This window comes from Carcharhinus amblyrhynchos, chromosome 1, assembly GCF_965287045.1.
Source record: "Carcharhinus amblyrhynchos chromosome 1, sCarAmb.v2.hapA, whole genome shotgun sequence".
Lineage (NCBI taxonomy): Eukaryota > Metazoa > Chordata > Chondrichthyes > Carcharhiniformes > Carcharhinidae > Carcharhinus > Carcharhinus amblyrhynchos.
The window spans coordinates 93,854,339-93,926,427 of NC_137324.1; positions in this window are offsets into that span (position 1 = coordinate 93,854,339).

Below are 72,089 nucleotides of genomic sequence, written 5' to 3' on the forward strand. Positions count from 1 at the left end.
GCTGGGCCTGATTGATATGCCCTATGGTCCAATTCCCTCCACTCTCTCTTCTCTGTCATAATGAGGAGGAATTTGGCTGCTGTTCTCCAGAACATTAGGTAACCAAGGCCCAAACAAATCTGCCCAGACTCATGTGGGGAAAGGGGTTCTGAAGAGGCTCATATTGGTGATGGTTGAAGTGCAGGGTAGGCAGACCCTATTCATATTTATAGAAGATTCTGGAAGATGCCTGTTCCTCCTGGTATCTCAAAGGAAATTAAGAAATTAATACTTTGGGCCCATCTTTAGCTTTCCAATCCTCTTCAGGCTGGCCTTTACTTGACAGGAAAGCCACAGTTTTCCAACTTAGGCTGAAAATGAAATTACTGCTGTGGCCTATTTACTGATTAGAAAATGAGAATTAGAAAGTTGGGTAGGTAACATAACTGTCCATATAGATGTATCACTTGGTCTGGTGACTTTCTGGGGAGACTCAGGCATTCTTTGACAACATGTTAGCTTTTACCTTGTTGAGAAGAACTATATGCAACAAAGGGCTTAACACTTTACATTGTTAGCTCATTTGTGTAATTAATAAGGCTTAGCCATGTAAAATCTTCACTTGTACATATTTCTCAGATGATTCGTGAATTTTAGAGTATGATGGTAAGAAATCTTAAAATTTCTCTTTAAATGCCAATACTGTGATGTAGCTTTGATGAAAGAACATATGGACTGAACTGAAGTTAAGGCAAGGACACATTTATACATTTGGACTCCAGCGTGTCTAGCTTAGCAGCAAACAGAAGCAAAAGCTGATTGGCCAGGCAGATGGCCTGAGGACTAAATGTTCCAGGACCTCCAGTTAAAAGTTGCAAGTCATAGTTTAGTAGGCAGAAGGGAAGCCAAGGTTGCAAAAATAATTGGCATAAAGAATGGTCTGGGGCCTAGAATGTTCCAAAGACCTCCAGTGAAGTGATGCAAATTAAAATTAGGAGAGGAGGGGGCATTGAGGGAACGATTCTCCCAGCCCACTGTGCTGCTAGAGATTTACACTGGGGTTCTCTGTAATGCACAGTGAATGAGAGACTCATTTTGAAAATCCCATTGAGAAAAGCAATGGGATTTACTCAAGCTTTTATGCAAATTAGGCACATAGAATTTTTTGGGGAGAATTCTATCCTAGATTCTTGAGGGGGAAAAATAGGAACGTTCTTCCACTGGGCAAGAATTAAACAAATACTTGGTTGAAATAGTTAGTTGTGTTGATCCAGATTCACATACCTGTGCTAAATGTTGCAAAAGGCTGTGAAAATAAGATATGTCACTGACTTCATTGTACTTGCCAAGGGTTAACATTTTTCCTAGGTCTCTTGTTGGGAAACTGCTTGATGGGAGTTGGGCGCTTGCTTGCATGTTAGCATTCATGTAGAACATTGCCATTCAACTGGTATTGAGGGGTTGCTGTAAGAACCCAATATTATGCTAAGTGATTAATTTGATTGCTACAAGGCTGAGAATGACCATAAGAATCCAAAATTAGAGATCAATGTAACATAGCATATAACAGGATTTCCAGCAGAATTCTGGGTTGGAGAAGGATCCACTAGACTTGCAAAGGGATTTGCACATACATTACAGTTAAGTTGGCGAACTGAAAATCTTGAAGGACAAAGTTGTAAGTCAAAAGGTCAGTTTCAAAAAAAGAGAAGACCTCAGATGTCTCATGATCCATGTTGAAGACTGATCAACAAAATGTTGAATCATGGCTCTGCTCATGAAATCTGAAATTTTTATCTTTATTGTCCAGTAAAACTTAATAGTTTGCATTCTAAATTAGTGAATGTCCTTTTTGCCAATATGGTTATTCCTCAACAGAAACACTATTAATCTGGTGTTTAGCCTAGAATCCAATCTCTGCATTCATTTAAGACAGAGGTGGACTTGCACGTTTGGGGGTCTTGCGCTCTGCCTCTGCGTTGGGGCACCCCCACATGACATCATGCCTGGTAACATAGTGCCCCAGACCCTGTGATTTCAAACCCCACCCATCAGTGATGTCATGTCAAATGACATCAAGCCCGACTCCAAATGACATCATTGTCCCCCTGACCATGCCCCACTTCAGCTCACAGAATGCAAGCCACAGAAGTACAGAAAAGTACATCAATCACTACTCTAGTATTTTATAGCTTACAAAAATAACCCTGTAATCAATGAATTCAAACCTGTAATTATGCCACAGAAACCCCCCAAAAAATACCAGTACACAAATCACTGCATGATGCCTCAGTGCTTTGTAACTGATGAAAACAAGCCTGTAATTGATGAATTCAAATCCATAAATCGAGCCACAAAAATACAAAAAGAATATACACGTGACAAATCACTGCCTAACCGCTTTAGTGTTTTCTGATTTACGAAAACAAGCCTTAAACTGATAATTGAAATCCAATCAGTATAGTAAGAAGTCTCATAGCAACAGGTTGAAGTCCAACAGGTTTATTTGGAATCATGAGCTTTCGAAGCACTGCTCCTTCATCAGGTAAGTGGAATCCATTCACCTGATGAAGGAGCAGCACTCTGAAAGTTCGTGATCCTAAATAAACCTGATGGACTTTAATTTGGCGTTTTGAGACTTCTTACTGTGCCCACCTCAATCCAACACCGGCATCTCCACATCATGTCAGCATGACAGTAGAAATGGTCAATATTGTGACATATATGGCTTGAGGTAAGCAAAGATGGAACTGGCCAATGAGCAATCAATTTTTCCAGCTGATTTACATCTTTGAACGCATGCACATCTAGCCTCATTATGACTTTTGGAAGTTTCATAATCAGCAAGATCTCTTCCAACTTACACCAATTAGAGATCCATCAACAAATGCTTGTTCAATTTACTAGGGTCAGGGAATAAGTTGCAAGCAAAGCAGTAGATTGCCTTAGATGTTTCTGAAAACAATCAACCAATTTCTCTTTTCTGTCATGCCATTTCGCTTTACCCTCAGAAAATGGGAGTCATGAAGACTTGTATACTGCTTTTGGCATCCAACATCAGACTATTTTTCAAATTTTCCATGTTGCCTATGTTCTCTGATCTATTTATTATGAAGTATCCAATCACATGCAGTGGAACAGATTTTGGCCATGAGGCAATATCTTCAGGATAGGTTTCTTCCCTCACTTCAGCTGCAGGGGAATGAGCTTGAGCAGTATCTTGTAGCTTCATTCCCATTTCAGAGTCCACTTCTTTTTCTTGAATTTCTTATTCAACCTTTTCAGATGATGTGATATCTCCAGAAATCGACAAGTCAAAGTCATCAAATAATTCACCCGTACCTCTGGTGGGTGAGGACAAATGTGCAGTTTGTGCACTGCTCAATACTTTGAATTTTCTAAAGTAAAATGAGAAACTGTCTTCTTGTCTAGCTTTGTCCTGTTGCCTCACCTTCAATTTTCAGCATTTCTGACTGCCAGATTGATAGTGTCACTTAATGTTGACTGGTCTTTCTTGATTTTAACAAATGAATCTTCTGAAAGAGCTGGCTTTTTTTTGCTCTCCTCATCCCTGGATTTCAGTTGACTCTGCTGGCCTAATCAAGGCAACTTGCTGCTTCCCTCGATGACCACTGACACCTCCCCGGCCTTCACACTTCATCTCTGCTCAACAATGATCTCAAGAAATGTGCTGGCTCGTTTCCTCACTGACATCTTCGCCTGTTGTCTGGCCTTACATTACCTCACCTTCATCCTCAGTTCATTGTCTACTGCTGCTTGGTCTGATCGACCAGTCTTGCTGCTGGTCTGATCGAGTCACCCTACTGCTTCCCTCTGCTGGTGCCTCCTCTTTGGTCCTGACTCCCAAGGCAAGTTCACTTTTGGCTCAGGCTGCTCTGGCCTCCTTAGACTCCCAGGAGGTCTCCACCAAACAGACTCGATGTTGCTCTGCATTGGTTGCTAGTGGCTCCTTTGTATTTCTTGGCCCTCTCAGCAAATTCATCATTCTCAGTCTCTGATTGGTACCCCAAGGCCATTGACCAGCATGCTCCCCTTACATTGGTCTGGGCCTTATGCCTAGATATGATGTGTTCCATTGTAAATCTGCCTCTAGTTTTGGGTTAAAGCCTGCCCTCAGGATTATTGTGTGTTAATTGATCCAAGTTGGGATGACCTTTAAGAAAACACAAAGGTCTAAAAAGTCAGGTGGGGAGGAAGAATTGTCCAGGATTTACTTTCCTGCTCAATATATGTGTAGTGTTGTTTGATAAGAAGATCAATCTCAGCTGAAAACAGGTTTGAAGCTTTCTGTGATGGTTCTGTGGTAAAATGTTTGTTGAAACTTATTGTCACGCCTGACACATGAACATGCTGGTGCCCATTTTACCCGAACAATCAGCCAACAGTTTCATGAGGGAAGACAGCATTATTGGTACAAAGTATTGTGCAAATATAACAGGCAAATATAACTTGCAATGCTAAAAATGCATTTTTAATGAGGCACTTTAACTTTGCAATCTATTTACAGGCCTGTGCGTGTGTGCTTATCTTTGTTGTTGTAGTCCCCTGAGCTCAGAATGGAAAAATTGGCCAACCCTTTGTTCAATCATCCCTGTGCATGGTTTAGGGGAAGAGAGGGAATTGTGAATATTACTCATACTTATAATAAATTCAAATGAAGCAAAAATTATAAAGCTTCTTCAAGGGGATTTCTCATTTCAAGAGAGGTTAGATAGGAAGGCCTGCAGCTTGCAATGCAATATGAAATCACTTTAACTACTTACAGAAACGTAAATGTTTTAAATCTGTTCTCCACTCAGTTGAGCATCTTTCATCTCATCCATCCTTGCCTGCAGGTGGGATCTATCACCATCATGTAGGTCACATTGCTATTCCCATTGGATAGCCCTCAGAATAATTATGTACTGTAAAAATAAATTATTTTAAACATACATATTCATGAATAAATTGGTTTGAATGTGAAGCAGCAAAGTAATTGAGAGAATGGTGAACTAATTCTGAACATGTGCAACACAAGTATAATTTGTATAAAAAAGTACCTCACATCCCGAATATGTTTTATGACATTCACAAATCATGGTAGATGATTGTCACAGTGTATAGTAAGAAGTCTAACAATACCAGGTTAAAGCATAAGCCACAAGCTTTTGGAGCACTGCCCCTTCATCAGGTGAGTGAAGAGCTGGGTTCACAACCAGGACATATATAGATAATAGTTGGAATGTGAGTTTTAACAGATAATCAAGTCTTTATAAGTACAGACACTAAGTGGAGAGAGGGTTAAGCACAGGTTAAACAGGTGGGAGTTGTCTCAAGCCAGGACAGTTAGTAAGATTTTGCAAGTTTAGGCAAATCGTGGGGGTTATAGATAGTGTGACATGAACCCTAGATCCTAGTTGAGGCCGTCCTCATGTGTGTGGAACTTGGCTATCAGTTTCTGCGGCGATTCTGTGTTGTCGTGTGTCTTGAAGGCCACCTTGGAGAATGTTTACCCGAAGATAGGAGGCTGAATGCCCTTGTTTCCTGCAGTGGTCCCCAACAGGAAGGGAACACCCCTGCCTGGTCGTCGAGTAGTGTCCATTCATCTATTGTTGTAGCATCTACATGGTCTCGCTAATGTATCATGCCTCGAGGCATCCTTTCCTTTAGTGTAGCAGGTAGAAAATGTTGGCCGAGTTGCATGAGTACGTGCCGTGTACCTGGTGGATGGTGTTCTCATGTGAGATGATGGCATCCGTATCACCTTGCAGAGGTTGCTGTGGCAAGTTGTGTGCATGTCGTGGTTGCTGTTCTCCTGAAGCTGGGTAGTTTGCTGCAAACAATGGTCTGCTTGAGATTGCATGGTTGTTTGAAGGCAAGTAGTGGGGGTGTGGGGACGACCTTGGCAAGATGTTCATCTTCATCGATGACATGTTGAAGGCTCTGAAGAAAAGGCCATCACTTCTCCACCCCGGGGAAGTACTGGATGACAAAGGGTACTCTGTCAGCCATGTCCCTTATTTGTCTTCTGAAGAGGTCAGTGTGGTTTTTCGCTGTGACTCATCAGAACTCTCGATCGATGCGTTGAGCACCATATCATTTTCTTACAAAGGTGTTTTTCAATGTCTGTAAGTGCCTGTTGCATTCCTCCTCATCTAACCAGTTCCTGTGCATGTGGAGGGCTTGTCCATAAGGGGTGGTTTTTTTAATGTGTCTAGGGCAGAAGCTGAAGAGTCGGAGCATCATGAGGTTATCTGTGGGCTTGTGGTACAGTGAAGTACTGAGGTGACCATCCTTGATGGAGATGACATTTTCTTTCTTTGGACTCATGGCAAAGAATCACTGAAACAACTACCTGATGACACCAACGAAAGTAAAGTTTATTTATTAGTCACAAGTAAGGCTTACGTTAACAGTGCAATGAAGTTATTGTGATATTCCCCTAGTCGCCACATTCTGGCACCTGTCCGGGTCAGTGCACCTAACCAGCGTGTCTTTCAAACTGTGGGAGGAAACTGGAGCACCTGGAGGAAACCCATGCAGACACAGGGAGAATATGCAAACTCTGCACAGATAGTTACCCAAGCTGGAAATCGAACCCGGGTCCCTGGCACTGTGAAGCACCAGTGCTAACCACGGTGCCACCATCAAACTCATTATGGACTCCTCTCCAGAGTCAATTGCATTCTTGGACAATCGCATCTCTATCAAAGACGATCACCTCAGCACTTCATTGTAACACAAGCCCACAGTTAACCTCACCATGCTCCACTTCTCCAGCTTCTACCCTAAACATGTTAAAGAAGCTATCTCCTATCGACAAGCCCTCCATATACAAAGGATCTGCTCAGATGAGGTGGAATACTACAGACAGCTATAGTTGCAGAAAGACTCTTAAGGACAGGACATAGCATTCGACTCATTAATCGACAGTTCCAAGGTGCCAAAAACTGCACTGACTTCCTCAGAAGACAAACAGGGACACAGAGTGCCCTTGCTCCAGTACTTCGCCGGAGTGGAGAAGCTATGACATCATCTTCAGAGCCTTCAACCTGTCATCAATGAAGACGAACAAAATTAATCTCATAGAAGTGTCCCTTTTGAAAGGGCACAAACAGGAAACATTCAAAGTAAACAAAAAGAAAAAGGAAAACTTATCAAATTAAATCATCCTGTTATTTCTTGTATCATCTCCATACTCCTGTCTCTGCAGCAAACCTCAGGCATACGGATTTGATATCATGGGGGGCAGGGGACATTATAACTTGCAAGCTCAGGAAGGTGTTAGTTGGCATGGTGATTTAAAACATAGGCCATGATTTTCTGGAAGAAAAGCAAAGTGTTGTCGCCAGTGGGAAAACTGGAGTGTTTCCAACTGGTTCTGCCAGTGACTCCCAGATGAGATTCATCCACATTTAGGATGTAAAAATATGCATAATGGGAGGCACACCAGCTAGCTTGCCTTCACTAAGGTAAGGGCACCATTTTTAAAGGGTGCCCTTTATCCCTTAAAGGATTTCCGTGTCCAGAGAGAGGCAAGCCACCACCCCACCACACCCCACACCCCCGCCACAGAAATGGTGATTTCCCACCCCTCCTCCAACTGACAAGAGGAGCACCATCATCTCCTCAGGAAAAAAGGAGCATCTTACCCACCCTGACAATAAAATAGCAGGTTACTCCGCACTCCATGCAGGCACGAGGGTGACCAACCCTCCCACCCCCCAGCAGTGCCAACAGTGCATTGTCTCCTGGCACTGTGGCACTGACACCTGGCGGTGACACTCTGGCCTGGCACGTTGAATACTGAGAGGGGTCAAGGAGGTAATTGCAATGTCCATGCGCCCATTGCCAACTGCCAGGTTGCAAAGGGAGTATTATCCCATGGGCTTCGGCTACACCAAGGAGTTGAATTTGGCACTCTCCCCGAGTTGGGGGCCTTGTGGTTGGATGCCTTGTCTAGCCCTGGGAAATCTGAAGATCACTCCAGGCATCTCACTGATCAAAATTCTCATTCCTGTTTGTCAACTGTGAAAACTTTGAGGTGGCATGGTCACTTTCATCTCTATGCCACCTGGATACCTGACAGGTTGCCAAATCCCAGCAGCACTCCATTTGGCAGAATGGATCCCCCCTTCTCTGTCTAAATAGCTGCAGGTTGAGGAGAGCCCTTTCAAGTCCTCTGACTGACAGAAATCAGTTACTTTCACAGGGCAGACTCCCTTGTACACAGCTACTCACTCAGCTCCATTTTTTTTTAACTAAACATTTATTGAAAGTCTTTGAGCTTGCATTGAAAGCTCAAAGCCTTTGAATTCCTTTCAAACCCATTGAAAACCTTTGTTTTCATTCAATTTCAGTCCAGTCCTTTTAACTTTATTTTGATTGACAGAAATGCAGTTTATAATCAGCTTTGTTTGTTTATCTTTCTCTTCATGGTTGAATGTATCTCAAGTATTGCCCCTCACTTTGTTCCAACTGTAATATTTATACAATAGAGGACCTGAAAGCACTTAGCTGCTATTGATGTTGCCTTCAGCTGCTTATGAAGAGTGGATTCTTTCAACTTTTCTGCTGAGGATTAGGTAAAGTACTTTGAATGTTTAGAGTGTTATCTCAAAGCCAATGGGCAATAAACTACGTTGGCCCATTTTTTGGCACATTGTTCCTCCTGTTGATGGATGCCCACTCCAAATGGATGGAGGTATTTGAGGTGACATCTACAATTGCACATGCCATAGCTGAAAAACGTTGCCAGTGTTATGAGTTCCATAAACTTCTGGGCAGCAGGGTAGCGCAGTGACTAGCAATGCTACCTCGCAGCGCCAGGGTCCCGGGTTTGATTCCCATCTTGTTTGCCTCACAAACCTCATTGAGTTCTTTGACAAGGTGACTAAAGAGGTGGATAAGGGTAAAGCAGTTGACATGGTGTATATGGATTTTAGCAAAGCATTTGATAATGTTCCCCATGGTAAGATACTGCAGAAAATACGGATGCATGGGATTGAGGGTGATTTAGCGGTTTGGATCAGGAATTGGCTAGCTAATAGAAGACAGAGGATGGTGGTTGATGGGAAATATTCAACCTGGAGTCCACTTACTAGTGGTGTACTGCTGGCATCTGTTCTGGGGCCGTTGCTCTTTGTCATTTTTATAAATGACCTTGATGAGGGTGTAGAAGGATGGGTTAGTAAATTTGCGGATGACACTAAAGTCGGAGGAGTTGTAGACAGTGAGGATGGATGTTACAGTTTGCAGAGGGACATAGATAAGCTGCAGAGCTGGCTGAGAGGTGGCAAATGGAGTTTAATGTGGAAAAGTGTGAGGTGATTCACTTCGGAAGGAGTAACAGGATTACAGAGTATTGGGCTAATGGAAGGACTCTTGGTAGTGTGGATGAGCAGAGAGATCTCGGTGTACATGTGCATAGATCCCTGAAAGTTGGTGCCCAGGTTGATAAAGTTGTTAAGAAGGCATACGGTGTGCTAGCTTTTATTGGTAGAGGGGTTGAATTTCGGAGCCGTGAGATCATGTTGCAACTGCACAAAACTCTGGTGCAGCCACACGTGGAGTATTGCATATAGTTCTGGTCGCCGCTTTATAAGAAGGATGTGGAAGCATTGGAAAGGGTGCAGAAGAGGTTTACCAGGTTGTTGCCTGGTATGGTGGGAATGTCTTATGAGGAAAGGCTGAGGGACTTGAGGTTGTTTTTGTTAGAAAGAAGAAGGTTAAGAGGTGATCTAATTGAGGCATACAAGATGATCAGAGGGTTAGATAGGGTGGACTGTGAGAGCCTTTTTCCTCAGATGGTGATGGCTAACACGAGGGGACATAGCTTTAAACTGAGGGGGGATAAATATAGGTCAGATGTCAGAGGTAGGTCTTTATTCAGAGGGTAGTAAGAGCGTGGAATGCCCTGCCTGCAGCAGTTGTGGACTTGCCAACTTTAAGGGCATTCAAATGGTCATTGGATAGGCATATGAATAATATTGGAATAGTTTAGGTTCGAGGGTCATTAGATTGGTTCCACTGGTCGGCACAACATCAAGGGCTGAAGCGCCTGTACTGCGCTGTAATGTTCTATGTTCTATCTTGGGTCAGGTTTGTGGAGTCTTCACGGTCTCCCCATGCCTATGTGGGTTTCCTCCCACAGTCGAAAAGATGTGTTAGTTAAATGCATTCGCCATGCTAAATTCGCCCTCAGTGTACCTGAGCAGGAGGCAGAGTATGGTGACTAAGGGATTTTCACATTAACTTCATTGTAGTGTTAATGTAAGCCTATCTGTGACAATAATAAATAAACTTTTAAAAAAGTGGTCATTTCTGATAATGGTAGGCTTTTATAAGCACCAAATTTCAAAATTCCATGCTTTCCAATGGGATAAAGTATATCAGAACTGCATCTTATCAGCCCTCTCCAAATGGACTGGGTGAGCAGGCAGTCCAAGCTTTTAAAGATGGTTTGAAAAAATGACCATTTGCACCTTTGGAAAAGAAAAAGCCCAATTCCTCTTAACATATAGGACCACTCCTCATTCAACCACAGGTATAGCTCCAGCCAACGCCTAAGGACAGACTAAGCCTAGTATTCCCAAATTTAGTGGGAAGGGTAGAGGCAAGACAGTGCAACCAAATAAAGAACCATGATTTGACTAAAGATGCAAGATCATTTGAAATAGATGACCCACTCTATGTGAGGAACTTCAAGAATGGTCCAAGTTGTGTGGGGGTAGGGCGGGGGGCTCCCTGAATTGTGGTGGTCAAGATGGGGCCATTGTCTTGTGAGGTGGAAGTGCAGGACAGGATTTTGAAGAAACATGCGGACTATTTGTGAGGGCAAGTGTCATCCCAAAGGCCAGTATCACAGCCTGATTCATTGATGCCAGTTAGAATTGTTGTTGGATATCCAAGAAATGAAATGTCCAATCAGCCTGTGAAAGGCGAGAGTGTTGTTCTGACTGAAACAATGGAGGCTGATGCGTCAGTACCGAAAGAGAGGCCATGTATGGAAGATATTGCAGAAAATACCCCAACAGAGATACCCAGTCAGTGGAGTTGCAGTACTCTACAAGGAAGTGCAAGCCACCCAAAGGACTGAGTGTTTGATGGACTAATTAAAAATGCTCATTGTTATAAATTATGGGGAATTGTATAAGTTAATTATTGTCCTGTGTCTAAAGGAACTTAGAGGAGGACGGATGTGGTGTATGACCACTTTAAGGGATGAGCTTCTGTAAGGGTCACATGACCCAGGCTGACCAATTGGGAAACAAGTTGGGAGTTCCCTCAGATACTGAAGGCAAGACCGTAGGCACCAAATGTTTTTGCTGTGCATAAAGGTACTACTGTTAATAAATGTTCTTTGTTCATTAATAACTGGTAAAGCCAAGTAACAACACTCCCCATGGAGAAATCCAATCAAAACCACTTTCCCATCTAATCCCCTGGCCCTGCATGTTTCTGTCCTTAAGTGCCTGTCCAATTTCCTTTTCAAATCACTGATCGTTCCCACAGTCAACAATCATTTCATATCACTGACATCCATTGCTCATCTTTTACTCTGGTCATCAGTGCTGATGTTCAATTGACAGGCAAGAGGTGACAATGAAGATGACTTAATAATGAAGACTTGAAATACAGTTTATGGTGCGTTAACATTGACAATAAAAGTAAATGATAAAAGCACTTTCGATCACCAGAGTGATTTCCCTTGTGAAACGAGGAAGCTTTTCCCTTCTTATTTCTATGTGGCGCTGTCCCTTTGGCTTCTGCTAAGGTAGAGGTAGCATGTGGGTTCCCCTGCTTTGAATGGTCGGATGCTTACTCTGGATATTTTTGGAGCCCTTTACCACTCTGTCAAAGATTTCCCTGCCTGCACCTGTGGAGATATAGGTTCAGTCACCAGGATCGGAATCAGCAAGTGGGCATCTGATTGAGAGGACCTTGGTGAGTTGCTGTGAGAACTGGTAGTGCCTTGAACAGAGCTCTCATTTCCATGCCGCCTTTCTTTTATTTTATCTGTCATGACCCACTGCATTTCCTTGCTGGTCAAGAGCCTGAGAACACCTTGTTGCACCTCAGTGAGGCACTGAAAGTTAGGGCATGGCTTTCTTCTGTTCTATTTAAACTAACAGACTGAGGTGTTGGCCATTCATCTGGTCAAACATACACTCAGTTCTCTATCATAGTTGATATTCCATGAGATAACCAATGTTTCTATAGAGAGAAGTCAGCACAAGAGCATGAGAGATAATGGCACTCATGCTTGAGATGGGCTCTTGTAATTGCTCTCCAATGACGTGCAGTGCCTCTGAAAACAAAACAAATGCGTCTATGACCAGAATGATGCTTCAGGATTGTTACATTTTTTGGTGAAATCCATTATGCTAAATATAGCTGTTGTTGAATGAAAAGCAATAATGTTCTATTGGTATCAAAAAGGGAAACTTTCAGAATCTTTGTGATGTATGTTGATACCTTTTTAATGGGGTAGTCCTGTGGAATTTGAGAAATGTATTGTAACATTAAAGATTGGGATTTTAAACATATCAGTTTAGTATTAGGCAAAATAGGTCTACAATAACTTTATATTAGCAATTCTATTTAGAGAATGTTACTGTTGCACTGGATAATTGCACTAGATTATCACATGCATCGGAATTCTACTGGTCTGCCCACCAAGGAATCGGAGTGAGCGAGGGGCAGACAATGGAAATGTCTGTTGATCTTGGGTGGGATTTTCTGGTCTCAGGTCAAGCAAGGCCATAAAATCCCACCCTTGATGTCACATCTAAAGAAGACAGAGCAGTTTAGAAGCTTAATAGATCAGTTGGATTAGTTACGGACTCAGACAAGACTGGATGCTAGCTTTGATGAGTTGGAATTAAGTAGTGATGAAATGTCATGAAGAAAGGATGTTTGATGGGCAAATAAATCACAAAAGTTGGAGAAATGAATACTTAATTTTTCATCCCTGGGTGACCCAAAGAACAAATGACTAGTCATTTTTCGCGATGCTTCACATGCCAATCTTCCGGATGGGTATTCAAGTGCATGGGGTTTCATAGTAATTTTGGTGAATGAAAACGAGAAATGTCCTTTAGCTTGGGAAGTGAAAGAATTAAAAAGGATTGTTAAAAATACTTTAGCTTCAGAAAGCGGATTTTGTGGAAGAAATGAATGGGACTTTTCTTGTTGTCAAGTCTTCTCAGAGGATACAAGGGACATACTGAAGATAGTTTGCCATTGAATGTTACACAGAAAATTATTCCTGTGAGGTGATGTACAGTCGGCAAAGAGTGTGAGTGAAATAAAGATTACAGTTGACCTTATTGGAAAGAAAGGAAAGCTTCAAGATCAGATGGGTTGAGGCAAGTCATCAATTATCTGATTGTTTCACAGAAGAAATGCCTGCAGTAAAACATTACTGGGAATCTCAGAAGAGGGGTGCTGCATGAAATAGTGCTTTGTGGAGAATATGGAAAGTTATTTTTTCTTCTGTGATTTGTTTTAAAATACCGTTTTTACAGAAGAGAATCTGTTAATTATGTCAATTGAAGCATATATCAGTGGAGGATATCGATGAATTAATTATTTGAACATACATTCCAGGCAGACCTGGATGCAGATGTGTTGTTTGTTTCCAGCATGAGTGGAGTAACACCCTGATTTCATGTGGTGGGTGCCAGTCCAATGGTGACCCAGAGAATGTTTTAAAATGGTGCCAGCAGTTCCCTAAAGACTCCCTGGAGCCGTGGAGGAGAAGTTTCACTATTTTGCAGAAGTAATGGCCTCAGCACTTGGTGGACATGGCAGACAGGAGGGTAGTGCCGCTGGGCATTCTGCCCCACGATTCTCTCATGACTGCCTGCATGCTCTGGAGGAAGCGGTGAGTGCCCAACAGGAATATGAATGCCACCAAATGGCAAGAAGAGGCCACTTCATCACATGAAGAAGGCCTGAATGGATATGGTTGGCCAGGTGAGTGGGCATGATGTAGTGCGCTGAACTTGGATCTTGTACCAGAAATGGTTCAATGATATTCCGTGCATCACAAGGGTAAGTCCCAACCTGACATGAAACTGAGTACAAATGGTCTGGAAGGTGGGCATAATTCATGGTGTTCAAGGGTAAGAGATATATAGCACCAAAGAGCAGTATCCCACGCCAAGGGTAGGAGATTTCTCCATTCACCTTGTGGTAAGGAGTGGTGAGGAGTTCCAGTCTAGACAGACACTTGAAGTTGGCTGTTCTGGGAGGAGGCTGGAATGGTTTACCAGGTAAAGGCTGTTCACACTCAGGAGAAGAAAAGACATATCATGCTGCAATGCATATGAACGGGTGCTGGAATGTCCAACATTCTGATCCTGCCCAGGTTTGAGATGAACTCCTTGAAGTTGAAGATGAGTGAGGAGCAAGGTCCTCAGGTGTTGGAAAAGTAACTATGCCAGAGGACAGTTAGAGTTCAGTGGGCAAATGAGAGAATGGGGGCAAGTGAAGGAAGGGCTGGATATGGGACCTCCCATGAGAAGGGTAAATCCACAGTTTCCATAGAGTGGTCACTCACACACAGTGCCTTGAAAGACACCTATCCATTAAGTAAGCTCACACAGACACTTAGTGCAGTTCTTCTTAATGACATAATGTTTCCTTCTCAGAAGCACCAACCTCTTGACATGTTGCTGATCCTGAGAAGCTCCATTGACATCTGAGAAGGAACTGCCGAACAATGCACCTGCTTTGTATCCACTGTCTACACCAAGCACTAGTGGATATTGAGGCACTTTGGTGGACAATAACACGTTGGCACAGTTTAGAGTGCACTAAGGTGACAGCACCACTTATGGAATGTGGGTGTCGCTGGCTAGGCCAGCATTTATTGCCCATTCCATTTTGCCCTTGGGAAGACGATGGTGAGTTATCTTCTTGAGCCACTACAGTCCCTGTGGTGTAGGTACACACAGACTGCTTTTAGGGAGTGATGTTTCAAGATTTGATCCAGCGACAGTGAAGGAACAGCAATATAACTCCATGTCAGGATGATGTGTGGCTTGGAGGGGAATTTCCAGATGCTGGTGTTCCCATGTGTCTGTTGCCCTTGCCCTTTAGATCGTAGTGGTCAGTGGTTTGAATGGTGGTGGCTGAGGACCCTTGGTGAATTCTTGCAGTGCATCTTATGGATTATACACACTGCTGCTACTGTGCACTGATGGTGGAGGCAGTGAATGTTTAGGGATATGTGGATCAAGCAGGCTGTTTGTTCTGGATGGTTTCAAGCATCTTGAGTGCTTTCGGAACTGTATTCCTCCAGGCAAAGGGAGAATATTCCATCACACTCCTGACTTGTGTCTTGTAGATAGTGGATAGGTTTTGGGGAGTCAAGAGAAGGGTAACTCTCTGCAGAATTCCCAGCCTTTGACCTACACTTATAGCCATATTATTTACATGTCTAGTTCAAGATAGGAAACATAAAAGAGGCTTATAGCTTAACAATTCAATATATAAGAAGCAATGATGATTGTTTATAAATTCATTGCATTGAACTATACCAGAAGATTTCTGCCTCTGGTTACTCTTAACTGCCTGCAATGTTCTCACATTTAGATAGGGTTTGCCCATTACTGGGAAAACCATTTTAGTGCTGTGATGGAAGTAAGTAAATGAACCTGATATAATGGAAATTATTTTTGCATCAGTGAATACATTTCTATTTTTCAGAAACAACAAAATTCAGATCATCATCATTGTCAAAAGCTGAAAGTTCATTTGTCATTAAGTTTATTTTTGTTCCTGCAATGAACAGTTGAACTCAGGAGTTATCTGTAATTTGGTCAGTTATTTTGAAACACTGCATCATTATTTTGCTCAACTGATTTTTGATTTGCTTTATTATTGTCACATGTATTAACATACAGTGAAAAGTATTGTTTCTTGTGCACTATACAGCCAAAACATGCCATTCATAGAGAAGGAAAGGAGAGAGTGTAGAATGTAGCGTTACTGTCATAGCTAGAGTCTAGAGAAAGATCAACTAAATGCGAGGTAAGTCCATTCAAAAGTCTGACAGCAGCAGGGAAGAAGCTGTTCTTGAGTTGGTTGATATGTGACCTCAGACTTGTGTATCTTTTTCCCAGCCAACAAAGTGGTAGAGAGAATGTCTGGGGTGTGTGGGGTCCTTAATTATGTTGGCTGCTTTGCCTAAACAGCGTAAAGTGTAGACAGCGTCAATAGATGAGAGTCTGGTTTGCTTGATGGATTGGGCTACACTCATGACATTTTTCAGTTCCTTGCACTCTTGGACAGGGCAAGACCTACGCCAAGCTGTGATACAAAATGCTTTCTATGGTTCATCTATAAAAGTTGGTGAGAGTCAAAGCTGAAATGTCAAATTTCATTAGTCTTCTGAGAAAGTCGAGGCATTGGTGGGCTTTGTTAACTATAGTGTTGGTATGGGGGACCAGGACAGGTTGTTGGTGACCTGGACACCCAAAAACCTGAAGCTTTTGACCCTTTCTGCTTTGGCCTCATTGATGTGGACAGGGGCATGTTCTGCGTTATGCTTCCTGAAGTTGATGACAATCTCCTTCATTTGGTTGACATTGAGGGAGAGATTATTGTTATTGCACCAGTTCACCAGATTCTCTATCACATTCCTGTACTTGTCATTGTTTGACATCCGACCCAACTACAGTGGTGTTGTCAAAAAATCAAATTGGAGGGGAATTTGGTCACACAGTCATAGGTGTATAAAGAATAACTGATGCTATTGATACAGCTCAGGCCAATCATTCTTATTACAAATGTGGCCTTCTCTATGACAGAAGAAAGCAGGCAAAAGGGTGACAAAAGGTCATCGAGACTCATAACCTTGGCTCTATTCTCACTCCCCCCAGATGCTGTCAGACCTGCTAAGATTATCCAGTATTTTCTCTTTTCGTTTCAGATTCAAGCATTTGCAGTATTTTGCTTTTATCATTACAAGATTCTGGGATTGTTTTCAATATTCTCTTCCTGCCTTTAGCCACACCAATGCTTTAGAATCAAAACCAAATCAGATTCATTTTTAATATTGAAAACTTGTATGAAGTTTGGGTATAATTTCCTCCTGTAGGAGCCTTATTCAGTTGCTTGAAATCAAACATTTATCATAACATTAAGTGACCTTTTAGCTCAGGCAACTTTATCGTTTGAATTTAGATATCTTCTAAAAGACGCCCAGGAGTGAAGCACATTATTGCACTGAAGTACAGCAGTATTGTATTTGGGTTGTTCTCCATGATTCATGACTTTGAACTTTCTGCTGTCTTGGTTGGCCTGTCTAGTAGGCGTGCTATGTGGAGTGAAATACTTCCCAGAGGGAAAGAAATGAGTTTGCGAGTCAGCTGGCACTGCCTCATATACTGATTCAAAGCAGTATGCGCTGACATCTAGGAGAACATTACTTGCTCACTGAATGGTAATGGGGTGGGGGAGCACTTAATAGCTAATAACCTATAACTTTTGAAATAAGAAAAATAAAAAACCGAGAATAGTTACTCATGGATACTTTATCATTAAAAAAGCTTCAAAAAGATCACAGTAAAAAGTTATTTCATTCAAGTTTAATGCAATGTACAAATATTTTGACTGCATTTTTCAGAAAAATCTTTAGGTATCTAAAAAAAGAGAATGACTGCAAATGAGCAGAACATCCACAAGCTTCCAAAAGAGAAAAGCTGGATTGATGATCTGGCTAAAGACTATTCATCAGAATTGTTTCCTGATGAGGCGTTCATTACATTGAACTAAACCAGAATATGTATATCTCCATCAGTGGGACTATTTTATAAAACTATTTTTCCTCTGTTTTTCAAAATAGACAATTGCTGAGCTGATGAAAATGGCTCTAGCTGACCACATGCTATCATCTGGAAGATTCTGAGCTGTTTGAAGGACTGAAAAAAACAGCACTTCATCGTCCGATTGGGCCTTCTGGACTGAATATTGAGTTCAATAACTTCAGAGCATGAACTCTCCCCTCTACCTTCACCCAATTTCCATCTATTTTATTTCATTTTATTTCTTATTTTCATCTCATTCATCTGTTTTTATCATCCTTCTTTCTCACTTCCATCTTTCAACTTCTCCATTCTCGGTCTCCATCTTGCACCCCGCCACCCCCCACAATCCCCCACTCCATCTTGCCTGGGCAACTGCCACATTTCTCAAGTAGTCCATTAACAATCTACACCTCTGTTCTGCCATTCACACATTCCGATTTCATGATGGACACCCTTAGCATCTTTCTCAGCCTTCATCCTCATTTACGTTCCGTTTGTCCAGCACCCCTCCCCACCTTGTAGTATAAATCACTATTTATTTTCTTTGCTCTTAGCTCTGATGAAGAGTCATCCAAACTCGAAATATTGGCTCTATTCTCTCTCTACAGATGTTACATAAGAACATAAGAACATAAGAAATAGGAGCAGGAGTAGGCCATCTAGCCCTTCGAGCCTGCCCCGCCATTCAATAAGATCATGGCTGATCTGTTGTGGCTCAGTTCCACTTTCCCGCCCTCTCCCCATAACCCTTAATCCCCTCTCTTATCAAGAACCCATCAACCCGCTTCTTAAAAATATTTAGCGAGGCAGCCTCCACCACTTCAACGGGCAGAGAATTCCAGAGATTCACCACCCTTTGAGTGAAGAAGTTCCTCCTCAACTCCGTTCTAAACCGCCTCCCCTTTATCTTGAGGCTGTGCCCCCTAGTCCTACTGTCTTTTTTGAGCGGGAAGAGTCTCTCCACCTCTATCCTATCCATCCCATTCATCATCTTATACGTCTCAATGAGATCTCCCCTCATTCTTCTAAACTTCTCAGGCCAGCTGAGATTTTCCAACATTTTCTATGTTGTGTATGAACAAAGAAACTCCTAGAGGCAATTTTCCCATCCTGCCTGTCATGGGAATAGTAGCAGGGGGTGGGGGGGATGGACCATGAAATGGTCTGCTGACCTTGGGTGGGATTTTCCAGTTTTGGGGGCAGCACAGCTGTAAAATCCCATCTCTAGTCTCCAATTTGATGCTAATGGCCTCAGTGTTAACTATTCTAACACATGATGACTTTCAACCAGACTAACAACCTGAAACTAGTGTCACATGACTGAGCCTTGAGCTGTCTGAATTCCTTTAATATTTGACCTCCATAGGGAACAGGATTCCAGGCCGCAGCCTGCTGTTTACCATCCAACCATCAAATAGGTAGCAGCAGAAAAAGCTCTGACCCTCATCAAAACTGCAAGCTACTGGAACATTGGAACCTATGCCTTTAAGATGAACTCAACTCTACATGATTTCTCTCCAGGTGGAAGTCTCATTTCTGGAAAGGTGAATCACATTACCCTGCAACAGTCAACCTCCTGTCCAAAGAAACATTCCATTAGGCTTTCAATCTAGACTCTGGACACATGTAAGATTCTAAATTGTATTTTATTGTGGTCGGGTCCTGAATCCCCTTCCTTTCCTCATCCGGGCAGAAGTTGTGAAACCCATTTTGTGTGTGTCTCAAGTTTGCTGTGCGAGTTATTCATAGAGATTTGGGACGCTCCAAATGGAAGAGTTGGGGAAAATATGTCACCACTTAAAAAGGGGGAGATCAAAAACAAAATCCTTTTGTTTATGAACAAGTCGTGAGAGGAGAAAACGAGTTATATGCTCTTCTTATCTGTAACAGTTGAATCAGGCAGGCCTATGAAGTAAACTGAACAATGAAACCACAAATGTAAAAAGTTTAAGTTTATTTATTTGTGTCACAAGTAGACTTACATTAACACTGCAATGAAGTTACTGTGAAAATCCCCTAGTTGTTACACTCCAGGTATACTGAGAAAGAATTTAGCATGGCCAATGTACCTAACCAACATGTCTTTCGGACTGTGAAAGGAAGCCTGAGCACCCGGAGGAAATCCACGCAAACACGGGGAGAACATGCAGACTCTGCGCAGATAGTCACCCAAGCTGGGAATCAAACCATTTTATTCTATGGCTATTTTATGTTGTGGGAGTCAAACTACACCCACAACATAAAATAGCCTCTTTGTATTCTTGCAGTTGCATTATTTTGCCTCAGTCACCACCCCTTTATCAGATTGATGAAAATAGGAAACTTGCCATTCTCCTTGTCCTGGTTTGTTTTCACATACCTGGAAAGTGGTATGTCTGTCTCCTCATTTCAATTCTGATGACGAGTTCCTATGCAAACTGTCAAACCGTTTTCCACATGTTGTTTTGTTAATGAACTTGCTGTGCTTTTCAATTTGTTTCCCTATCTTTTCGACACTCTCTGTAGTTCTTTGCCTCTAAGTAGATGCAGTGCCTGAAGAGAAAGGTCAGAGGTATTCTTTGCTGTCAAAAAAATATGCTCTCATAGGAGAACATCAATTACATCTGATCAGCCTGCAAAGTACAAGGAGGATGTTGCAGTCATCACCTTTCAGCAATGCATTCATCGTGCTTTATATTGTGCAGAGTAATGCCAGAGGTTTATTTAACTTATATTGACAGTGGAGAGTATCTCAACAGGAAATAGATTTTTGCATGATTACCACTGAATCAGTCAATATCCTAAATATTCTTATTATAAAACAATGACACTTGCGAATGTTCTTGATACAATAAATGACCCGAAGAGTAAAGTTGTGCCAGAACTCTGTGCACTTACTCCGAATTGTACTAATACTGATTGAGGAAATGCATGTATTTTTCAAAATATATGGATATTTCATTAGATAATTTGATAATTTACACTTACTCCTAGATAAAGTGAAGCAAAAATAATGGCATATAATTATCGTGAAGGACAAAAATGAGTTCAGTATTTGTCACAGTGCTGATAATTCACTGATTGTAGAATTTTAATAGTAATGCTATATTCTTCTCTAAAGCTTTTTGCACGAAAAGTTCTGCAATGAAACATATTAATGACACTTGACAATGTACACAATGTCAACACAACCAGAACTTGCTGCTTCTGAGGGCAAAATAATATCAATCCTAATGTAAATTCAAATCATAAAAATGCAAAATGAATCAGGTTGAAGTTTTTTATCATGCAACTTTCTCCATGAGCAGTTGATAAAGGATATTGAAGAAATGGTGCTAGCTGAAGTGTTGCATTTGAAGCTGACACCACCACAGCCAATTCAGCATTACACTTTTAATGACAACACAATCTGCCTACTCCTAATACATACTCGTAATGTCCTCACTAATGCCTTCACCAATCCAGTACAGTCTATATAGGATGTAGGTGTACGTGGTGCCAACAGCAGTTTGCCCACAAAATGGTACCCATAGTTCTATGTGAGTGTTTGTTGATCTTTAACATGTAATTCCCATGGCTTTTGAAATATTGTGGAATGTGTGATTTAATTGTGTTGTCATTAAAAGTGTAATGCTGAATTGGCTGTGGTGGTGCCAGTTTCAAATGCAACACTTCAGCTAGCACCATTTCTTCAATATCCTTTATCAACTGCTCATGGAGAAAGTTGCATGATAAAAAACTTCAACATGATTCATTTTGCATTTTTATGATTTGAATTTACATTAGGATTAATATTATTTTGCGCTCAGTAGCAGCAAGTTCTGGTTGTGTTGATATTGTGTACATTGTGAAATGTCATTAATATGTTTCATTGCATAACTTTTCATGCAAAAAACTTTAGAGAAGAATATAGCATTACTATTAAAATTCTACAATCAGTGAATTCATAAGAAATACATGAAGGTTACTCAGAAGCAAGGTTTACTTATGCCACTGGCACTAAAACTATATAAACTCTCAAGGAAAGTGTAACTTCAAGAAACAAACTATTTACAGAGAAAATTCACCACCAATGCTTCTGATCTCTGTCTTGTTTAGGGCCTCAGCTCCTCAATGTACTGACTCACCAGGCTTGATCTGCTACTCCAGCTTCTGGCTGTAATCCTGCTCTTCCTTCAGCTCCACAAGGCGTCATAGATTCGATGGAGTAGGAAGTGAAACCGGTGAAATCAAGAAGGCATGGTTGAAGGTCATGGAAGAAATCAGCAGCAGGTATATTGTACCACATTCCTGGATTCAATGGTCAAGGTATTTTGATGTCTGAGGCAGAGTATGGAATGTGAGTGCACATAGGTGAGAGGCACATAGAACTAAATCATCGTGCATCAGGCAACCCATGTCCTATCTTCTCAGGACTGGCCCAGTATAACACTTCTCACATCAACTCAACTTGTAGATAAATCTATCCCACCCTGTTTATGCACTTCTTCTTAATTTTATCTATCCATCAGCATTGACACTCACCCTTGTGTTCATGCACATTACAAATTCATCAGACTGAAAACAAGTCCATAATTGGGCTGACATTACATTTAATACAATTTCCTATTTGATTCTTTCAACTCTAAACAATAAAGAGCTACTTTCAAATGCAGCAACAAAGAAAATTTCTACTTAAGTCACTACAGTCAAATGAGTTCAAATGTTTTATGCAGCAAAAACAGAAAATGCTGCAAGATTTCAACAGGTGTAACAGTATCTGTGGAGAGAGCATAGAGCCAATTTTTCAAGTCTGGATGATCCTTCGTCAGATCTCTGATGAAGGGTCATCCAGACTCAATACATTGGCTCTACTCTCTCTCCACCGATGCTGTCACACCTGCTGAGATTTTCCAGCATTTTCTGTTTTTCTTTCAGATTCCAGCATTCACAGTTTTTGCTTTTATCAAATGTTTAATGTCTCGATTTCCTTTCAAATCATGACTGGCTTTCCTTAAATAAGCACTCGTGCATTAGATAAGATCCTCATATCTTTTGGTTGTTCTCCTCCAGCATCTGGTCCTGCACATTACCTTAGCTGCTCTGGCTAGCATCCTGGATGTGAAGTGAGAGTATTGTACTGGTAGAACTCAGGTGCTGCATTTATGCCAAGTAACAGCCTCTTAAGGACGGCATGGCGGCACGTTGGTTAGCACTGCTGCCTCAGAGTGCAGGGATCCTGGCTCAATTCCCAGCTTGGGTCACTGTGCGTGGAGTATGCATGTTCTTCCCCATTTTGGCCATGTTAAATTCTCCCTCAATATACCTGAACAAGTGCTGGAGTGTGGTGACTGGGAGATTTTCACAGTGACTTCATTGCAATGTTAATGTAAGCTTACTTGTGACACAAATAAATAAACTTAAGCTTAACTCTTTGTATTGGCACTCTCCACACTGTGACAAAAGTGGTCACTTTCCTAGTCACTGGATGCAATTCAGAGTGGTGGTACCCTTATTTTAAGTCCAATTTGTAAAACACCTTGCTTGTTGACAACTCTTGTCACGCCTCATCTGCTGTTGGTATAGAAATGCACTTTCAAACCACTGACTCATTCACCTGTCTCATGTCAGTGTACAATTTTAGATCTCAATTTGACTGGGCATTTATGCTGCTGGATCTACCCAAAAGTGTTTGCCTTTCTGCTGGTTCAATGACATCTTGTTGATGCACTCCTGTATTTTGGCTTCAATTCTGTTTTTCGTTAAGACTGACTTAATTTTGTCATCAATGGTCAGCTTCACCTGATGATGACAAAGCTTTTTTGAACCTAGGAAAATAGGTTTGAATTCTTCCTTCAGTTCAGCATATGGCCTCACGGGTTCACCTTCAATCTAATATGTAAAACACTCCTCAGGCTTGAGCTTATGAGTATTTTCCCTTGTTCTTCAGTGACCACAAATTTTTGCATCTATTTTTCTGTTACATGCTTGCATTACAGCTTGAAGCACTGCACAGTTTGATGCAGTATTTTGGGTGTGTGTGGAAACATCTTCATACATTTCTGTGGTGTACATTTGATTCTCTTCTCCTTTAATTATTCCTACAATGTTCTAACAATCGCTTTGCCAACTCTGTCAGAATCCAAAGTGATGCTATTAGCGTGAGTGGGCGAACATGACCACTACGGACTCAGAGTCAGGTTCAACAGCGGTACAGCTTTATTTAATGTCGACGGAGGTGCAATCAGGACATACAAACAGCACTGTCCCAGAAGCACTCTGCAAGCCCGCTGCAATGGGCTACAGTTATACTCGAACTTTGACACGTACGATTCAAATGTTAATGTTTTGTTTACAGTGTTTGACTCTGACCATTCTGTTTTGATGTTTTCAAGTACAGTTTCGATGTTTTAAGTATGGTAATTGTTTCTGTCTGATGGGTTTATCAATGGTTTAGAATCTCCGGGGTTTCTTGAACAATGGGTGTTTGGCTGATCTCAGGAAGTCTTTTGAGGCCAAGAAGGCTTCCTTAGTTATGTTAATCCTTAGGTGTTTCTATAGAGGCTTCCTGATATCACTTGATTAGGTCAGTGGTGCTGATTTGATTAGATGAGGGTGTACTTTTAATTTAGTTTCTGTTGGTGCCATCCTGTCCGGTTCCCTTTGTGTGTTAGACCTTGTTTGCATTTTAAAAGCATGCCTTTTGCCTGCTTGTCTGGATCTGTTCCTTTGTGATCTTTAATGGAGGGGTTCTGAGTGCAGTTTAGTCTATTTCCATATTGTATGTCTAATTTCAGAAATTTGTTGTCCGCTAACAATGTCCACCTTCACCCCACCATGCCCCAATCAACATGAGAAATTTTCTATCAATAATTGAAAACATGATTTCCTTAACATATTCATTTTCATTCTTGCCACCATTCTCCACTAGGCATCTATTTCTGATTTGTTCATTCCTCTGTCCTCTGCCTTTCTCTACAGACTTCTCTCTCTTCTTAGTTTGGCTTCTGCACTTCCTCACAAGGTGATCCTTTTCCCCACATTTCTGAAAGTCTTGCTTTTAGTGGGTCAGCAAGAATCCTTCTTGGAATAGCCCCAGAGCTGAAGCATCCATTCCTAATTTTCCTTGGGCCCCTTCTACCTTGTTCTCTGGAGGATCTAAGCTTGTTCACTTGGCTTGAGTTTGATCCCATTTGCTCTGAAGCTGAACTGGCTACATCAAGTTGCATCAACAGGAATTACACCTTCACAGCTTCAATGTTTCGGCCTTTTTCAAGTAAATTGTGTTTCAAGTTGTATGATATACTAGGCTTGTACTCGTTAGAGTTTAGAAGAATGAGGGGAGATCTCATTGAGACGTATAAGATGATGAATGGGATGGATAGGATAGAGGTGGAAAGACTCTTCCCGCTCAAAAAAGACAGTAGGACTCGGGGGCACAGCCTCAAGATAAAGGGGGGGCGGTTCAGAACGGAGTTGAGGAGGAACTTCTTCACTCAAAGGGTGGTGAATCTCTGGAATTCTCTGCCCGTTGAAGTGGTGGAGGCTGCCTCGCTAAATATTTTTAAGAAGCGGGTTGATGGGTTTTTGATAAGAGAGGGGATTAAGGGTTATGGGGAGAGGGCGGGAAAGTGGAACTGAGCCACGACAGATCAGCCATGATCTTATTGAATGGCGGGGCAGGCTCGAAGGGCCAGATGGCCTACTCCTGCTCCTATTTCTTATGTTCTTATGTTCTTATGTTCTTATGACTGACTGGTGTGTATGACTTGATATTTGAGCTGATTATCAAAATTATCTCCAGAATCACATCCTTTAGATGTTTAGTGCAATCTAATGACAAACTGCACAATAGTTTTCCCATTGGTATTCTTTATCTTGTGAAAAACATGTTGTTGGAATGTTGCATTTTTCATCACCACATAATGATCAGTTAGCACATCTACAGTTTTGCTATAATCGTTTTGTTCTCCTCTGTCAGTAAGTGTCTTGACCATCTCTCTAACCAATTCCTGAGTTTTGCAGAGCAACAAACACCTCTTTTGAGCTGGCTGTGGTGATATTGCCTTATGGAGAACACGCCTCTCCTCACCACATAAACGCTAAACTCCTCCAGCAATGTGACCCATCACATGCTTACTACCTTTGGGACCAAATGGACTTATGCCTCTGACTTCAGCAAATTCTAATCTAATGAAAGGTATATCTAACTCCAAAGGTTCAGCAGCCTAATCTAATATTTTATCCTGTTATATTATTATTCATCATTAATGCCAGATTACTCAATGTTGACACATAACAAGATTGAGATTTAACTTGCTTCATGACCTTATTCAGATCCCTTCACTCCCTAAATGCAGCACTCCAAACAATTGCTTTCTGACCTGCAATCCTGGGTCAAGTGACCAAAAATGTATAAATAATCTGCTGTATTAATATAATTGCTTAGCATTATGGCACCATGGACCTACAGCCAAATTACAAAAAGCGCAATGATATCACCGTAACTGCGTAATTAGCTATCAATATTGACAACCTACATATAGCTTACTACACTGCAGAAGTTGCACCTTGGAGCGAGCTTTCTGATGTGCCATCAATTTCCATGCTTTAACCCCCAATTACTCCAGCAAGGTAAAATTCACCTCATTGTATCAGCTGTATCAATTATGTAGATTCTGTAAGAAAGAAGAAACTTTATCACATAATCTAAGTACCAGCACCAGAAATAGAGTACCACCATCATGCTTTCACACATGACAGACCAAGATTGTGAAAGAACTGTCAAGATATAAGACTGTGTTGTATTGAGATGATAGTGCCTGCATGTATTATAAAGTAAAATGCTCGGCGGGGCAAGAGTCAATATGGGAATGGAGAACAGCACTGACCACACAGTGAAGTATGCAGTCACATGGCCAAAGAACAGCCTAGGTCAGAACTCGATAAGCTGCAAACTTGTATGGAAGAATTCCATGCAAGACCATATTTGGAACTGTACATAATTAAAGCATACAAATAAGAATGTTTATGTTTAAACACTCAAGCCTCAAAACCTCATCAATGAGCCTTTACCACTGCAACATAAAAAATCCATACTAAGTACACAATATGACATGGTGTCATAACCTGAAACTTTGGTAGTGGATCAAGTTAGATCGCTGGAATTATTGTCTTTGAGACTGGACTTGACTCATAGCCAGTAGACATGGAGGAACGGATCATCGTGAAGATATGGATCACTTGAGGGTAAAGTGATAATTCAGTAGCCAATGTTGCCATCAAGAAATATTTCTGAACATGTAAGTACCAAAGTACCTGATTGACCTGTTATAGACAAAACCAATGTCTCTGTAGAAGCAAGTTGTTATTGCAATTTCTTTTAATGTTGATCATGTAGAAGCACCGCAGACTACAGAATGATCTCACTCTCCAAGAAACAGAACTTCTCAAAGATTTGAATGATATTTGGCCAACTCCTTTGTATAATGCTTAGTTAGGATTTATGACTGAGTAACTGAGGGCGGCAAGGTAGCACAGTGGTTAGCACTGCTGCTTCACAGCTCCAGGGACCTGGGTTCGATTCCTGGCTTGGGTCACTGTCTGTGTGGAGTTTGCACATTCTCCTCGTGTCTGTGTGGGATTCCTCCAGGTGGCCCGGTTTCCTCCCACAGTCCAAAGGTGTGTGGGTTAGGTTGATTGGCCATGTTAAATTGTCCCTTAGTGTCCTGAGATGTGTAGGTTAGACGGATTAGTGGGTAAATATGTAGGGGTATGGGGGTAGGGCCTGGCTGGGATTGTGGCTGGTGCAGACTTGATGGACCGAATGGCCTCTTTCTGTGCTCTATGGTTTCTAACTCAATTATTGAAAATTGTATAAAGGAGTTAAAGGGGGAGGGATGTGATAATTTGTGGTGATTGTCCCTTTTAAGGGCAACTCAGCACTAAGGATCACCTGACTTGGGGGACCAATTGGGATTGAGAGTCGGTAATTACCCCTGAGACAGGGTCCTCTATCAGGCAGAAGACATGTAGAGACCTGCCAGCAGTCACTTGACTGCTGGCTTCTGTACAGTTTTCTTATTGTTAAGTACCTTTTTGTGTTTCTAATGAAATTTGTGAAAACGCATAATTACACTGTACCACATTGGGGCCCCTACAATTTTCCTGGCCTTCGTGTCTCAACACTTTGTCCCAGATATGTCACTGCAATGCCTCTTCCAGCCACTGCAGTGCTATGCCTGGAGGACTTGGAGAGCTGCCAGCCAATCTGATTGTCAATAAGTCCTGCCTGGTGCTAATTAATGCTCCTTAAAGAGTGAAATGATATCAGGCCTGTCAGGGATGTCAGGAATGTGTTATGCGATGACCCTCCTAATGGTGAGGGCTGAGCCTCTGTCATCAGAAAAATTCGGGCCTTAAAATTTTTCTCTGTGATATTGCTATACTGCAATGCAGAACTGCAATATGCTGCAAATTATAGTGTTCAGAGATAATGCACAAAAACCGTGTTGTTAACAATCAACTGCATTATTCGTAATGGATCATATAATACATCAATAAAATTTCAACACAATTTTTTTGTAGCATGTTAATTTTATCATAAAGATCATAAAGGCAAACATATTGAGAGAAGGCAGTTAGTGACAATAAAACCTAATGCAATGTAACTATGAGAGAAGGGTTTGCAAATATTGAGAATTGGACATGGAATTATTTCCCAACAGTAGGTTCACCTGGTAATTTTAGTCTACACATAACAAGTTGGCATTAAAACAAACAAATTTTATTGCTGACCCTATTATTCGCAGAGTGAAATAAATCAAAGTTTAAATTATTTGTTAGCAGAAATAAAACCATGAAACCTTGAACAGGTATGAACAATGCGTATTGAATTGTTGGCACTTCATGCACTACCTCAGAACACTCAATTTTCACTCAATTGAAAATAACAGACAACATTTTGTACATTCTTGGTGTACAAAACTGCATTTAGTAAAATATTTCATGACATTATTGACAATGATTCACAAGTACAATAAAGAAATCAGGTTTGATAATTCTTTCTATAAAGCCAGTTAAAAGCAAAAACAAAAGATTAAAGCTGGAAGCCTCAATCAAATTCCCAGTGGAGGTAGGTTAATTGCATAAAACGGCTGATAGTTTGACATGTCTATTTGTCAACTTACTTGGAAAGACTATTGAATGATGCACATGGAAAGAAAATCATGCCAGCAATGCAGTGGAGGATACTGTCTGAGGTTAGTTTTTAGGTGCATTGCTGGAATCGTAATTGGGTTTAATACTGTCGTTAAAACTTGTCATACATGACCTGAGAGTGTATGCCATGTCAACACTTCAAGGTTAACAATGCTCCTTTACCTGGCACCATTATTCTTCATGATAACTAAATCAATAAGGAATTCGCTTCACCAAGGCTCACAGTTAAAACACTAGCTATATTATAAGGTTATTGGATAACTCATGTACCTTATGGAAATTCACCATGGCACACACCTCATTATGTTTAGTTCCTGAGAACATGATAATGAGAACAGCCAACTAAAGGAAGAAAAACTAATCCCAAAGAAAATGCTGAAGAATATTCTGTGAACTAAACAAGACTTCCTACTGTGCAGTGAGCCTGATGAATTCCTTAGAGAGTTCAACAACCTATAAGCAGGTGTTAGAATTCCAATGAAACTGCTGAGTATATACCTTTCACACCAAAGGTGAAGACAAACACTCAGTGAAATTAATATAAATTACTGGTATCTCAGGATGGGATTTTTTAAAAAAACATGATGTATTGTTTTTATTGATTTCTGAATTTTTTATTTTGCAGTTTCTGATCATTTTAAACTACTCCTTTTCCCTCATCCCCAGTTTTCACTGCTTTGTTTAACTTTTCAACATTACTACCACAATTTAAAGATGGACTGTCACACCCTTTTATTGTTAAATACCTGAACACCTGAGTATGTTAGGTGCGTTGTTGATTCACATGAATGAATTATAGACTTTGTCACAAGTCACCTTCAGACTTGACTCCTTTGGAGTTGGATTTTCTGGAATCATTGATTGGATTTCATTTGAAAATGCAAAACTGTATACAGATACTTCAAGGGTCAGATTATCTCCAGCTTGTGCATTTTATTTATAGGAATAACACCTTTCCAATATAATAATTACAGAATCATTGAAACCCTACACTGCATAAGGAGGCCATTCATCCCATTAAGCCTGAACTGACAATGATCCCACCCAGGCCTTATCCCTGTAACCCCACATATTTTCCCTGTTAATCGCCCTAATATCAAGGGGAATTTATCATGGCCAATCCACCTAATCCACACATCTTTGGATAAGCTTTCCTTCATAGAAAAATAAACAGCTTCCTTTAGGCTGCTGCCTTGAAGCTGAAGCTAAAGTTCTTTTAATGCCCTCCATTTCAACCATCTTCTTTCCAGTTCCTCGATACCTCCATCCTTCACCCAAGATTGCTTGTGGTTCCCTGTCCCCCCTCCTTCCCCCGTTTCTTCCTTAAATGCAGATGTAACCAGTCCCCATCCATTATCAATTTCCTCTGGCTTGACTTGTTCTTAATTTGAATGACTTTCTCTTTAACAAGTCTCACATCCTTCAGATAAAGGGTGTTACCAATGTGCATCATTTTTAATCTTAGAGATGGTACTTATGAATCTGGACAGACAGACAATGCTATAGGTACTGTTAGTAAACTCTACATTTTATTGACATCATGCTAAATATTCACAAGATTCTATATGAGGCTTTGCATCAAAGTATCTCTCCATGAGTATTGCTAGACACTAACAGAGAAAATGCTAGAAAATGTCAGCAGGTCTGGCAGCATCTCTAAGGAGAGAAGAGAGCTGACATTGAGAGTGCAGGTGGCCCTTTGTCAAAGCTAAAAGGCATGGAAAGTGGGAGATATTTATACTGCAGGGTGAGGGAATAAAAGATTCCCTTTTCTCACTGTTTATCCTCAATCTCTGCTGCTTTTTAACAGTAGCATTGTCAAACTGTAATAACTCCATGGAGGCAAAACTCCCATCCCCAAGTTACTTTATTTACACCATACATTTCTCTCTAGTTTTTTCTCTGCTGAATGCAGGCTGGGAGTCTGACACACCTGTTTTAAATAGGAAACATGAGGCTCCTTGATTTAACCATCAATTAGGACTCAGGCAGTTCATACTCTAGCAAGCCAACCTCTTTAGTCTGATTGAAGTCACCACACAAATGCTCCATATTTCCAGTGGATCTCTGCTGTAGTCCTCTTCTGGTTTCCAGAGTCTTGCTGATGCCTGTTGTAAGAAAGACATTAAGTCACCTCTGTGAAAGCAAATTACTATGGATGCTGGAATCTGAAATCAAAAGAGAAAATGCTGGAAAATCTCAACAGGTCTGGCAGCATCTGTAAGTTTTTTCTTTGAGGGAATGAAAGATGAGCCATAGCCATAAAAACAAGGGGAAAGGCCACGAGGTGCTAATGGCAGTCCATGGAGAGAATATAACGTTGTGCAGTAGTCATCAAACTTTTATGATGGAAGGAATACCATTGCTAAAGCAGCTGAAAATGGTTGGGCTGAGGACACTACCTTGAGAAACTCCTGCAATGATGTCTTGCAAATGAGGAACTGACCCTTAACAACTAGAACTATCTTCTTTTGTGTTAGGTATAAGTCAAACTAACAGAGAGTTTTCCTCCTGATTCCTATTGACTCCAGTTTTGTTGGAGCTCCTTGACACTACACTCAGTCAAATGGATCTTTGACGTCCAGGGCAGTCACTGTTGGCCCACCGTTGGAGTTCAGCTCTTTTGTCCATGTTTCATAGAATCCCTAGAGTACAGAAAAAAGCTAATCAACCCATTGAGTCTGCACTGACTCTCTCACTGGGCATCTTACCAGACCCTATCCCTGTAACTTCATGCATTTACTTCACTACTCCCCATTAACTTACACGCCTTTGGATAATAAGGGGCAATTTAGCATACACCTAACCTGCACATCTTTGGGCTGTGGGAGGAAACTGGATCACCAGGAGGAAACCCCAGTTGTCACAGGGAGAACCTACAAACTCTAGACAGTCACCCGAGGTCGTAATTGAATCTGGGTCCCTGGCGCTGTGAGGCAGCAGTGCTAAATACTGTGCCACCATTTGAACAAGACTGTAGTGTGGTCAGGAGTTGAGTGGTCCTGGCAAAACCGAAACTGATCATCACTGAGCAGGTTATTGGTAAGCAAGAGCCACTTGATGGCGTGATCCTTTCCATCATTTTACTGATGAAAACATTTGGCTTGGGTGTAGCAAGTTCAGGAGCACAAGTCTTCAGCACTATTTTGGAATATTGTCAGGACTCATAATCTTTGCAGTATCCAGCGCCATCAGCCACTTCTTGATATCATGTGGAATGAATCAAATTGGCTAAAGACTGGCATGTATGAAGTTGACCAACTCCAGAGGAGTCAACTGTTCCTTGGTACACCCTACAAAGCAATGTCCCATGCTAATCAGAGTCTACTTGCCAACCAATCATCATCTTCTTCTTATGTAGTATAAATTATTGCTCTTTTTGATATTTGGTATTCTCTCAAATCTATCCTGATGACTGCAAAATAAAAAAAACTTTGACAGCATGTCTCTTTTTTCAACAATACTCAAGTTCTGTCCTACCAAGTGATGAATTAAATATAGTTCTTCTGCCTAGACAATATAAAGTTCTCAATCCGGATGTATGTTAAATCTATTTGGGGATATAACTAAATGATCAGCTTGATAGAAAATGAAGAGAGACAAATTGACAGGTGCTTTACTGGACTTGAATATAACTAATTGAGAAAACACGACAAATAATTGGCGAGCGAAGTAAGAATTCTTTCTCACCAGCATAGAGCAAAATCATCAAGTGTGATTTCTTTCAAATTGCTGTAAAATGCATAACTTTTGCAAGAAGATAGCAGCTGGCTTTAATTCCTGAATTTAATAAATTATAAGAAACTGAACCCTGGGCAGGAGGCTGCATTATTCATATGTTTGTGCGTCATATTCCATATACAAAAAACTTACAAATACACATTTTCCTATTTGTAAATTTGTGATATTTTAATTAATTTTGTTAAAGATATTTCAGCAGCCACTTCAAAGCTTTGTGAACATTTCCAATCCTTAAATTTAATTGATTAAGCAAATAAACTATTGCTCCTGTTGTTCATCAAGATCTCAGGTGCCTCATTGATATCGCTGAGCCATTAACAATTCACAAATCAAGCAAATTACAATGGGAACCGAATTGGTGTTGGAGGATGAGAAAATAGTCTGACTCAAAGCATTCATTGTGAGATAGAGTCATAGAGGTTTGCAGCATGGAAACAGGCCTTTTGGCCCAACTTGTCCATGCCACCCTTTCTTTTAAACCCCTAAGCAAGTCCCATTTGGTCCATATTCTTCCATACACATCTTACCTATGTAACTTTCTAAACGCTTTTTAAAAGACAAAATTGTACCCACCTCTACTACTGCCTCTGGCAGTTTGTTCCAGACACTCACCACCCTCTGAGTGAAAAAATTGCCCTTATGGATTCTTTTGTATCTCTCCCCTCTCATCTTAAACCTATGCCCTCTAGTTTTAAACTCCCCTACCTTTGGGAAAGATATTGACTCTCTAGCTGATCTATACCCCTCATTATTTTATAGATCTCTAAAAGATCAGCCCTCAGCCTTCTATGTTCCAGAGAATAAAGTCCCAGTCTGTCTCCTTATAACTCAATCCATCAAGTCCTGGTAGCATCCTGGTGAATCTCTTCTGCACTCTTTCTAGTTTAATAATGTCCTTTCTATAATGGAGTGACCAGAACTATACACAGTATTCCAAGTCATATACAACTTCAAGACATCCCAATGAATTCAATGTTCTGACCAATGAAACCAAGCATGCTGAATGCCTTCTTCAACATTCTGTCCCCATGTGACCCACTTCAACAAATTATGAGGCAATGGCTCAGACCTTCTTTCAGTGGTGGAAAGGGAGCACCCATTGCCCTCTGTGATCTGAAGTGCCCACTTAGTATTTTATGTTGAAGCCTTTGCACTTTTTGGTTTCAGCTCCATTTTGAATCCATGCATTAACAGAGATGGGAAACCAAGTGGTGAGCATAATTCCAGTGAAGTGAACCTTCCCTTTTTTGTCATGAGCTGAAGACATGCCCCTGCAGGCCAGGCATGAGTATTATCATGAAGGCGTGAATACTTGAGAATTGTTTGGACGGGGTGAACATTATCGGAGAAGGAGATTGCCGGCCAGGGTAAATATTGTCAGGGGAGGGGCTGAATATTATCGGTGACAGGATGAACATTGCCAATGACAGGAATCATCATGGGCGGGGTGGGGAGATTTGAAAAATAGGCTGCTCTCCAAATTTTCCTGTCCCATCCGTGAGGAGGCCCATTGTTGGCAGGTCTGGAAAATCCTGCCTAAGGTAAATAAGTCACATGAGAAAAGCAACAAGTAAAGTTACATATATTGGGCGCAATCTGGCTGTTCACACCAGCAGTTTGAGAGGGAGAAGCTGGAATCAGATGTAACGGTATTACAATTAAATAAAAGTAACTACAAAGACATAAGGGAGAGTAGATTGGAAAGGGAGACTAGCAGGGAAGACAATGGAACAGCATGGGTAGAAGTTTTTGCGAGTTTTTCAGGAGGTACAGTAGAAATTTATCTCAAGGAGGAGGAAACATGCTAAGGGGAGGACGAGGCATCCATGGCTGATGAGGGAAATCAAGGACAGCATTAAAGCAAAAGGAAAAAAACATACAAATTGGCAATGATTAGTGGGAAGTCAGAGGATTGAGAAGCCTTTAGAAATGAGCAAAGGACAGCAAAAAAGCAATAAGGGGGAGAAGATGAAATATGACTGTAAGCTAGCTAGTAATATAAAAGAAGATAGGAAGAGATTTTTCAACATACAAAAGGTAAGAGAGAGGCAAAAATAGCTATTGGATCACTGGAAAATGAGGTTGGAGAAGTAATAATAGGAAACAAAGTCATGGCAGAGAAACTAAATAGTTCCTTTGCATCGGTCTCCACAGTGGAAGACACCAGTGGGATGCCAGAACTCAGGAGAGTCAGGGTGTACAGGTGAGTTTAGTCGCCACCACTAAGGAGAAGGTTCTGGGGAAAGTAAAAGTTCTGAAGATGGATAAATCACCTGGACTGGATGGGCTGCACTCCAGGGTTCTAAAAGAGATAGCTGAGGAAATTGTGGAGGCATTGTTCATGATCTTTCAGGAATCACTGAAGACAGGGAGGGCCCCAGAGGACTGGAAAATAGTTAAAATGTAACACCACTGTTTAAGAAGGGAGGGAGGCAGCAGATTGGACATTATAGGCTGGTTAGCCTACAATTCATTGGCAAGATTTTGGTGTCCATTATTAAAGATGAGGTCACAGAGTACTTGGAAGTGCATGATAAAGTAGGACCAAGCTGCACGACTTTGTCAAAGGGAGGTCATGGCCTGACAAATCTGTTAGAGTTCTTTGAGGAGGTAACAAGGAAGTTAGATAAAGGAAAGCCAAGAAATGTGATTTACTGAGATTTCCAGAAGGCCTTTGACAAGGTGCAGCATAGGAAACTGTTAAATAAGTTAAGGGCCACGGTGTTAAGAGTAAGATCCTGATGTCAATAGAGGATTGGCTGATTGGTGGAAGGCAGAGAATGGGGATAAAGGGGTCTTTTTCAGGATGGCAGATAGTGACTAGTGGTGTGCCTCAGGGGTCAGTGCTGGATCCACAACTTTTCACACTCTCCACTCACGATTTGGAGGAAGGAACTCAAGGCACTGTTGCTAAGTTTACAAATGATACAAAGGTATGTAGAGGGACAGGTAGTATTAAGGAAGCAGAGGGGCTGCAAAAGGACTTGGACAGGTTAGGAGAGTGGGCAAAGCGGCGGATGGAATACAATGTGAAAAAGTATGAGATTATGCACTTTGGAAGGAGGAATAGAGGCATAGACTATTTTCTAAATGTGAAAATGCTTAGAAAATCAGAAATGTAAAGGGACTTGGGAGCCATTGTTTAAGATTCTCTTAAGGGTAATGTGCAAGTTCAGCCGGCAGTTAGTAAGGCAAATGCAATGTTAGCATTCATGTTGAGACGGCTTGAATGCAAAAGCAGTGATGTACTTTTAAGGCTGTGTAAGGCTCTGGTCAGACTCCATCTAGAGAACTGTGAGCAGTTTTGGGCCTTGTATCTAAGGAAGGATGTGCTGGCCTTGTAAAGTGTCCAAAGGAGGTTCACAAGAATGATTCCGGGAATAAAGAGCTTGTCATATGTGGAACAGCTGAGGACTCTGGATCTGTACTTGTTGGAGTTTGGAAGGATTGGCGGGGGGTGGCAGGATCTTATTGAAACTTATATGATACTCTGAGGCCTGAATAGAGTGGTCGTGGATAGGATATTTTCACTTGTAGGAAAAACTAGAACCAGAGGGCATGACCTCAGGCTAAAGGGACAATCCTTTGAAACAGAGATTCAGCCAGAGAGTGATGAATCTGTGGAACTCTTTGGCACAGAAGGCTGTGGATGCCAGATCACTGAGTGTCCTTAAGACAGAGATAGATAAGTTCTTGATTAATAAGGGCATCAGGGGTTATGGAGAAAAGGCAGGAGAATGAGGACAAGAAAAATATCAGCCATGATTGAATGGTGGAGCAGACTCGATGGGCCGTGTGGCCTAATTCTGCTCCTCCGTCTTATGTCAATACCCTTCTGCTGCAGCAGGGTCAGAGGATTTGCACCCAACCAAATCTCTGTTCACTGCAGTGGGATGGGAAAATACCACAAGTGCGAACTATGGTAACATTCTGGCCACTGACTTTAAACTCTACAAAAATCAATGGTGTGTTAAGAATCATCAATAAAATACTAATTAAAAGTAGATCAGAACATGGCATTGTATTTACAATCCACACAATGGTAAACCAAACAATGGGAGACACAGGAGGTTTCACTCTGCGCTGCCCCAGAGTCGCACTGAAAACATGGACAAAATCTTACATTGCAGCTGCTGAGTTCACAGACAGGCAGCCCTGTAAAATTCCTTGGAAATGCTTTCCCACTGTTCTCCCCATCACTTCAACCTCTCCATAATTGTACACTGGGAAGGGTGAGAGGATGCTGGCCTGCCCTTCCTTGTGCATGAGTCGCAAAAACCCAGCCTGCAGGTGCAGCAGGTGGTCAGGAAGGCGAATGGGATGCTGGCCTTCATAGCGAGGGGGATTGAATATAAAAGTAGGGAGGTCTTGCTGCAGCTGTATAGGGCATTGGTGAGGCCGCAGCTGGAGTACTGTGTGCAGTTTTGGGCGCCGCACCTGCGCAAGGATATTTTGGCCTTGGAGGGAGTGCAGAGGAGGTTTACTAGGCTGATACCGGAGTTGAGGGGGTTGAGCTATGAGGAGAGGCTGAATAAACTAGGCTTGTACTCGTTAGAGTTAGAAGAATGAGGGGAGATCTCATTGAGACGTATAAGATGATGAATGGGATGGATAGGATAGAGGTGGAAAGACTCTTCCCGCTCAAAAAAGACAGTAGGACTAGGGGGCACAGCCTCAAGATAAAGGGGGGGCGGTTCAGAACGGAGTTGAGGAGGAACTTCTTCACTCAAAGGGTGGTGAATCTCTGGAATTCTCTGCCCGTTGAAGTGGTGGAGGCTGCCTCGCTAAATATTTTTAAGAAGCGGGTTGATGGGTTTTTGATAAGAGAGGGGATTAAGGGTTATGGGGAGAGGGCGGGAAAGTGGAACTGAGCCACGACAGATCAGCCATGATCTTATTGAATGGCGGGGCAGGCTCGAAGGGCCAGATGGCCTACTCCTGCTCCTATTTCTTATGTTCTTATGTTCTTGCCCCAGTTGATGTCCTTAATCAGCCAGTTAATGACCACTTAAGGGCCATTTCCCACCCAGCCTCAACATTCATGCTGGTGGGCGATGTTTAGCAGCAGGGTGATGGCCCAGAGAATGACCCTTTTCATGTTGTAATATGCCTTTAAGGAATATCAGCATGACAGAAGGAAACTGTGTTGTATAATGCAATCTTAGCTTCACTTTTGCTTTGAACAGAGCACACAACTCTGATGTTTTCAAGCCTTCTCACTATGTTCAACTGTTCTCATGTGTCCAGTCTCAATAGATGGACCCACAATATGTTAACCCAATCATTATGAGTGATTGGTTATTATATCATTGTATGCACATAACATGGTGATCAGTACTGGTCACACAGCCTGGTAGCAAGACTAAGTACAGGTACACATGGTGAACGGTATTAAATCTTGCTACCTGGCACAAGCTGACCATTGAGATTTTGGCCAGACTGTAACAAAGCTGCAGCATCAAACTGTGTTGAAAGCCAGAGTGATGACTGCTAAGGAAAGTTTTGGGGATACAACAGCAAGATAGTGTTCAAGTAAAGAGCTGGTAAACAGATGGATCCCTTGTGGTGAGATTGCAGTACATAACCTGACAATTCTGTAACCAACATCACAGAACCGGCACTTGGTTAGTTGAGTATGAGTGAGGTGAGTGGCCAGGGTGTGGACTGGATCAATAACAAATGAGGGAGTGTTCAATAAAAGTAAAACAAAAAAAAACATTAAAATGGTGCCAGAGAAGATTGCTATTATAATGGGCAGGATTGCTAAACAACAAATAAAATAAAGCACAAAGGCACCATTTCTCCATAGTGTGCTATCGCCATAACTTGTCTTCCTGGGTGGAGCTTTGGGAAAGCATGCAAAAGTAGCTACAGCAACAGCCATCCCAGCTAATATAGGAGAAGGAAGGTCAAAAAAAATTGTCAGAATGTCCACAAATTTTCCTGACTGGAATTGAAATGCAGCTGACCTACTATCCAAATTCAAAATGTTTAAACAGAGCACAGGGCTATGGGGCTGAATTTCTCATTATCTGGCAGAGTGGTGCATGGGAGTGAGGATCCGTGCCCATGGGATTAAGGGGAGGCAGTTGGTTCCATGGTGGGGGTCGTAGTTCCATGATTTGGGGGGAATGGTTGAATGCGAGGGTGGTGGTGTTTCTATTTAAATTTTTTTAAATCGGGGTGATAATATCTGGCAGAGTGGCGCAGCGGGAAAGAAAACAGAGTGGAAGTTATTGGCCCAAGAGTGGCTTCTGCCACCATATTGTGAGCCTCTTGGTGAAAGAAAGTGAAGAGGCATGTCCCATGATGTCTCACTGACAGTGCAGGCTTTGACTGAGCCCGACACAGCAGCAACTTAGGTTTTTAAAAGATCAGAGCTCTGTTTTTAGAGAGCATGGAACCCCATTCCCATGCTGACTCCACCCCCATTGCAACCCCTTCCCACCACAGAACATCACCCCATGCAACTACCTGCCCCACCACTAGGGTAACATTGGTGGCACAGTGGTTAGCATAGCACCAGGGATCTGGGTTTAATTCCTGGCTTGGTCACTGTCTGTTTGGAGTTTACACATTCTCCCCATGTCAACATGGGTTTGCTCTGGGTACTCCGGTTTCCTTCTACAGTTTGAAAGGCGTGCTGGTTAGGTATATTGACCTGAACAGGTGCTGGAGTATGGCAACTAGGGGAATTTCACAGTAACTTCATTGCAGTGTTAATGTGAGCCTTACTTGTGACTAAAAAATAAATAAACTTTAACTTTACCTGAATTGCCCCAGCCCAGGATGAGTAGGATGTGGGATTAGTGGGGTAAACGTGTAGAATTGTAGGGATAGGGACTGAATGAGATGCTCAGTCAAAGAGTCAGTGCAGACTCAACAGGCTGACTTGCCTCCTTCTACACTGTAGGTATTCTTTGATTCATGCACAGGATAGTACTTAATATGTAACTAAAGTGTGTTGTCAATAATACATGTGAATGTAATATACTGTCAAAGCTATTGTGAATATTCAACTTGTGCTAATCTTCAAAGGCAACTCTGATGATTCAGAGGCATATTGCCAGAATAGTTTCATTGGTGATCAGAGCTATCTTTTGCAGCCATAGCTGATGACTCCAGTAACCTTCTATAGGCAGAGTAACAATAAAGTTATAATGAGAGTGATCATTGTATGGTGGAGTTTCTGGTGCAGATGGAGGAGGAGAAAGTGGGTTCCCAGACACGCGTCCTTTGTTTGAACAGAGGGGAGTACGGTAGGATGAGAGAAGAATTGGCGAATGTGGACTGGGGGAGCGCGTTGGAAGGTAGGTCTGCTGAGGAGCAGTGGAGGATCTTTAAGGAGATCTTTCTTGGTGCTCAGCGGAAATTTATTCCGATGGTCAAAAAGGACCGTAGGAGGAGAGGTAATAAGCCGTGGATAACGAAGGAGGTGAAGGAAAGTGTTAAATTAAAAGCGGAGGCGTTTAGAGTAGCAAAGAGTAGTGGGCGAGAAGAGGATTGGGAGAGGTTTAAATGTCAACAAAGATTGACAAAGAAGTTGATAAAGGAGGGTAGGAGAAACTATGAAGCTGGGCTAACGCTTAATATAAAAAAGGATAGCAAGAGTTTTTATAAATATATAAAAAGGAAGAGGCTGGCTAGGGTGAACGTTGGTCCCTTAGAGGATGAGAAGGGGGACTTAGTGGTAGGGGATGGGGTTATGGCGGAGGTCTTGAATAACTTTTTTGTTTCGGTCTTCACGGAGGAGGACGTGAATAATTTGCCGGATGTTAGAGATGGAAAGGTAGTAGGACTGGAGGGTCTCGACATTACTGTTACTAGAGAGGTGGTGCTCGACAGACTGGAGGGGCTGATTGTGGACAAGTCCCCAGGACCGGATGGAATGCATCCGAGGGTTCTGAAAGAAATGGCGGAGGTGATAGTGGATGCCTTGGTGGTTATTTTCCAGACGTCGCTGGATTCCGGGGAAGTGCCGGAAGATTGGAAAACGGCTAATGTTACGCCGTTGTTTAAGAAGGGTGCCAGGCAAAAGGCGGGGAATTATAGGCCTGTTAGTTTAACGTCTGTTGTAGGTAAAATGTTAGAATCTGTCATCAAGGAGGAAATAGCGAGGCATCTTGAGGGGAACTGCTTGATAGAGCAGACGCAGCACGGTTTCGTTAAAGGGAAGTCGTGTCTGACAAATTTACTGGAGTTCTATGAGGATGTGTCTAGGGCGGTGGATAGAGGAGAGCCGGTGGATGTGGTCTTTCTGGATTTTCAGAAGGCGTTTGACAAGGTACCTCACAAGAGGTTATTACAGAAGGTCAGGGGGCATGGAGTTGGGGGTAGGGTGTTAGCGTGGATAGAGGACTGGTTGTCAAATAGGAGGCAGAGAGTGGGGGTCAATGGGTGCTATTCGGATTGGCGGATGGTGACTAGTGGAGTGCCCCAGGGGTCGGTGCTGGGGCCTCAGCTATTTACCATTTATATAGATGATCTGGAGGAGGGAACCGAGTGCAGGGTGTCGAAATTTGCTGATGACACCAAAATTGGTGGAAAGGCAAATTGTGCGGAGGGTGTGGAGAGTCTACAGAAGGATCTAGATAGGCTGGGCGAATGGGCCAGGAAATGGCAAATGGAATTTAATGTTGGCAAGTGCGAGGTGGTCCACTTTGGTAGGAATAATGGTAGGAAGGATTATTACTTACGTGGAGAAAAACTGCAGCAGGCGACGGTGCAGAGGGACCTCGGGGTCCTTGTGCATGAGTCGCAAAAACCCAGCTTGCAGGTGCAGCAGGTGGTCAGGAAGGTGAATGGGATGCTGGCCTTCATCGCGAGGGGGATTGAATATAAAAGTTGGGAGGTCTTGCTGCGGCTGTATAGGGCGTTGGTGAAGCTGCAGCTGGAGTACTGTGTGCAGTTTTGGGCGCCGTACTTACGCAAGGATATTTTGGCCTTGGAGGGAGTGCAGAGGAGGTTTACTAGGCTGATGCCGGAGTTGAGGGGGTTGAGCTATGAGGAGAGGCTGAATAGATTAGGCTTGTACTCGTTAGAGTTTAGAAGAATGAGGGGAGATCTCATTGAGACATATAAGATGATGAATGGGATGGATAGGATAGAGATGGAGAGACTCTTCCCGCTCAGAAAGGATAGTAGGACTAGGGGGCATAGCCTCAAGATAAAGGGGGGGCGGTTTAGAACAGAGTTGAGGAGGAACTTCTTCACTCAAAGGGTGGTGAATCTCTGGAATTCTCTGCCCGTTGAAGTGGTGGAGGCTGCCTCGCTAAATATTCTTAAGACGCAGGTTGATGGGTTTTTGATGAGAGAGGGGATTAAGGGTTATGGGGAGAGGGCCGGAAAGTGGAACTGAGCCACGACAGATCAGCCATGATCTTATTGAATGGCGGGGCAGGCTCGAAGGGCTAGTTGGCCTACTCCTGCTCCTATTTCTTATGTTCTTATGCCAATGATATGACCAAAAATGTGACAGAGCATGCTGATGTCTTATTTTAGATGCATAAAATAAACTGGTGGCATGCTGCATTTGGCACAGTGAATGACTGTAGCTAGTAGCATCCCATTTAATATAACTATGAAGAAAGATTTGATACTTCTAGAAACGGAGGGGTGTTAGCGATGGTGAGTGCAGACTTCCATCCCCACAGCAACAGAAGGGTGTAGAGGCCATTATCCTGAAATTCCATTCCTCACTCTAGCAGTTCCAGGAGAAAATTTACCACCAACATCGCAGGGCATTTATGAAGGACAATAATCAAGGCTTTGCCAACAGTGCACACATCCAGAGAATGACAATCGACAAAGCAGGAGACGATGTACAAGAGGAGAACCAGTAGCTAGCAATCAAAGAAAGGAGGGTCCGATTTATAGTTCAGCGCTTTCAATGAATGAAAGCCTCCTACAATTATTGTCACTTCATACCTCCCTTAATAAAGTCCCCAAATGTCCAGAATTCAGTCTATTTTCTCATGACAAAGTCTTCATCTGCCACCTTAAAAACATCAAACATCTACACCGATATAAAGGAATTAATTCAGATCTCTATGTGATAAGATTATGTTTATTTCATAGAATAATATCCACTTAAAGAGTCCATTCACTTTGTCTAGAATAATGTCTGAAGTGCTGCTTATTGTACTTTTTGGAGCTCCTTGTGCTTTCTGACTTAAATACATTCAGAGGAAGCTGGAGTCCTCTTGAGCCTTAAAGACTTGAAGTGACTGTTGTCTCAATGGACAGTCCTTCCCTTCTAGCATCAAGCAGCATTGTCCCCATGCCTGAAACTCAAAGGAAGATGGTTGTGGTGGTTGAAGGTCATTTATCTCAGCTCCAAGACATCACTGAAAAAGTTCCTCAGGGTAGTACCCTAATTCCAACCATCTTCAGCTGTTTTGTCAATGATCTCCTTCCCATCATATGGTCAGAAGTGGAGATGTTCACAGATGACTGCATGTTGTTCAGCATTATGCCACAAAATTCCTAGCCTTTGACTTGCTCTTGTAGCCATAGCATTTATATAGCATGTCAAGTTCATTTTCCAGTCAATGCTAACCCCCAGCATGTTGATAGTAGGACATTCAGTGAAGGGAATGCTATTGAATATCAAGGGATGATGGTTAGGTACTTTCTGGTTGAAGATGGTCCATGTCTGACACTTGTGTGCCATAAATGTGATTTGTCATTTATCAGCCAAAGCCTGAATATTGTCTAGATATTTCTGCACACGGACTGCTTCAGTATCTAAGGAGTTGCAAATGGTACCAAAAATGTATCAGAACATTCTGATGTTAGATGCATGAAACTAACTGGTGGCATGTTGCAATAGACAACATGAATGACAATAAGAACTATTCATTGTGCAATCATCAGTGAACATCCCCATTTCTGATCTTATTGAGAGAAAGTCATTGATGCAGCAACTGAAGATGGTTGGGCCTAGGACACTACTTTAAGGAATTTCTTCAGCAAAAACCCAGGGCTGAGATAGAACATAGAACACTACAGCATAAACAGGCCCTTCGGCCCACAAGTTGTGCCGATCACATCCATACCTACCAAGTCATAGAACTATCTGTAACTCCCAATCCCATTAGATCCCATATACTCATCCAGAAGTCTTTTAAAAGACCCCAGCGAGTTCGCCTCTACCACCACCGATGGCAGCCAATTCCACTCACTCACCACCCTCTGAGTGAAAAACTTACCCCTAACATCTCCTCTGTACTTGCTTCCCAGCACCTGTGTCCTCTTGTAGCGACCATTTCAGCCTGGGGAAATAGCCTCCGAGAATCCACCCTATCTATTCCTCTCAACATTTTATAAACCTCTATCAGGTCGCCTCTCAACCTTCATCTCTCCAGGGAGAAGAGACCTAGCTCCCTCAACCTATCTTCATAAGGCATGCCTCCCAATCCAGGCAACATCCTTGTAAATCTCCTCTGCACCCTCTCAATAGCTTCCACATCCTTCCTGTAGTGAGGCGACCAGAACTGCGCACAGTACTCCAAGTGGGGTCTGACAAGGGTCTTATAAAGTTGCAGCATTACCTCCCGACTCCTAAACTCAATCCCTCGATTAATGAAAGCCAGTACACCATACGTCTTCTTGACCACATCCTCCACCTGCGAGGCCGATTTAAGAGTCCTATGGACCTGGACCCCAAGATCCTTCTGCTCTTCAACACAGCTAAGACTCCTACCCTTGATATTGTACTCCTGCATCCCATTGGTCCTGCCAAAATGGACCACTACACATTTATCCGCATTGAAGTCCATCTGCCACTTCTCCGCCCAGTCTTGCATCCTATCTATGTCACGCTGCAACTTCTGACATTCCTCCAGACCATCCACAACACCACCAACCTTCGTATCGTTGGCGAACTTACTAACCCATCCCTCCACTTCAATGATCAAACTTCAACTACAACCATCTTCCTTTGTCCATGTTTCAGCTTTTTTGTCCATGTTTCATTCAGGTCAGGAGCATATTGGACCTGGATGAACCCAAGTGGGCAGGTTATTTTATAGATTATAGATTTGTTCTAAACATATTCCATCTAGCACCATGGTAATGCCACACAATACAGTGGACCGTATCCTTAATGTGAAGACAGTACTTTATCTCGACAAGACTACCTGATGGTCATCCCTCCAAATACTGTCAGGGACAGATGCATTTTCAAGAGGTGGATTGGTGAGAAAGGTCAATTCAGTTTTTCGCTCTTGTTGCTTTCCTCATCTACGGCAGATATAGTCTCGCAGCTATGTCCTTTAGGACTCAGCTAGCTCAGCCAATAGTATGGCTAATGAGCCACTCTTTTTGATGGACATTGAAGTTCCATAACCAGAATACATTATGCTTCTTTGCTACCCTAAGTGCCTCTTCCAACTTGTGTTCAAAATAGAGGAGTCTGAATTCATCAGCTGAGGGAGGGACAGTTGGTGCTGATTAGGAAGAGATTTCCTTCCTCGTGTTTGACCTGATACCATGAGACTCCACAGTCAATGTTACAGACTCCTGGGGCAATTACAGGGGTTACAGGAATAGGGTGGGGAAATGGCCCGGGTAAGATACTCTGTCAGAGAGTCAGTGCAGATTCAATGATCTGAATGACCTCTCCTGCACAGTAGGGATTCTTTGTTAGTATGTGTAACTCACAGAGTCAACAGGGTTGCGTGTCCCATTATTGCTTCCCATGCCTAGGTTGATGCTGGGTAGTATGTCTGGCTTCATTCCTTTTAAACAGGAAGCAGTTTGAAATAACTGAGAGGCTTTCTAGACCACATTAGAAAGTGCTTAAAGGTCATCCAAACTACTGTGTGTCAGATATCAGAAGTAGGCCAGACCAGCTATAGGCAGCAGAATTCTTTCCTTAAAGAGCATTAGAGAATCAGGTGTGTTTTTATGACAATTGATTTACCAGGAATGTAGTGTTGCTGGAGCACATCTTTGCAAAACTCTGACATCTCCTATTTAAAGTTATTAAATAGTTGGTTGGTAAACTCGATAAATTTGTTATATATTCCATTTGATTTTTTACTAAACTGACTTTTCTAACATTATTGAGGAAACTTAATTTGTGTCTGAAATTAAACTTTTCAAAGTTAATCAATGGGGCAATAATGAAAGGTTTGACAGCAGAAAAGAGACTTGTCTGTCTGTCCGGATGCTGTGAATATCTGACAGATGAACAGATAAAAGATGAAACCAATCAGACATTTCCTTGATGATGATGTTTTATTATTTGTAGCAAATGGGAAAGGTTTGACGTGGCCTATTGGAGAAAGTGTTGCAGAGCTGGTGGCCGTGTTCATTCAGTAAAATTGTCTTGGAACAAAAGAAATATGAAGCAAGCTAAATTGTAAACTGAATATACTTTTGTATATTCAAAATAACTGATCAGTGGCCAACAATTCAATGTCTAATTCATTCCTCTTAAGTCCAAATGAGTGACTCGATCTTTGGCCCTCACTTTTGACAAGCAGCAACATTTGATTATTTTTAGTGCAGGATATTGTCCACTCAACAGCTATTTGTACCTGTGTACTATTTTAACATTTTGGCATTGTATGTTAGAAAAATGCATTGCAGAACACTTAGCATAATTTAGACAAGAAATGTAACATAAGAACATCAAGAACATAAGAAATAGGGGCAGAAGTAGGCCATCTAGCCCCTCGAGCCTGCCTCACCATTCAATAAGATCATGGCTGATCTGAAGTGGATCAGTTCCACTTACCCACTTACTCCCCATAACCCTTAATTCCCTTACTGATCAGAAATCTATCCACCCGTGACTTAAACATATTCAACAAGGTAGCCTCCACCACTTCAATGGGCAGAGAATTCCAGAAATTCACTACCCTCTGAGAGAAGAAGTTCCTCCTCAACTCTGTTCTAAACTGAGCCCCCCCCCCCACCTCCCCCTTATTTTGAGGCTGTGCCTTCTAGTTCTGGTTTCCTTTCTAAGTGGAAAGAATCTACCTCTATCATAGCTAGCCCCTTCATTATCTTATATGTCTCTATAAGATCACCCCCCAGCCTTCTAAACTCCAACAAGTACAGGCCCAATCTATTCAATCTCTCCTCATAAGCTAACTCCCTCATCTCCAGAATCAACCTGATGAACCTTCTCTGTACTCCCTCCAAGGCCAGTTTATCCTTTCGCAAATACGGGGACCAAAATTGCACACAGTACTCCATTTGCAGACTCACCAGTGCCTTGTACAGTTGCAGCAAGACCTCCCTGCTTTTATATTCTATCCCCCTCGCTATAAAGGCCAACATTCCATTCGCCTTCTCGATCACCTGCTGCACCTGCAGACTGGGTTTTTGCGATTCATGCACAAGGACTCCCAGGTCCCTCTGCACAGTAGCATGTTGTAATTTTTCACCATTTAAATAATATTCCATTTTACTATTATTTCTTCCAAAGTGGATAACCTCACATTTGCTAACGTTATAGTCCATCTGACAGATCCTCGCCCACGCACTCAGCCTATCCAAATCACTCTGCAGACTTTCCGCATCCTCCACGCAATTCACTTTCCCACTCATCTTCGTGTCATCAGCAAACTTTGTTACCCTACACTCAGTGCCCTCCTCCAGATCGTCTATATATATGGTAAACAGTTGAGGCCCCAGCACCGATCCCTGCAGCACGCCACTACTCACCAACTGCCAACCAGAAAAGCACCCATTTATTTCAACTTTCTGCTTCCTGTTAGATAGCCAATCCTCAACCCACGCTAACACTTTACCCCCAACTCTATGTACCCTAATCTTCTGCAGCAACCTTTTGTGAGGCACCTTATTGAATGCCTTCTGGAAATCTAAAAACACCACATCCACCGGCTCCCCTCTGTCGACCGCACGAATCACATCTTCATAAAAATCCAGTAAATTCGTCAAACACGACTTTCCCTTCATGAACCCATGCTGCATCTGCTTGATCGAACCATTCTTTTCCAGGTGTCCTGCTATTTCTTCTTTAATGATGGATTCCAACATTTTCCCAACTACGGATGTTAAACTAACCGGCCTGTAGTTACCCGCCTTTTGTCTACTTCCTTTTTTAAACAGCGGCGTAACAATAGTTGTTTTCCAATCAGCTGGCACTTCCTCAGGCTCCAGCAAATTTTGATAAATAACTACTAACGCATCTGCTATTACTTCTGCCATTTCCTTCAGTATCCTGGGATGCATTCCATCTGGGTCTGGGGGCTTGTCTACCTTCAGTCCCATTAGTCTACCAAACACTACATCTTTAGTAACAGTAATTGTATTAAGGACCTTGCCTCCTACTAACCCTCGATCGTTAATTTTCGGTAAGCTATTTGTGTCCTCCACCGTGAAGACCGACACAAAAAACTTATTTAAAGTCTCAGCCAATCCCTCGTTTCCCACTATTAAATCTTCCCTCTCGTCCTCCAAGGGTCCAACATTCACTCTAGCCACTCTCTTCCTTTTTATATATTTGTAAAAATTTTACTATCATTTTTTATATTTTGAGCTAGTTTAGTTTCATAATCTATCTTTCCTTTTTTTATCGCTTTCTTAGTCTTGTTGTTTTTTAAAGCTTTCCCAATCTTCTAATTCCTCACTATTTTTGGCCACTCTGTATGCATCGGTTTTCAATTTAATATCTCATTTATTTCCTTCATTGTCCACGGCTGGTTATCCCTTTTCGTACAGTCCTTCTTTGGTAAGGTAAATTAATAAATCTGTGCCTTTGGTTATTAAAGGTACACTTTCAATTAGTGCATTGCACTATACTACTATTGAGGTTCTAAGCAGATTGATAACATTTATTCGTCAGCTGTGGATACAAGCAGGGATTCTCCGACATCGTCCGCAGCTAGAATTCTCCAGTACACCGCTGTGAATGGAAATTTAGCTAAACACAAATTCTCCATTCTCCCTGGTAGCAGAGAATGTCATCAGGGAATGTTATTGGAGAATTCTGGCTATAATTTTTGAATATCAATGACATAATCTGGTGTTTTATAAAAATGATACAAAATTTAAAAATCATTCTACTTTCCAAATAAAGCCCTTTTTTTCATTTAAAACAGGCACTTATCAGATAATTGAATAGCAAAACCTCAATGTTACACTTTTGAAGCAAGTTCACTACTTATGCGTGGGAAGTACATTCAGTATGTTTGTGTTTGTGTGTGTGCTGCTATCATGTGATTCTTTTACAATCCTGTTTGGTGAAGCAGCTTGACTTTTTGCTTTTGCCTCTGGTGAACATTTTGATTGCAAATGTTGATTGACAGATGCATGGCAGAAATCCGAAATCTGCTGTTCGCAAGGTATATATCATGGATAATGATCTCTTGACCCAACAGTGTGCAAGGACCACACATGCTGGTATGGAGTCAATTATTTCTCAACAACTCTCTTAATTTGCCCTCACTTGCTTTTTCTTTCCATTGACTTCAGTGCAACTGTGTTAACAAAGTGAGCATTTACATGAAAGTGACTCTGGGAATTAATAATGGAAAATAAATAGATGGCAGATGAATTGAATAGAAACATTCAAATTCAGAAATAGATATGTTAATCGCCTTAGGGTTCTTGACCTTCTGCCAATGGGAACAATTTATCCCTTTTTATTCTCTACAGAGCCCTCATGATTTCGATATCTCTAACAATTCTCCTCTGAACTTTCTCTTCTCCGAGGAGAACAGCCCCAGCTCTGCCAATCTATCCACATAACTGAAGCATCTCATTCTTGGAGCCATTCTTTTAAATCTTTTCTGCACTCTTTCCATAACATTCACATCCTTCCTGTTGAGGCTGAACCAATGTTTTATGAAGCTTCATAACTTTACCTTCTTTTGTACTCTGTGCCTCTGCTTATAAAACCTGAGATTCAGTAAAATTTATTACCTGCTTTTCCAACCTCTCCTGCCACCCCCATATGCACATATGCTTTGACAAAGAGTCACCTGGACTTGAAATGTTAGCTCTTTTTTCTCCTTACTGATGCTGCAAGACTTGCTGAGATTTTCCAGTGTTTTCTCTTTTGGTTTCAGATTCCAGCATCCACAGTAATTTGCTTTTATGCACCAAGGTACCTCTCTTTCTGCGTTTCCCTTCAAAATTGTACTCATTATTTATGTCATCTCTCCTTGCTCTTTTGATCAAAATGTTTCACTTCACGCTTCCCCACATTTCTTCTGCCACCTGTCTGCCCATTCCACCAGCTTATCTATATCCTTTGGAAAACCATCACTATTCTCCACACAGTTTGCAATACTTCCAAATCTTGCAGCATCTGTCAATTTTGAAATTGTGCCCTGTATACCTAAATCTAGGTTATTAATATGAATCAAGAAGAACCGTTTACCCTCTATACACCATCCCCTAGTCAGAAATAAAGTTTTCTGTGGTTCATGTTTTTGTAGGCTTGAATTAAATAATTAACTGATGGGAGAATTAAAATTTAGCTAGTGATTTTATTCAGGAAGACTAGTGATTCAAAATGCCTCATGATTCACAAAACAAAAGCTGACCAACACTAATATTTTTCACCTAAAAAAAATAGTTTTGTTAACCTCTGGGGACTCAAATGATTAATAAATAGGAAAATAACAGAATGGTAGGTCTAGAAATGACCAACACATTTTTTCAAGCTCCAGCACCTCAGAATTTGGTACAACATCCCTGACCATTACTAAAAGCAGCTTTTTAATTCCAGATTTCTTATTTGAATTCAAATTCTACCAACTGTCAACATGGGATTTGAACCCATGTCAGGGCCTCTGGATTACTAATCCATCTATTTTACTACTGCACAATCTCCTCCATATAGCAAACGTCTGAGGGAGCTGATTTTACCAAAAACATTGAACTGGTGAACAAGCGAGAAAATGTGACAGTTTCAGAATTTTTTGGGGGGGCAAGTTAAAAGAAACAATCTTATGGAACTTAAACAAAAAAAAAGTGCCAGGATGTTATTCTTGTCAACAGGGGGTGGGGAGGAGCTTAATCTCACCTGAGAGGCTGGCTGCTGAACTCTCGGTGTGCCATTGTGCAGATGCCCCGATCTCCCAGTGCATTGTGTACACTGAGATCGACTGTCCCTTCTCTCTCCCTATCATCCCCTCCCGATATCAATCCACTGCCCTGCTGATCCCTGAACATCGCTGTCCCACCACCCCGCCCCACCGATAGCCACCCTAACTGATCATCTCCCCCCACAACCCTATTGCTGCCAGGGCCACTTACCTTCCCTCCGCAGAGTTCCACCTTCTGTCTCCTCCCACAGAGGTCTCCACAACAATCCGACCATCATGGCCTCCCCCCTCAGAGCCTTTCCCCCTTAGACCCTGCCCTAATGGCAGAGTGCCAGGGTACCCAGCGGGCTATGCCAGGGTACCAGGCAGGCACTGCTAGGTTGCCAGGCTGACAGTACCATGATATCACTGCCCAAGGCCAACTGCCTGGCCCTGCCCCCACCCATCTGCGGGTCTTCAATGGTCTCTGTTCCCACCAGTAAGGCCATCACATTTGATCCCTGTTGGTAGGGGCCATATGTGATCCTCACCTGCGAGGACCTCAACTGGTGAGCAGATAAAGGTAAGTAAGCCCGGATGATAGCATTCGAGATTCATTAATGACATGCAAGACATGTCATAAATATTGAAGTTGGCTTTGTGCTCAAAAAAAGGCACAAAGCCATTTTCACTGGTAAATCAGTGCCAGTAAATCACAAGTGACAAAAACCCGGTCATGATCCTGATTTTTCACTCTCATGATTCTTTTACCAGCCACGCTGATTGACTGGTGGGACGAGCCAGTCACCCACCCCCTCCCCGCAAACATAATGTGAATGATGGATGTGGGTATATGGGAAAAGAAAATCCTGTGACACAAAAGTGAGGAAAGATTGGCATAAAAAGTGACCTTGAGAGGCACAAATATGAAATAACTTCTGGCTACTTCTTTCTTGCTATCCCAGTGTACAGGCAGAGTGCAGTCAGCTCATGAAGCGGAAATGAAACTTGATCTGTAACTGCATCAGAGCAACTAAGGTAACCTAAGCTGATAAAATCAGTCCTCAGGCTGAGTGTATTCTGCTGTAGTACAAATATGGTCACATCTTTTGCAGTCAGTGATTAATCTGACTGTGTGTGTGTTCAGACTGTCATTTATGTTCTTTGTACAATAAGATATCCAAAATGAAATATGTATAAAATGTATTCTCGTGAGCAAACCTATTCTAGAAAAATAGCTATTTTGAAAATAGCATTTGAAGCCCATTTCTGTTGGAAATTGGTAACAAAAGATGCCTGCTGAGTGTTGAAATTAAACAGCAGTGCTAAAAACAATAATTATTACACTACAAATACTTTCAGTGCAAAGTTCTGCAAAAATAAAATCTCTTACGTGAAACAGGAGCGAAAAATTCTATATTCTCAACAGGACTGGCAGGAGAAAGATAGTTCACTCATCACATCGATAAAACCAGAACTGAAAAATGTTAGAGCACTGATTGCTTATCCCTAATCCCCAGCTCAGAAGAAGGCTCATCCGAACTTGAATCATTAGCTCTATCTTCTCTCTGCAGATGCTGTCAGACCTGCTGAGATTTCCCAGCATTTTCTGTTCTGTTTTTGTTTTTCCGACAGGAAAATCTGTAATAGGCTAAGACAAGAGTGATTCAGTGACAAAAGTGATTGTGGGGCAAGGCAAAAGAAGATGCCAATGGGACAATTAAAGAAACAAAATACGTGTCCAGAACTGGTGTAGATGTAAAACATACCTAATCAGAAGACAGGCAATGTTTTACAAACTTACTTTGAGCTTCGTTGGACCAGTGGACAACGAGATCAGAGTGGGATTGACTGGGGGATTAAAATGACAGATGACTCGAAGCTCAGGGTTACACTTCTGGATTGAATTGAAGTGTTTCGCAAAGCTGACACCCAAACTGGGGTGGATTTCTCAATGGACAGAAATAAATTACATCAGCCTTTTAACCACTTGTACATGGGCTCACAAAAACCTGAGGTTGAACACTTATTAATTAATTAATTAATATCTCAAGTAGGCTTACATTAACACTGCAATGGAGTTACTGTGAAAATCCTCTAGTCATCACACCCCGGCATCTGTTTGGGTACACTGAGGGAGAATTTATCATGGCCAATGCACCTTACCAGCACATCTTTTGGACCGTGGGAGGAAACCGGAGCACCCGAAGGAAATCCATGCAGATATGGGGGAAACATGCAGACTCTGTGCACACAGTGACCCAAGCTGGGAATGGTACCCAGGTCCCTGGTGCTGTGAGCAGCAATGTTAACCATTGTGCCACCCTCAATGTGACCAGAGTAATAGCTTGTTTATGACAACCACAAAATATATGGACATAATTGGATTATTACCAACTTTGGATCTACATTCCAGAAATAAAGTTGGTACTGGTCTACACCGAGTTAATAAAAAGGCCCTCTGCTAAGCTTTCTAAGTGGAACAGTGTGGTGATAGAAACAGCCAGAAAGTCAAGCAGGGGATCTTGCCACCCTTCACTGAGCTAAATAATCTTGCCCCTGACCCAACAGGGAGGATTTCCACCAAATGTATTGCAGAGAGAAAGAAATAATCTTCTGATATCGAGGCAAGGTAAAGATATTTATAGCTGTGCATCCAGATACATAACAGGTAATACTATAGTGCAGATACCTCATAAATAACTTATTTATTGTTTTCAGGGGAATGTGAAAGATGTATAATATAGGAATACACAATCACCAGAGCTGTCCAAAATATATCATTCATTTTTGATTTATTATATTTTTAATTCATTCGTAACTTTTTTTTATTCCTTCGTAGGGTACGGACATCACTGGGCAAGCCAGTATTTATTGCTCATCCCTAATTGCCCTTGAGAAGGTGATGCTGAACCCCGTTCTTGAACCGTAGCAGTCCGTACGTAGGTACCACCACAGCCCATGTACAAAACAGATCAGATTACCTTTGGATTATGAAGCTTACATAGGCAGATCTATGGCTAACATTGAAAGATTCACCAAGACCTACCCCTACTTTATAAAATAAAAGCAAAGTGTTGGAAAAGCTGAGCAGGCCTGCCAGCATCTGTGGAGAGAGAAACGGAGTTAATGTTTCAAGTCTAATATTACTCTTCTTCAGAAACTGCACTTTTTTCCATATAACCACAGTGCTCAATGTGCTGGTATTAATTTAATTCACAATGTTAAAGCCTCCATCAATTAATGTTATATTAACTGTGTGACGCAAGTTTTATTTATTCTATTTTCATCAGTGCAATCACTGATATTCCCAGCCCAACGCATTGTGCCACTAAAGATTTATTTCAATAAGCCTTACGAAGTAGGATTAGCATCCTTGATTAATTGGTCAACACTTAGTTTACACACATGTACTGTGATGACTCTGGTGAACGTCCCTGGAGTGGTTTGAAGGAAAAGCTGCAAATGTCACCAGAAGCTGAACTGTACCTTCTCCACGTGTTTAGTCACTTTAAAGAATTAACCCAAAGACCAATAGAAGTCCTTGCTCAGTCATTGTCAGCAATGTAAACACTGAAAAACATTTCAACTTAGAACCCAGCACAAAATAAACATGCTGGGTGGAATTCTTACAAAAAATTTCAAAGTGTTATAACAGTGAGAAAACAGGAGTGACCCACACCAGGACTGGGGGAGATGTAGGCAGGGCCTAAACATGCTGGAGAACCCGGCTTCAGAGTGCTCAAGTGCCGTTGTGCCAGGGCATCACAGATCTCTAGGCATCACGATCTCACAGTGTGCTGGAAGATCTCTCCCTCTCCCCACAAACATCGGGACCCTCCCTCATCGACTGCATGTTCCCCCACTCCCTCCCTGACATGTCTCCCATCATGAACCTCCACATGCCTGCACCACCCCCCCACCCCCCCCCCCATCATGACTGTCTTCAAAATCCACCCATGCATGGTGCTCCCCTTCAGATCCCCCACATAGCCCCTCCTGTCACAAAGAACAAAGAACAGTACAACACAGGAATAGGCTTTTCAGCTCATCAAGCCTGCACCAACACATGACGTCCTTCTAAAGATCTTTTGCCTCTATGTGGTCCATATCCCTCTATTCCCTGCCTATTCATGTATCTGTCAAGATGCTTCTTAAACATTGCTATTGTGTATGCTTTTACCACCTCCTCTAGCAGCGCACTCCAGGCACTTACCATGCTCTGTGTAGAAGATTTACCTCTCACACCACCTTTAAACTTTTCCACTTTTACCTTAAACCGAAGTCCCTCAGTAATTGACCTTGGAAAAAATACTCTGACAATTCATTTTTTCCATGCTTCTCAAAGTTTTGTAAACTTCTATTAAATCACCCTAACATTTAAGTGAAAACAAATCACTCCTCATAGCCAATACCTTCCAAACCAGGTGACATCCTGGTAAACCTTTTATATAGCCTCTCCAAAATCTTTACAACCTTCTGGTAGTCTGCCGATTAGAGCTGTACGCAATATTCCAATGTGGCCTAACTAAAGTTCTATATAACTGTAACGTGACTTGCCAATTTTTATACTTTATGCCCCAATCAATAAAGGCAGTCATGTCAAAGGCCTTCCTGATTGCCTTATCCCCTTGTGTTGGTACTTTCATAAGAACATAAGAACGTAAGAAATAGGAGCAGGAGTAGGCCATCTCGTCCTTCGAGCCTGCCCCGCCATTCAATAAGATCATAGCTGATCTGAGGTGGATCAGTTCCACTTCCCCGTCTTCTCCCCATAACCCTTAATTCCCCTGTCTATCAGAAATCTACCTACCCATGACCTAAATATATTCAACAAGGTAGCCTCCACCACTTCAATGGGCAGAGAATTCCAGAGATTCACCACCCTTTGAATGAAGAAGTTCCTCTTCAACTCTGTTCTAAACTGCCCCCCGCCTTATTTTGAGGCTGTGCCCTCTAGTTCTGGTTTCCTTTCTAAGCGGAAAGAATCTCTCTACCTCTACCCTATCTAGCCCCTTCATTATCTTGTAAGTCTCTATAAGACCCCCCTCAGCCTTCTAAACTCCAACGAGTACCAGCCCAATCTATTTAATCTCTCCTCATAAGCTAACCTCATAAGCTACTTTCAGGGAACTGTGGACCTGTACACCCAGGTCCCGCAATATGTTAATGCTTCTGAGAGTACTACCATTTACTTTGTAGTTGGCCCCTGCATTAGATCTTCCAAAATGCATCACTTTGCATTTGACCAGGTTAAACTCCATTTGCAATTTCTCTGCCCAAATCTCCAGCCAATCTATATCCTGCCGCATTCTCTGGCAACTCTCTTCACTGTTCACAGATCCCCCAATTTTTGTAATCCCTGCAAATTTAATAATCAGACCATCTACATTCTCCTCCAAATCACTTCTATATATTACAAATAATGGGCGCCTCAGCACTGATCCCTGCAGAACATCACTGGTCACAGATCTGTCAGAAAAACACCCTTCTATTGCTATTCTCTGTCTTGCTTGACCAAGCCAGTTTGCAGCCGTCTTACCAGCTCCCAGTGGATCCCATATGACTTCACCCTACTCGGGTCCCACCTCCTCAGCACTGTTCTGTCACACTGACGGTGCCCAACCAGCACCACTGGTGTGTCTGGTAGCCACTGCCGGAATGTCCAGTGGTTACTACCAGGATGTCTGGTGAGCATCACAGGTGCACCAGATGAACACTGCTCAGCCATGTTTCCAACCACTCGGGGGCTTCAATGGTCACTTAGGTAGAGAAATTTTTACTAGTTGATTCCCTTTCCGTGACAATCCATTTTTGGATTTAAATGCAGAATCAGTTTCAAAACCCAAAATTAATGTATTTAAATCACCAGGACATTTCACTGAATTCATTTTGTTTCATTTTGAATTTTTTTCACATTTTGCATTTTTTGGGCAGAAATGCTACTTCTTTTTGGACTAATGAGTAGGATATCTTAGATTTGAAAGAGTTAATGTTTCAAATTTCCTTACTGCAAGCAAGGTAAACCTATCCAGTCAACATTATTGTTACGTTAGAGCCTCAACAAAGGGAAATTTCAGAACATTAAAGGAACAAAGGCAAACAAAGGGAATTTTCTGGCTGTTTGGACCAGTGGGATATTATGATCCGACTGATGAAGCACACCGGCCTGGGTTTTTTTTGGGGGGGAGTTGCATTCAAAAGGAAACCCTGTTGAGAATGACTGGTGGCAGAAGACCCTGCCACCAGCTAATGGTGGGTCATCGCCATTGCCACGAAACACATGGCAGGTTGCGTGAAAATTCCAGCCCATTGTCAGCTTTAGCAGCTATAGACCGGGTCCTGTAATGGAATGTCTCCCTCGGAGTTTCCAAACCAACAAAGTTATCTCAGGGAAAAAAAAACTACAAGTATATGATCAAGAACTTCACTTAACTCTGACATAATAATTCGAGGATGTTGTTCTCTTTACATGGATTCATGAAGATACTTTTCTGTAATAGTTGACAATAATTATTACAGGAAGCAATTATAGAGTACATTATAGTAATGAATACTATAGCATAGAATATATGGGGATGATTTTCAGCCCACATTTGGTGTCAGAGAGAACAATGACACAGGTTGAAAATCCAGACAGAATCACAAAACAGGACTCTCTGCAGAGAGATCCCATTCCATGATTTTCCCCACCCTTTGCCAGTGATGTAGCAAGCTCCATGCCAACAAAAGGTGAAAACCTCATTTTAATGTATTTTAATGAATGTAAATATATTTATCAGCACCCTTCCACGCCCCCCACCGACTGTATTTTCTCCCATTACCATAATTTCAAACCTTGCTGATGTGACGCAACAACAATGATGTTTACAATAAGTTCACCTACATGTAAGCTCAGGCTGGCCAAAGAGAGACTCAAAGTTGAGTGTAGCTCTTGTGGGAGCGTGACATATCTGAGCACTGCCCTTATATTCCATTAATAATGAGTATTAGCGATAGTCAATAAAATATGATATTTTACATGACTATTATACTTCTTTTTAATAAACTTTTTTTTTTAAATTGCAAAGGCGCTACTTGGGTGTGATGTTTCTGAGGATAGTAGCTCTTCCTCCTTGTTTTCCCAATAAAAGAAAGATTTCTGATCAGTGAGACAAACTTCATTCTGGGGCTGGGTCATTTATCAGCCGTAGTTGTAACAATTATTAAGAGGAGTTATCTCGACTACTTGTGTTTATTTTTCTATATCTGAGTGTCAGCTTTTTTAAGACTTGGACTTTGTCCCTGAGCTCATTGAAACATGCTGGCACTGTTCATTGTACACCACAAAAACAATTGTTTTAAGAAGTCTTAACAATCATTTTAGCTATCAATATATGAATCTTTGAGGGTCATTTTGTTTTTGCTGTCTATTTTCTGTCACAAGTGTTTGGCTGTTTTCCAACAGTTAAGCATTCAAGATTATTAGGAGTTCCTCTGCTTCCGTGTAGTGTTTTTAAGTAGCTTCTTAATGCCAGATGTATTGGTGCAATTATACCGAGCCTTAGTGAGGCCATACGTGGAATATTGTGTGCAATTTTGGTCTCCTTATTTGAGGGAGGATGTTCTTGTTCTGGAGGGAGTGCAGAGAATGTTTATCAGAGATGGAGGACTGTCACATGAGGAGAGATTGAGTCAGTTAGGATTGGATTTGCTGGAGTTCAGAAGAATGAGGGGGGATCTCATAGATACCTATAAAATTCTAACATGACTAGACAGGGTGGATGAAAGAAAGATGTTCCCGATGGTAGGGGTGTCCAGAACTAGAGGTCACATTCTGAGGATACAGGGTAGATCATTTAGGACAGAGATGAGGAGAAATTTCTTTACCTAGAGAGTGGTGAGCCTATGGAATTTGCAACCAAAGACAAGAGTTGAGGCCAAAACATTGAATGTTTTCAAGAGGCAATTAGATACAAGACTTGAGGCAAAGGGAAACAAAGAATATGGGGGAAAGTCAGGGTCAGACTATAAAGCTGGATGATCAACCATGATCATAATGAAAGGTGGAGCAGGCTCGAAGGGCTGAATGGCTTTCTGCTCCTATTTTCTATGTTTCAATGTTTCATTAAATGGATAACTTCCTTTACAAAAGTATATCGCTTGCAGTAAATATATATTACTTCCATAATTATGATGACATTAAATAAATCTTTAACTGCTTGCAAAGAATGATGTGCCCAAAAGCACCTTTTATTGAAATAGCTTAATAGAAGTGAACATGCATCGTGAGAAAAATCAGAAAGCAAACCAGCTTCAAATTACAGGTGGAACTTTAAGCTTATCCCCAGAATAGAGAAACAAATGGCAAATAATAAGCAGGAAGATAAATGCTAGCTCTAATACTCAGCACACAGGTTTTCTTCATCCAGCTTTTACTCCTCATTAACAACAAAGTTTGACAAGTGTAATCCATTTCAAATATAATTGGGATAATTTAATCCAAGTTGTTTTTGATATTTGTGCACATTGGCGATTCACCTCCTCATTGTATTTAAAAATGTGAAAAATTATATTGCATCTAAGTCTGACTCTCTTGAAAGCTCTGGGCTATAATGCAGATATCTCGTAAAAAAACTGGAAACATTGCCAAATCTAAAAGGTGACTACAAGGGCTTTTAAATACTGAAGGGACTTTCCATTTTTCAAAACACACAGTTTTATTTAACTATAGCAGTCCTGATAAAGTTGAATTAGGGAACAAAATTGAACCAGAAAGTATAAATTCTTCAGTTCAACTCTGTCCACTTGACCATTTTATCTGATTAAATGTGTACTTTTAATATTCCACTGAATTGTTGCTCATTAAAAACAAGTCTATTCCATTGTTGAGTAACGTGGGATTATCAATGGGATATAACTGATAGTTTAATCACTTTAATAAATCAACATTTTATCAAGTGCATTTTGGCCAATTAGATTTGTAAGTTTGGAAAGATTGGGGCCACAATTTAGTGGTCATGCTGGCCCCACGCGCAAATCTTGTAATTGCAGCTAAATCTCATGAGGCCAAAATTGGGATTTGCACCGGCAATATTTCCAAATGTGATCTTCCCACCCACTCCCCGATGATGTGATCAGCATCACACCCAGTAAGGGCACGAGCTTGTTTTGCCTATACTACAATGTATTTCAATAACATTAGTGGGCTTAACACTATCTCTTCCACCCTCACTGTATCATCCCATCCAGCTGGCATGACACCATCCCAGCACAAATCACTACTGTTCAAAAATCCAGATTAGTTGTGATGACCATACTGGAGGTACACAGGAATGTATAGCCACATGGATGTTGAGGGACATGAATGGCAGTGCCCTGGCACTACCAGGGGTGGGTCCTTTGAGGGGCATCCCCTTATGTGTGCTGGATGGAAGGGAGCGATGCTTGTGTGGTTTTGGGAGCCTGACACCGTGTTCTTCCCTGTCCGCGGGGAATGGGGGGGAGCAGTGTGGTGGAGTCCATTTTCATCTCAGTCAGGTTGCCCTTTACGTATGGCACCCCAATTGTTTTGGATCCAGCCTTTCTGGCTGTATTAGGCCCTGCCCCATCTGTCTGATGGTGCAAAGCATGCCCCCAGGATCTCTGGACACTGGGTACCAGAAAATCTGAAGTGAAAACTCAACTATGCATGTGGATAAATACAGGTCTGAACCTGACATTGACAAATTTGGGGATGATTCCATCCCATGTCACGGTTTGGTCCTTTGGTAAACAGAGCAGTTTCAGAAAATACACATTAGGAACATATGAAGAGGAGTAGGCCACTCAATCCCTTCAGCCTGTTCTGCTATTTAGTTAAATCATGTTTGATTTGTAAGTTCATTCCATCTATCTGTATTAATTACATAAACCTTGTCTAATAAAAATCTGTCACAGTTTAGAATTTTCCAATTCTAGCTGGGGAAGAGTGTTACACATTTCACTACCTCTTTGCATGAAGAAGACCTTCCTGATATCATCTCTGATAGCCCAGCACCAATTTTAAGATGATGCCCTATTGTTTTGAACTCTCACATCAGAGGAATAGTTTCTCTTACTCATCCCGTCAAATCCTTTCATCATCTTAAACCACCACCATTAGATCACCTCTTAACTGTTGATACTTAAGGGAATACAAGGCTAATCAACATATACAACCTTTTCTCATAATTTAAGTTTTTAACCCCTGCTTCTTTCTGGTGGATCTGCACTGTACCCCTCCAAGAACAATATATACTTTTGACAGTGCAGTATGCAAAACTGAACATGGTACTTTAAATAGGCTGTAACCCAAACTCTGTATAGCTGTCCAACGCTGGCATCTCCACATCAGAGCTGTAACATAACTTTCATCTCTTTGTATTTCAGCCCTCCTCAGGTAATGACCAATGTTCCATTAATTTTTAAAATTATTCTTTGTATCTGTTCACTAACTTTAGGTGATTTCTATACTTGGATTCCTAAATCTTCTTGCTCCTTCATGGTTGCTAACCTGTCATCATTTAAAAATTACTCTGATCTTACTTGAGTACGAATTGGATAAATACTTACCTCCCCAGTTTTGCCCACTCACTTATCCACATCCCTTTGCAACCTTCTCCATGCCTCTACACTACTTAATGTATCACTTCACAGCATTTTCCCCAACAAGCACTACTTAAGTGAATATAATGCCTGTTTGTGATTTTTATAAGCCACACGCAATAGCTGCAATAGCTTCCTCCAAAACTGCACTTGCCATTAAATAGAAGTGACAATTGTTCTGGGATTCGATTAATAAATTGTAATTTTGGTCTGTTTTAAAATTAAGTTAATCAAATGTTGAAGACCTCAAAGAGTTAAATTAAAAAGAAGAAAATAAAAGGCCTAAATTAGGTGATTGCAGGGAGCAAATTATACCAAAAGGCATTACTGTTTTATTAACTCGGAGACTTATGAGAATCCTTTGGCACCTTGTGTGCATACTCATTAGCAAGGCATAGCCCTGTTTCATGCAATCTCCTTTCTGGTATATTTACTAGCACATGCAAAACTAGGACAAGGCATCAACATTTGCTCACAATTCATTTTACACCTGTGTTACACTTCAATTTTCTAACTGAATTTACATTGATGGCAGCATAAATTTAATGTTAAAAAAGCAACCAAATTTATTTTATATGAATCCAATTATATAGCATTGTAGTGTGAGATTCAAGCATTACCCCGACAGCACGGAGGTTATAAAACGGGGATCTTTTATTCCACAGGCATCAAAACTCTATAAACATTAATGGAAAATCTCCATTTAGGGGAATTGACGAGTTGCCAAGAACATTTGCGACTGAAACCCCAGGTCCACAGAAGTGTCCAAAGCTTATCCCTTGATCTCTAATCCACTAGGTAGCAGAGTTCACTTGGTGGAACTCCTATTACTAATTTTTCCTGACCATGCAACCCAGAGTACTTATCTCCCAGACATGAAGGGAATCTTCCTCTCCTTGGCACTTCTCAGATTCAGGGGAATTGCCAAGTAGAGCCACTTGGTCTCCAGCAGCTGCATGACATCTCCATTACCTTATTCTCTAACCATCATCAGAGGCTTTGAGCTGCCTTGTTCATAGCCCTGCCTCTTATCATGTTGCAACTTACAATGCCTGGGCATCTACTCCTTGCTGCTGATCTCTTCCTCACACCATGGCACCTAACTCTCCTGGCCAGCCTGCCAAAGACACTGGTCTCTATACAGAGGGGACCGCTTGGTATGCTCCTCCATCATTGGCACAGGCTGGTAGGGGACAGTTACTGCCACCTTGGCAACTACACAGGCCACATGGTGACTGTTTATTGAGGGAAAAAAAGCCTGCCAACACCTCTACTTTCTCAGAAGTCTAAAGAAATTTGGTGTGTCAGCTACGACTCTCACCAACTTTTATAGATACATCATACAAAGCATTCTTTCTGGTTGTATCACAGCTTGGTATGGCTCTTGCTCTGCCCAAGACCACAAGGAACTATAAAAGGTCGTGAATGCAACCCAATCCATCACTCAAACCAGTCTCCCATCCATTGACAATATTTTTCATTATATGTCAATACATGAGACAATAATAAATCAAATCATAGCCTAATCCTGCAGATTATAATATCAAATGCCTTGCAGCTTTTTGATTTGATTTGATTTATTGTCACACGTATTAGTATTGTACAGTGAGAAGTATTGTTTCTTATGTGCTATACAGACAAAGCGTACTGTTCATAGAGAAGGAAACAAGACAGTGCAGAATGTAGTGTTACAGTCATAGCTAGGGTGTAGAGAAAGATCAACTTAATGCGAGGAAGGTATATTCAAAAGTTAGATGGCAGCAGGGAAGAAACTATTCTTGAGTCGGTTGGTAGGTGACCTCAGACTTTTGTATCTTTTGTAGCTTGTGTGTTTATTGGAAAACTGAAGGCAAGATACAAGGTATATAGTTGCAGAATCCACTTGAGCAATTTGCAGAGCTGCCATGGAAAAATATATTTTATTCAGTGAAGCAAAGTTTAACGGCATTGAATTGTTTTACACATCTAAATTCAATCTAGTTCCAGTCTTGCTTTGTCCCATTGTTGATTTAGAAATAGGAGAAATATCCCCATGCAAGTATTAAAAACAGACATTTGCTCATTACAAAATATTTTTTCCTGTTATATATCCAGGAATAGCAGGATTGATTGCTTGAGTTGCAACCTCCCTGCTGGACAGCTATGCATCATCTTCATGGACTGCAGTCGGCCTCCTCGCACTGGATACATCTGCTGAATCCCTGACACTCACTTTCCAGGAATTTTCCATCACTGGCTGACTCTTCTTCACTCAGCCCCTTACCAGCTGCTATTTCAGGCTCTGTTACACTGTCAATGGAATTCTTGCTTCACATCAACAACCAAAGTTTTGGCATCAAGCAATTTCCCTCTGGGGATGATCTTCTGAGGTTGTATACTCCAGCCACAGGCTCAGTGTCATGGGTGTGACCACCAGTGTTGTGCCACTTCTCTGCTTTGGTTAAAGTATGCCTCTCAGCGCTGACAGTAGTTGCCAATGTCAGCAGCAAGCCCTAGCCGGTAACTCCACTTTCTTCCCAACGTGACTTTTCCGATTCTTGGTGCCCCCCACCCCCACCCCCAAACCACCCCCACCACCCGCCGCCCCCCCCCCCCCCCCCCAACCCCCCCACCCCCGTCCATTGTGGATAGCTTCCAACCGTGATGCTTGAAATGCTGGGAAGGATGAGTTACTTCACCTCACTCCCATTGTCACAGATAAGCTGATATAGAATGCTATCCTCCTCCCTGATGCTCTTCCATGACCCTGTAAATAGTATTTATCAAAGTCATAAAATTGTAGGAGGTGGGGGGTGGAGATATGTCGTGTAAAACATTAATAAGGTCTTCATCCTCAGTGATGTAAGATCACCTGACAACAGATTATAGAGAGCGATAGTTCAATGTGGAGCCTCACACTGAATCTGCATTGTAAATAGTTAGTACAATATTCAATAAAAGGCAGAGTTTACCAACATACTTGCCTCCAGCTTTGTAAGTCCAGCCCCATGACTACCATATCTAAGACCCCAGAAACAATAAAACGTCCGTTGGACTTTTATTCCATATGTGCTAATGCTTTAACCAATATGGCATCCAGTGCACTTCACAACAAAAATTTGAACATAACCAGAGATGCTATTTGGATCTTTAAGGGGCCTCATTCATTATTCCTCCAGCACTGATATTTTAAACTCTGCCAGATGGAGCAGCTGACGATGGCTGGGCATAGGACATTGTAAGGAAATCCTGCAGTGATGTCCTGAGGCTGAGCTGAGTGTCCTCAGTAACCACAATCATCTTCCTTAGCAACCTTGTAGGCCTTGCCAATTCAGCAATCCAAGATGCCCCTTCATCTGTTCAGTTCCATGAAGCTTTCCTGCAAGGCGCCCATTGTCATTGTATCAGTGCTGATTTGCTCACTAGCTGTTCCTGTTTCAGAGCTGATTCATAAACTTGCCAGCCAATTGTTACTTACGTCCTGTTCATGTCAATCAAGATATGATTTCTCCATTTTATTCAAACAAATGTAGAGGTATTTATAGGCTAAAATGCAGATTTATATCTATGTAAAAGAGATGGCAGAACTGGTACATTCATGAGAGATAGTGCTGAAATGCACAGTGTTTTAATGCCGTTTTGCCTCTGTCACAGAGAAGGTGACATACAGAAGCTGGAAGGATAAATTGCTTAATTGTAAGAATCTTGGCAAAGTCAGAGTTGCAAATTGCAGAGCTGGGTATCAACCATTTAAGAAGAATGGCCCAATTATGTGTGACATAGTAAATTTCCTGAGGTCAGGTTAAATTTGACTGTAATTATGTGTGACAAAGTATAGCAGATACATGTTATGGAAAGTTTTACACAAAAGCATTACAGGATTAGTGTGATAGCACATTGCATAAAGTATGTTTTATTACTCACAGATCTCCCACATTTTGTTCACAGTGGAAGAACCTTCCCATCTTGGTTCTTATCCTTTCCAATTTAAACACAGATGTTTTATGAGGTCTGCCCCCCTGTGTGATCCTCCTGGAGCTAGTCAATTCCCAGAGCCCCTCCAATAAAAGACATCAAACTGGTGTATCAAGATTAAGGGACCTTCTGAAGACATTTAAACACTTAAAACCGAACTGTGTCTACAGCTGCCAGGCCATCAGTGTGTAAAGAATCCCCTCGTCCAGCAACATTTGTGGTCCTCTGACACTGATGGCACTGGTGGAGGGTGAGGGAGCTTTGAATTGAAGAAGGCATCACCTGTCACTCGGCCACCCATTGGGAAGATGCATCCAGGCACTTATAGGACTTTAACCTCCCACCTCTAAAACTGATTCAGTCGGCTGATATGTTTCTGCCCAGAGAGAAGATACGTTGTTTAATTCTATATATATGATCAGGGTTCCTGATTTTTGATGATCAAAATAAGTTATTTTTTTCTTTTACTATGAAGCATTGTAAGAGTGTTTGCAATACTTTTAGGTTTAAGTTCTAGGATGACCTGCAGATAAGTGCAAAAGCTATATGATGTGTCCAGCGCTCCTTAATGTCTGGACCATTCTCTCAATGCCACAAACATGCATGGGTTCCTCAGTACAGTCACACATTGTTCACACAATCTGCCTGCCAACTGGAATAACTTCCCTATTATCTCCCTCTGTGGCATGATTACTATTAAAATGTAATTATATATCTTGTTAGTTTTCTCTTTTACCATCTATAAAAAGCAAAGGATGCAAATGAATATGGGTTCTTACAATAATTGGCAATGGTTTCATGGTCATCAGTAGACTTCTAATTCCAATCTAATATTGAATTAAATTTCACCATCTGCTGTGGTGGGATTTAAACCCGGGCCCTCAGAGCGTTACCCGAGGTCTATGGATTACTATCCAGTGACAATGGTTATTTTCCAGTTCGAACAATATTTTGTAATGAGCAAATGTCTGTTTTTAATACTTGCATGGGGATATTTCTCCTATATCTAAATCAACAATGGGACAAAGCAAGACTGGAACTAGATTTGAATTTAGATGTGTAAAACAATTCAATGCCGTTAAACTTTGCTTCACTGAATAAAATATATTTTTCCATGGCAGCTCTGCAAATTGCTCAGGTGGATTCTGCAACTATATACCTTGTATCTTGCCTTCAGTTTTCCAATAAACACACAAGCTACAAAAGATACAAAAGTCTGAGGTCACCTACCAACCGACTCAAGAATAGTTTCTTCCCTGCTGCCATCTAACTTTTGAATATACCTTCCTCGCATTAAGTTGATCTTTCTCTACACCCTAGCTATGACTGTAACACTACATTCTGCACTGTCTTGTTTCCTTCTCTATGAACAGTACGCTTTGTCTGTATAGCACATAAGAAACAATACTTCTCACAGTACAATACTAATACATGTGACAATGAATCAAATCAAATCAAAAAGCTGCAAGGCATTTGATATTATAATCTGCAGGATTAGGCTATGATTTGATTTATTATTGTCACATGTATTGACATATAATGAAAAATATTGTCAATGGATGGGACACTGGTTTGAGTGATGGATTGGGTTGCATTCACGACCTTTTATAGTTCCTTGTGGTCTTGGGCAGAGCAAGAGCCATACCAAGCTGTGATACAACCAGAAAGAATGCTGTGTATGATGTATCTATAAAAGTTGGTGAGAGTCGTAGCTGACACACCAAATTTCTTTAGACTTCTGAGAAAGTAGAGGTGTTGGCGGGCTTTTTTTACTATAGTGTCGGCATGGGGGGGTCAGGACAGGTTGTTGGTGATCTGGACACCTAAAAGCTTGAAGCTCTCGACCCTTTCTGCTTTGCCACCATTGATATGTTGTCCTTTACACTTCCTGAAGTCGATGGCAATCTCCTTCATTTTGTCTATAAACTAATGAGGGCCATAGATTAGCTAGATAGTCAATATCTTTTCCCAAAGGTAGGGGAGTCTAAAGTAGAGGGCAGAGGTTTAAGGTGAGAGGGGAGAGATACAAGAGTGTCCAGAGGAGCAATTTTTTCACACAGAGGGTGGTGAGTGCCTGGAACAAGTTGCCAGAGGTAGCAGTCGATTCGGGTACAATTTTGTCCTTTAAAAAGCATGTAGACAGTTACATGGGTATAGGGGGATATGAGCCAAATACAAGCAATTGGGACTAGCTTCAAGGGTTTACAAAAAGGGCGGCATGGACATGTTGGGCCAAAGTTAAAGATTTAAATTGCATTTTCGGATGATTCCTACACAGCAAATTTGCCCAGAGGAAGTTGACACTCCTGAGTGATCATCATTTACAAGGCACAATTCAGGAGCGTGATGGAATACTCTGCATTTGCCCAGATTAACATAGCTCCAGCAACACTCAAGAAGCACGGCACCATCCTGAAAAAAAGCAGTTGACTTGATTGGCACCAATCCACCATGTTCAATATTTACTCCCTCCACTGCCGACACACTGTGTACCATCTACAAGATGCACTGCAGGAGCTCACCAAGAGTCTTTATACAGCACCTTCCAAACACATGACCTCTACCATCTAGAAGGACAAAGGCAACAGACACATGAGAGTACCACCACCTGCAGTTTCTCCTGCATGCCATGCAACATCCTGGTCTGAAACTATATCAGCATTCTCTCACTGGTCACTAGGTCAAAATCCTGGGATATCCTTCCCTATCAGTGCTATAGGAATACCTACACCACATGGACTGCAGCCATTCAAGTAGATAGCTCAACACCACCTTCACTAGGGCTATTAGAGATGGGCAATAAATGTTGGCCTAGTCAGCGATGCCTATGTCCTGTGAAAACAATAAGACATTCTTTTCAAAGTAGTAATTTAATGTATTACCGAAACTTTATGGATCAATCTAGCTTCTTTTATTCATTAACAATAATCTCCTTAACAAGTTTTCCCCAATTGCTTGCATCCTTACTTCCAACATTAAAGATAATGAGTTCACAGATTTTTTTCATCACTAAGTTCCTACTGCTGCTTTTCTACTTAACTTTATCCTTTAAGCCAAATGACCCATCAGAACCCTCCTCCACTCCAGCACTGAACAAATATCTTTCTCTCATTTTTCTCATAGTTCTTCCCATTACAACACTGAAACTTTTCATGACGTTCAAATCCCGAACGCTTGAACTTATTTTCACTAAATTGCTAAGCATTCAACTTCCTTTACTGACCTCAAGACTAGGTGCTATTGCAAATGGCATCATCTCATCAGATTCGAATTCCCCCTTCCCTTCAAAACTGCATCATTACTTTCTCCTTAAAAAAATTGCAACTGAATGCATATGTACTTGCAACATCAATTTCTCTTCACAGCTCTTGAACAACTTGTCGCCTCCCAACTCTGTAGTCAACTGTTTCAAATGCTTGAATCTCTTGAATTAGGTTTCTGCCCTGCCAAAACATTGAAACAATCTTAATCAAAATCACAAATCGATGAATGTCAAAAAGTGCATTATCCCTTCTCATCCTCAGCGTATTCTCTGCAGTGGCCAAGCACATCATATTTTCCTCAAATGCTTCTCCAGTTCAGTGAAGCTGCCTTCACCTGGTTCCATTCTTGATGGGTTTTTGATAAGAGAGGGGATTAAGGGTTATGGGGAGAGGGCGGGAATGTGGAACTGAGCCACGACAGATCAGCCATGATCTTATTGAATGGCGGGGCAGGCTCGAAGGGCTGGATGGCCTACTCCTGCTCCTATTTCTTATGTTCTTATGTTCTTATGTTCTTACATATCATTTTGTGGTCAGAGCATTTCAAACAATGTCTTCTTTTCCTGTTACTACATTGTCACATCAAAAGTCCTCCATGGAATTATACCATCCTCTTCCTAATCTACATTCTGTCCCTTTGAACACAGTCTGAAAACCTGGGGGTCAAGTTACATATCTATGTTGACAAGGCTCAACTCTGCAGTGGTGGGGGTGGGAGGATTTTCACTTGCAAGAGCAAGTGGGTTTGGGGATGGGAAGGCCGAGGGGGTGCTCAAGGGGTCTAAAATTCTGGCACCAACTGACTAGCTTCCACATTTAACAGCAATACATTTGGCTGCTTGTAACCTAGGGCTATAACTTTCTTGGGCTTCCAATCTGTGTTAGATTATCACCCTGCCCACTTAAATGTCAAATTTCTTCTGTGCCTGTCTCACCTAATCTTCTGAATCAGGTCAGGTAAGATCCACGCAGCACAGCTGTCTACGAAGCCCTGCATTGGATTCTAAGAGGGTGAGATTGGAAGAGGCTACACCTTTTTTTTTACTGCACTGATTGCCGTAGGGCAGATATGTCCTCTGTCCCCTGGGGTGTCAGGGGTGTGCGGGGGAGATCCGTGGGGGTCCAGATGTTAGAGGAAGTTTTAATGCTTCTCACATTTTCAGAATAACTATTGGTGTAAGCCTGATGGAACCATCCAAAGTTAAAGATTCCAATTGCATTTTTGGATGGTTCCTAGTGCAGCGAATTTGCCCAGAGCAAGTTGACACTTCTGAGTGATTGCCATGAATATGCTTACCCGGAAATTTCTGAGAGGGATTCCCCTGCACATCTTTGGGGTATCCCCCTAGTCTGATTTTTGGGAACTCAGAAGTTATGATTCAAATGTTACCTGCCCATTAAGAGCAATTTAAACATGAATTTTGGGATTTAAAATCTGGGCTGCTAACTGGGGTTTGCGGAGAAGCGAAAGTACTTTGTGCTGAGTCCCCATATCCCTTTTTCCCATGAGACCTCTCATGACCTACCTCCACTTCCCTGCCAGCATTGGTCTGAAGTTACCTTTCAGTAGATATGTGGGACAATGAATTAGATCAAGTTCCCAACCTAGAGCTTCACAGATTAATGTGCAATTCATAGACTGGGGAAGTTTGGAGTGCGTTGGAGCTGGCTTCTGGAGGGTAAAATAACAGGGAGGGAAGTTGAAGAGTGGTGTGCTCTCTAGGGCTTTTGCCAGCAGCAGAGAAGGTGGACGTTTATTTTATAATTCAAATTTAACCATTTACCACGTTGGGATTTGAACCTGGAACCCCAGAGCCTGATTTGACCATCATAGTTTTCTAACTCAGTGGCGCATATGACTAGGCCACAGAAGGAAACCAGAGAAGTTGACAGCCCATTATTCAAAAGCAAATACAAAGGCACTGAAGATAACTGGCATCATGATTGCTTTAAGGCAGGTGAGTACCTTTGGTCAGTATGAGGATCAATTTGTGTCCTTGGCGTTATTAGCACCACACTCTAACCATCCGAGCTAACTGGCTCACAGCTAAAAGTTTTCAGCTCATCTATCACTGCCACAGGTTGATTTTCTTATTGAAACCATTAACAGTGGTGGGATTCAAGCCTGTGACCCCCCCAAAAGCATTACCCTAGGTTAGCGGTTTACAAACTCAGTGAGCTATACCACTAGATCACAGGAGGAAGCCAGGAAAGGTGGAGGCTTGTTTCAGAATTCAAATGTAACAATCTACCCTGATGAGATTTGAATCCGAACCCCAGAACCTAGCTCTAGGTTTGTGGTTTACAAGCTCAGTAACCTATACCACTAGACTACAGAGAAGGTGGAGGATTGTCCTTCCACCGAGAGACCAATTTAGGTCTTTAAGTGGTCAGTTAGAGCTTCTTGCTGCAGCAATTGGCTGGCAGCTGTTGGAAAGGACAGCTTAAAGGGACAGAGGTCTGATGCCAGCTAATTAGCTTCCTGATGGATGAAAAACAGCAGAGGTAGGCTTTTCCCAACTTTTTGCTTTGTAAACAGGGCCATAGCCACTCTGACAAAATCCCAGCCACAGTGTGAGGGCTTGTGTACACTTTTTCAATTGTTGCATTTAATCTTTCTTATAGGTGCCACTATGTCCCTAGATGAAGATATAATCACAAAAAAGTTAGCATCTTTGTGGCAGTTCTGCTCGAGATATGTTTCTCCTTTCTCTCTGCATGCATTGCAAAGTGCAGCAGGGAAACCTGTCAGCAAACCTTTGCTGCTGCTGCAGAAATACATTCTTCATCAGCAGCCCCCAAGTTTCATTGTTTGCAGAGGTTCGAGCAACCTGTAGCCTTTGACCAAGACTGTCTAACAATCTAATCATGTTTATTCTCAGGTGAAAATTCTCTTACTTGCCTTACCTATCCCATCAAAAGTGCTTATGTCTGAGCTGGTGCATGGTGTACATGAGTCCTGTTATGGTTCACCCTGGGAGTGTGTGATCGCCTCTGAAGAGTTGTTGTTATCATCCTGGATCACCACCTGCAAGCATTAGCAGGCTGAAGATATAATCAAAACATGAATTAGAACTGTCAGGTATGAATGCTTTAATTTGATTATAGCAATTGTAATCATATTTCACTGGCTGCTGACATCAACTCAGAATCAATTAGTTTTTCAGACCACATGGCAGTCTACTATTTTATTCTGCCACTGAGATGCCACTGATCTCCGGTGCCCCTTTAACTAGGGTAGAATGTCAAATTTTGGGCATCACACTTTAAGAGGAACCTGAAGGCTTTAGAGGGAGTGCAAAAAATATTCACAGGAGTGGTTCCAAGGGTGAGGGATTTTAGTTACCTGGAAAAGTTGGAAAACCTGATGGCGTCCTTCTTAGAGAAGAGAAGGTTGAAAGAAGAGTTGATAGGGAGAAGTGTGCTTACTTCACTAAGGCCAGTCCTCCTGTACAACACAAAGGAAAGGTCACATCCATGGCTTACAGCAAATCAAGGCCTGTGCTCTGGACTTACATAGCCTAAGATCCAAAATCTTT